The sequence below is a fragment of the Aegilops tauschii genome, chromosome 2 (genome assembly GCF_002575655.3).
Source record: "Aegilops tauschii subsp. strangulata cultivar AL8/78 chromosome 2, Aet v6.0, whole genome shotgun sequence".
Classification (NCBI taxonomy): Eukaryota; Viridiplantae; Streptophyta; class Magnoliopsida; order Poales; family Poaceae; genus Aegilops; species Aegilops tauschii.
In genome coordinates this window covers 541908559-541980647 of record NC_053036.3, presented here as the reverse complement: position 1 = coordinate 541980647, position 72089 = coordinate 541908559, and the positions used below count along the sequence as shown (strand labels likewise).

Genomic DNA, 72089 nt, shown 5'->3' with positions numbered 1-72089 from the left:
ACAGATGAGCCGGAAAAATCTATGGCGCATGGTCTCCTTTGAGCCGGAAGGTTCTACGGCGCGTGGTTTCTTTAAACCGGAAATGTAAACCGCCATGACTCAACGAGCGCAATTTTTTTACTAAGTGTGGTGAAAACAGGTTTCACACATTGCAGTAAATAATTTGGATCAAAACGGTCGGCTAAAAGGAAAATTTCTAGACCTAAAAACAGACGCAAGGGAAGTTCTTGGGCTCGAACGGAGCTTTTATGCAGTAAAAAGAGGTCTACTTGCATGTGAAATGGGTGCTAAACAGCTACCGCAGTGGTTCTATACAGGGTTAAGATCAAAAAAGGGCAGTAAAAATAAAACTACCAAGAGTTTGCGGGCAACGGCGAAGAACATGGAAGAACAGCAGGAGTTTAAACGTAGATCTGTTCTACGAGGAAGAAGGAACTTAGAGAGGCAGGTGAGCTGCGAGGGTTCGCCGCAGTTCTCTGGACGGATCAGGGTGATGCAGCGGCCAAGGTCGACGAAGACGCGGAGCTCTGTTGCGGCGGCGGAGCACGAGCAGCGCGAGAGTAGCGAGAGGAAGAAGACGACTGAAGGGGGAGAATGGAAAGACCCGAGGGTTGGACTATTTATAAGGTCAGTCTCATAAGTGGGCTGTGGCACCCAAGTTTTTATTTGGATTTTTTTTTGAAAAGATTTTATTTGACTTGAGGGGAGTGATTTAAATTTTTTTCTTCAAGAGAACTCTCCCTCTCATATATTTTCTTTATGGCAAAAATTTTATTTGGATTCACCCAAGATCTTCCCTTGACCTTGGGAGTTCTTGCTCTTCATTTGGACTCAAGACAAAATGTTTTTTTTTTCATTTGGGAAAAGAACTTTTGAAAACCTTTTTCTGAATTTGCACTATGGCTTTTGGAAGGTACTTTGCCACTTTCAACTATTCCTTCTTGCCATGGCATAAGTGCAAATCCTCTCTCCTAACCTTTCCCTCACCTCTGGATCATGATTTGCATCAAATCCAACAAGTTGAACCTCCCCATGTATTTATTTTCCATTCAAATCCTATTCAAATATTTTCTGCCTTCTATTCTACCTCTTGGAGATTTACAAAGGAACTCCATTTTCTGTTTGGACTTTTACCACCAAACTTCTTTCCCCTCCTAGTCCTTTGAACCCTCAACCTAGAACCATGAAGATCCACTGGTCTCCAGTTCAAAAATTTCAAACTACATCAACTGCAAGTTTGGACCAGATTTGCCAAATTTGGTGAAATTCATTCAAAACCTTCTCCAAAAATTCCAAGTAAATTCATGCAGCCTCTGGGTGCATTGAGTGACCAGCTCACCAAGTTACAGCTCCAGCAAAATTCATATCTTTACCAAAACCTACTGTCGAACACCTGCAGTGCATGGTCTTTGTCAAATTCAGTAAGTTCAGAGATTCAGTCAAGTGGCGGCTGTCGTTTTCTTCAGAAACGGGCATCGATCTCGCCAGTGCCATCGTGTCGCCTTGCTCCTCGTCCTCGCCCACTTGTTCCTGCACCGCACGAGTGCCTGGCATCTTGCGGGCGTCGGCGACGAGCAGCAGAAGGTGCGCCGCCCCGTGACCGACGCCGGCGGCGGCTTTGCGGGCGCCAGCGGGAGACACGGCGCCGCCGACTCCACCCAGCACCGCCCAAACCACCGGAGACCGCCGCGTGGCCGTCCACTCCCCCGAATGCGCTGCCGCTCTCGTCGTGAACCGCAGGGCGCGGAGCGCGCTCTCTGCCGCCGTTGAGCCCGTGCGGTCACCTCACCGTGGGCAGACACCATTACGCCAGGGCCAGCTCCGTTTAGCTGCAAAACGAGTCCGGTAACATCCACCGATGCTGCCCGACCGCTCAAACCCTCTGCCAACCCACTGCTCCGCCGTAATCGCTCGCCGGAGATTCTCCTTTCACGGCCATCCCGTCGATCTGCCTATAAATAGGGGTCCCGAGCTTCAACTCGAGCACCCACCAGCCCTGCACTTCCCCTAGAGCACGCCTAGCCACTGGAAGAGCCCCGAGGAGGTCTCCTTCCTTGGCTCCGGCCGCCGCGACCCGCCACGGGATCCAGCCCGATTCACCCCCGTGTGTGCTCCTCCGCCTCCATTCTCTTGCCAGTAGCTCCACCTTGCATCTCTCGTTCTGACCCGCACTTCAATTTGAAGCTTGCAGCCCTCCACCGGAGTTCCCCATCCTCACCCGAGCCGCCGTCCGCCGGAGATAGTGTCGCCGTCGACGTGGTGCTCCCCGTTGGACGAGTCCACCACCCACCGACGCGGAAGAAGACACTGAAGCTCTTGGTACCCTCCGTTTCTCCTAACTCGCCATGGTTCGACGCCGGCGTCCATCGCCGTCTTCGGGCGCCGGCGAGCTTTCAAACCTGACATGCGGGCCCCGCGTGTCAGCCTCTGTTTTATTTCCCCGAACCGTTTTCTGTTGACGGCTTCGGGCAAAATACGTCTTCTCTCTTGCGCTTGCGCATTTCCAAACGAACCATTTTCTATTTTCTCAGTTAAAACCCTGGAACTTTTCTGTTTCATTACAGAAAGGTCCCTGGACAGAAACCTTTATAACTTTTTAATAAAAAGGTATTTTTGAGTGATTCTTTTTCTGACATTCTTAAAATTTTGTCTAGTTTTTTATGGGATTTATTTGGGAAATATTTGGCAAAGTTTCTGTGCATGTGTTGGTTTTCACGTTAGTACCCGTTTCGTGATTGCCGTAGGTTCCGGGAGAGGTGACGGAGCCGCGAACTTCGCCGAGCTAGATTCCGACTTCTCCGAATCAGGAAAGCATGTTTGGACATTTGATATGGCAGAAGTTTTGCATGTTCATGTGAAAGTTTGTGTGCGGCATATGAGTGTCGGTAAATATCTCGTTGCTCGTAAGGCAACGACCCGGTTGTTCCGAAGTTGCGATGACCTCTGATGAGAGGTGGCCTAATCATGTAGTGACATGAAGGGCAGCAAGGTGGTACTGTTGTAGCATGCCAGCCTTGTGTCATCCGACTTTCTTCGACGTTAACGTGGTTGGAGCCACGTTATCGATCCTTTCCCGCATGTTCCAAAGTTGCGATGACCTCTGATGAGAGGTGGCCTAATCATGTGGTGACATGAAGGGCAGCAAGGTGGTACTGTTGTAGCATGCCAGCCTTGTGTCATCCGACTTTTCCGAAGTTAACATGGTTGGAGCCGTGTTATCGTCCCTTCCCCTTTCCGTGCTACCACATGTCTCATTGCCAGGATACGGTTTAGTAAGTTGGTATCCTCTTTCCGTGTACACACCAAACAGAGAGGCCGGGATGATGGTACCTTGGCCCAGGATTAAAGCCAATCATTCGGTCAGGGGGCATGGGTGTTTCCGGTTGGGACCGAGAGGGGGGGCACCCCCTTATAGCGCGCGTATAGAAATTTGATCCCATGCTACGCGAGGTTGTAGCCTCCCCGACTCAAGGTTTTTCTTGAATGTTGCCGAGGGTGATCCCTGGCTTCGGATGGTTAAATTGGGTGTGTACTGGTTAGACGTGTTCCTTCCAGAACACCGTAGACGGAACTAGTCCCCGTGACTACTGAAATCCGTTGGCTGTGGTTAAGTACAAACTCTGCAGAGTCAATTCTTTCCAAATCATCGTATCCATGATCAGTAATGTAGACTTTATATCCAAATCTATCCGTGTGAAAAACTTGCCCCCGGTGAACAAGCTCAAGTGGTAAATTCAATTTCATTGTTATCCCTGTGGATGGACTAACATTATATTTGTCTCGTGCTTGTGATAAATTATATTCCCGAACTATTGTATTGTTGTGTTACAATATAAGCCCTTTATGAGACGTCGCGCAGACGTCCGACTGTGGCGTGTACTCGTTTCTCACCTTCGATATAAGCCCTTTATGTGGTGTCGCCCCGACGCCCGACTGTGGCATTATTATTCCGCATTTTCCGCTCGAGGAGTCTTTCAGACACTCGTTTGGCACCTGTATTATTATTCCGCATTTTCCGCTCGAGGAGTCTTTCAGACACTCGTTTGGCACCAGTATTACTATTCGGCAGTTTCCGCTCGAGGCGTCATTCAGACCCTCGCTTGGCACCCAGTATTTATTATCTCTATGTCTGATCGCACTGGTTAACTTATTCATGTGTTTCATGTTTGCATTTGTTATACCTTATGTCCGAACTGTCTTGCGAGTACTTTCATAGTACTCACCTGGCTTGTTGATTTGGCCAGATATTGACGAAGGCGATCTCTTGGATGAAGAGTTTGATAGCGCGTCCGACGCCTAGAGGAGTCCCAGTCAGTCCTGCGCGATCCCGGATATTGGTCACTTGTATCGTTTACGCTTCCACCACCCGCAATAAGTCTTCTCGAGCCTCGCTCCGACGCTCGAAGAGTTGTAGTAGTCTGGAATTATATCACTCGCTTCGCGATGATATTTCCACCACCGTTTTTATCGTGAGTTAGTAGTTTGCCACCCTATCCGCCGTATTGTTTTATCGGCGTGCATGTAATAAATTGTTGGGCAGTCTCTGCTCAACTTGGTATTATATTTAGTACTCCTGGTATTTTTTTTCTCTGTGACCAATGTATTGTCTATCAGTGAGAAGGAATTCTTCCTCGCTGGTCCGTAACAGGGATTGGTTTCTCAATAATTATTTTATTGAAAAACCGGTCGTGACATGGGCGCGAGAAACGAGGAGGCCACGACGCGGTTATCTCGCCTGAGAGGCGCCTCGATTTTCGGGATGGCAGTAAAGGATAAGATCCATTGCGGATCTGGTGGAGTAAAAAATGGATTTAATGGAAGATGACATCACGGCGGATTACCCGGAGTCCAGAGGATGACGTCACGCCGTGTTATGGCCTTCACACAATTGTAAGCCGGAGTTTTTCTGTCGAAAGAATTGAAGATTGACATGAGCCGACTCAAATCAATCTGGGGCCTAATGTTGAGGATATAGACCTTAGAGTCACCCGCCAGAAGGGGCCGGGTTACTCTTAATGGTCACTGCCAGAAGCCCGGTGCCAAGCTTGAAGATGGTGGGCCAAAGATGGGCTTAAGACCCGGATATGGCTTAAGGCCCGTAGTTACAGTCATTATTATGGTAGAACTTGTAGTGTAAGGCAAGAATAGTTGAGAGTCCGAGCCGGACACTCTTATGAGCCGGCCGGGACTCTGAGAGTTGCTGGGCGTCAGCCTCCCTATATAAAGGGACGACCCGGCAGCGGTTTAGGGACAACAAAGATCTCATCGAGAGCCAGGCATAGCAGTTAAGCTCCCTGGTCATCGAAACCCTAATCAATACCACCTCAACTGGACGTAGGCTTTTACCTTCACCGTAAGGGGCCGAACCAGTATAAACCCTCGTGTTCCTTGTCCCGTTAACCCCTTCAAGCTTCCTAGCGGCGATGGCTCCACGACTAAGTCCTAGCTTGAGGACATCTGCCGTGACAATTCCACGACAGTACCCATGCAAAGGGTTCGACACCATAGAAGACACACAGCCATATAGAGAAAGGAGTAGAGCTAGCCTTGCCCTTCCTCCTCCTCTAGTAAAACAGCTCAAGGAGCAATCTTGTAGCCACTCTATTGACATAGTGATCATGCGGAGACCCCGTAGAGCACGACTAGGGGTGTTATGTCCTAGGAGAGCCCCGAACCTGGGTAAGATGCGCCGGTGTATGCGTTTACGTCTTATCCCGCTTCCAGGCACCGGCGACGTACTTTTGTCCCCCTCCATTGTTAGGGAACGCAGTAATTTCAAAAAAAATTCCTACGCACACGCAAGATCCATCTAGGTGATGCATAGAAATGAGAGAGGAGAGTGTTGTCCACGTACCCTCGTAGACCAAAAGCGGAAGCGTTATGACAACGTGGTTGATGTAGTCGTACGTCTTCACGATCCGACCAATCCTAGTTGGAGTAGGAGAGGAAGGAAGGAGGAGAGAGGGAGAAGGAAAGGGGGGCTGGCCCCCCACCCCAATTCGGATTGGGCTTGGGGGAGGGGGGCGCCCCCACCTTGGCCTCCTCCTCCTCTCTCCCACTAAGGCCCAATAAGGCCCTACACCCGCCGGGGGGTTCCGGTAACCCCCCGGTACTCCGGTAAATGTCCGAACTCACCCGGAACCATTTCGATGTCCAAACATAGCCTTCCAATATATCGATCTTTATGTATCGACCATTTCGAGACTCCTCGTCATGTCCATGATCACATCCAGGACTCCGAACAACCTTCGGTACATCAAAACACATAAACTCATAATACCGATCGTCATCGAACGTTAAGCGTGCGGACCTTACGGGTTCGAGAACTATGTAGACATGACCGAGCCTCATCTCCGGTCAATAACCAATAGCGGAACCTGGATGCTCATATTGGTTCCTACATATTCTACGAAGATCTTTATCAGTCAAACCGCATAACAACATACGTTGTTCCCTTTGTCATTGGTATGTTACTTGCCCTAGATTCGACCGTCGGTATCTCAATACATAGTTCAATCTCGTTACCGGCAAGTCTCTTTACTCGTTCTGTAATGCATCATCCCGTAACTAACTCATTAGTCACATTGCTTGCAAGGCGTATAGTGATGTGCATTACCGAGAGGGCCTAGAGATACCTCTCCGACAATCGGAGTGACAAATCCTAATCTCGATCTATGCCAACTCAACAAACACCATCGGAGACACCTGTAGAGCATCTTTATAATCACCCAATTACGTTGTGACGTTTGATAGCACACTAAGTGTTCCTCCGGTATTCAGGAGTTGCATAATCTCATAGTCATAGGAACATGTATAAGTTATGAAGAAAGAAATAACAACAAACTAAACGATAATCGTGCTAAGCTAACGGATTGGTCAAGTCAATCACATCATTCTCTAATGATGTGATCCCGTTAATCAAATGACAACTCATGTCCATGGCTAGGAAACTTAACCATCTTTGGTTAACGAGCTAGTCAAGTAGAGGCATACTAGTGACACTCATTTTGTCTATGTATTCACACATGTACTAAGTTTCCGGTTAATACAATTCTAGCATGAATAATAAACATTTATCATGATATAAGTAAATACAAATAACAACTTTATTATTGCCTCTAGGGCATATTTCCTTCAGTCTCCCACTTGCACTAGAGTCAATAATCTAGATTACATAGTAATGATTCTAACACCCATGGAGTCTTGGTGCTGATCATGTTTTGCTCGTGAGAGAGGCTTAGTCAACGGGTCTGCAACATTCAGATCCGTATGTATCTTGCAAACCTCTATGTCTCCCTCCTTGACTTGATCGTGGATGGAATTGAAGCGTCTCTTGATGTGCTTGGTTCTCTTGTGAAATCTGGATTCCTTTGCCAAGGCAATTGCACCAGTATTGTCACAAAAGATTTTCATTGGACCCGATGCACTAGGTATGACACCTAGATTGGATATGAACTCCTTCATCCAGACTCCTTGATTTGCTGCTTCCGAAGCAGCTATGTACTCCGCCTCACCCGTAGATCCCGCCACGACGCTCTGCTTGGAACTGCACCAACTGACAACTCCACCATTCAATAAAAATACGTATCCGATCTGTGACTTAGAGTCATCCGGATCAGTGTCAAAGTTTGCATCGACGTAACCGTTTACGACGAGCTCTTTGTCACCTCCATAAACGAGAAACATATCCTTAGTCCTTTTCAGGTATTTCAGGATGTTCTTGACCGCTGTCCAGTGATCCACTCCTGGATTACTTTGGTACCTCCCTGCTAAACTAATAGCAAGGCACACATCAGGTCTGGTACACAGCATTGCATATATGATAGAACCTATGGCTGAAGCATAGGGAATGACTTTCATTTTCTCTCTATCTTCTGCAGTGGCCGGGCATTGAGTCTGACTCAACTTCACACCTTGTAACACAGGCAAGAACCCTTTCTTTGCTTGATCCATTTTGAATTTTTTCAAAAAGGTATGTTCTTTGTGAAAGTCCAATTAAGCATCTTGATCTATCTTTATAGATCTTGATGCCCAATATATAAGCAGCTTCACCGAGGTCTTTCATTGAAAAATTCTTATTCAAGTATCCTTTTATGCTATTCAGAAATTTAGTATCATTTCCGATCAACAATATGTCATCCACATATAATATCAGAAATGCTACAGAGCTCCCACTCACTTTCTTGTAAATACAGGCTTCTCCAAAAGTCTGTATAAAACCATATGCTTTGATCACACTATCAAAGCGTATATTCCAACTCCGAGATGCTTACACCAGTCCATAAATGGATCGCTGGAGCTTACACACTTTGTTAGCACCTTTTGGATCGACAAAACCTTCTGGTTGCATCATATACAACTCTTCTTTAAGATATCCATTAAGGAATGCAGTTTTGACATCCATTTGCCAAATTTCATAATCATAAAATGCGGCAATTGCTAACATGATTCGGACGGACTTAAGCATCGCTACGGGTGAGAAGGTCTCATCGTAGTCAACTCCTTGAACTTGTCGAAAACCTTTCACAACAAGTCGAGTTTTGTAGACAGTAACATTACCGTCAGCGTCAGTCTTCTTCTTGAAGATCCATTTATTCTCTATGGCTTGCTGATCATCGGGCAAGTCAACCAAAGTCCACACTTTATTCTCATACATGGATCCCATCTCAGGTTTCATGGCCTCAAGCCATTTTGCGGAATCTGGGCTCATCATCGCTTCCTCATAGTTCGTAGGTTCGTCATTGTCAAGTAACATGACCTCCAGAACAGGATTACCGTACCACTCTGGTGCGGATCTTACTCTGGTTGACCTATAAGGTTTGGTAGTAACTTGATCAGAAGTTTCATGATCATCATCATTAGCTTCCTCACTTACTGGTGTAGGAATCACTGGAACTGATTTCTGTGATGAACTACTTTCCAATAAGGGAGCAGGTACATTTACCTCATGAAGTTCTACTTTCCTCCCACTCACTTCTTTCGAGATAAACTCCTTCTCTAGAAAGGATCCATTCTTACCAACGAATATCTTGCCTTCGGATATTTGATAGAAGGTGTACCCAACAGTCTCCTTTGGGTATCCTATGAAGACACTTTTCTCCGATTTGGGTTCGAGCTTATCAGGTTGAAGCTTTTTCACATACGCATAGCAGCCCCAAACTTTAAGAAACGGCAACTTGGGTTTCTTGCCAAACCACAGTTCATAAGGTGTCGTCTCAACGGATTTAGATGGTGCCCTATTTAACGTGAATGCAGCCGTCTCTAAAGCATAACCCCAAAACGATAGCGGTAAATCAGTAAGAGACATCATAGATCGCACCATATCTAATAAAGTATGATTACAACGTTCGGACACACAATTACGCTGTGGTGTTCCGGGTGGCGTGAGTTGCGAAACTGTTCCGCATTGTTTCAAATGAAGACCAAACTCGGAACTTAAATATTCTCCTCCATGATCAGATCATAGAAACTTTATTTTCTTGTTACGATGATTTTCCACTTCACTCTGAAATTCTTTGAACTTTTAATGTTTTTGTCGGCGTTCTGGGAACGGGGGTCCCCAGACTTGCCTGCCTGCGGCCCACGGCATGGCTAAGCTAGCGGGCCGTACGGCCCATCTTCATCGACAAGGCGTTCAAGACCTTCGCGAGGGGCCAAGCCTCACGAGGCGGACAACGCAAGACCTCCTCAGGAGCGGCCTAGCCAGGCAGGCTCGCGAGGAGCGGAGATATCAAGGCGGGGCAAACCTCGCGAGGCACTCGTGACGTGAGCCATGACGATCGACACCAGGCGGGCGCCAGCGCGCGCAGCGTCCTTGATTCCTCTTTGGTGCTAAGGGGGCAGGCACAGGCGCAGAGTACCGAGGCATCAAGCAAAGGTTTCCATATTGGTGCAACGAGACAGAAGACCAGCAGGATGTCAAGACGGAGGTCACCATGGAGCCCAAGACGGCGTCACCACCAGAGCCTTTTGCAGGCGAAGACCACTTTTGTCATGATAGCTTGTACTAGCTGTCCCCTTTCAAATTTGCCCGCCGTTGTTGGCTCCCTTCCCGCTCAGTATTTGGGGAGAGGACCAGGGCCTATATAAGTAGGGCTAGCCACCACCGTAGGAGGCATCGGATCGGCAACCGATCGAGTCCTCTCCACACAAGTTCGACAAGCACAAGAACACCTCAACCTCAGGAGGCTGTTCTTCCCCTTGTACTGTTCATCATCAGCCCAAGAGGCAATCCACCACCACCACACTGGAGTAGGGTATTACACCACAACGGTGGCCCGAACCAGTATAAATCTCGTGTCTTTCTGTGTTGCGAGTTGGTCGAGTTCGTCCGTGAGATCTTAGCGAGCTAGGGCGTGGATCGATAGGAGGGAAAGAACTTCGCGCGCACCCCAGAGTTCGAACCTTAAGGGTTTTGCCGGAACCCCACATCCGACATTTGGCGCGCCAGGTAGGGGTGCGCTGTAGCTTCCCTTCCGTTGATCCGTCGCTCCGTCGTCTCAATGGCGGACGCTCGCCGTGCTCGAGCTGATTGCCGGGCTGCCCTCACCGCCCGCGTTGCTCAGACGGCTCCCGTCGGCGGGCCACCTCGTCATTCTCCGTCTCCTGCCGCCAACGCCGCCACTAGCCCGGTAGGGAACGAGCAGCAAGCGTCCTCGCTGCACCCATCGGTGCGGCAGGACGGCCGCACCGCCACTCCATCACTGACCCCGGCCGGTTCTTCGTCCCACGCACGACGCGCTCCCATGAACACGAAGGCCGCGCTCCTCATGGGGAACGAGCTCCTGCGCTACTGCCCGGTCGACGACCTCTACGAGGACTGGCTTGACCGCGTCGCCGAGCTCGTCCGCGCCGCAGGGGGCTCTCCGGTGCCGTCTCACTCTCTGCCTCGTCCTCCGCCCGCCATGGGTGATGTGGCTCATGGAGCGCCTCCACCACCTCTGCCCCAAGACTGCGCCTTGGCGCCAAGGCGCGCGGCCCCACGACGCGATCCACCATGCCCGGTGCCCGCGCGCGAAGAGAGAAGCTGCCAAGAGATTCCTCGGCCGCGAGAAGCTGCACCTGCACTCCCCGCGCCGCCTCGCTAAGACCACGCGCTACCCGCGGTAGCGGCGCACGGACCTCATCAAGATCAAGCTCCACCTCCGAGACGGGCCCCGGCAACCACGGCTAGTTGCCGCGCCTTCACCCCCGAGCTGCGTAGCGTCGCCTGGCCGGGCATGTTCAATCCGGATCTGCCTCCTCGCTACGACGGCACCGCCGACCCCGCGGAGTTCCTGTAGCTCTACGAGCTGAGCATCGAAGCAGCCAACGGCGACGAGAAAGTCATGGCGAACTGGTTTCCCATGGCTCTCAAGGATGGTGCCCGCTCCTGGCTCCTGAACCTGCCGCAAGGCCCGATCTCCTCCTGGGACGAGATGCGCGACTGCTTCGTCGCCAACTTCCAGGGCACCCGCGACCGCCCGCCGACCGCGGGCGACCTGCGCCGCATCAAGCAACAACCAGGAGAGACCCTCCAGAAGTACATCCAGCGCTTCAACAACACCCGCCTCAAGATCCCCAAGGTCACGGACGAGGCCATCATCTCCGCGTTCTCCGACGGCGTCCGTGACGTCAAGATGAAGGAAGAGCTCGCTATCCACGAGGAGCTGTGCACATCTCAGGAGCTGTTCAACCTGGCAACCATGTGCGCAAGAGCTTAGGAGGGCCGCCTCTCCCTCCTCGAGCTGCCAGCTGCGGGCGCAGAGGAGAAGAAGGCCAAGGCCAAGGACGTGAAGCGCAAGGAAGCAGCAGTGCTCGCAGCAGAGCCCGACACCAAGCGAGGCAGAGATCAGCCCGACTCATCCAAGAATAGCCTGCCGTTCTGCGCCTTCCACAACCTGAACACCCACAACACTAGTGACTGTCAAGAGCTCAGAGCCATTTGCGAAGGACGCTACGGCCGACGCCCCGGACGCAGCGACCGGGGCTACGGCCGAGGAGGAGGACGTGGTGGCGGACGCTGGGACGACCGTGGCCCGCGCCAGTAGTGGCGCGACCGGCCTCGTGAGGACCGCTGGCAGGATCATCCTTGCGAGGGCGCCTGGAGAGACCAGCCTCGCGAGGACCGTCCTCAGGGCAACGCCGGTCTTCCCCGTTGCCGCCACCGCCAAGAAGGAACGACGAACACCATCAAGACGAGGGGGCTGGGGGCTTCCAGAAACCACGTGCTATTGCCTGCATCTTGGGCGGAGCCCAGGACCTAGCCTCTCAGCGCATCTTCAAGCAGTTTGCTCGTGAAGTGAATGCAGTCCTCCCCAAGCTTGAAGCCACACGCCCGCTCAGATGGTCCCAGTGCCCCATCACGTTCAGCTCAAGTGCGCGGCTACCGCTGGCGCCCTCCCGATGTTGTGCTCCCCAGTCATCAGCAATGTGCAAGTTACCAAGACCCTCATCGACGGCGGCGCAGGGCTCAACGTCCTGTCCGTCGATACGTTCGACAACCTCCAAGTCCCATATGACCAGCTTCAGCCTACCAAGCCTTTCTCAAGAGTGACCGATGGTTCCACCACGCCGATAGGGCATGTCCGCCTCCCTGTCACCTTCGGAGAACGCAAGAATTACCGCACCGAGCTCATCGACTTCGACGTCGCACACATCCGTATGCCATACAATGACATCCTCGGGTATCCAGCCCTGGCCAAGTTCATGGCCGTCACCCACCACGGCTTCAACGTCCTCAAGATGCCGGGAAACGGCGGAGTCATCACGGTCTCATGTGAAGAAAGAGATACAGTGTGCTCCCTCGAGCGCGCCTTCCAAGCTGCAGCAATCGACGACCCCGACAGCAAAAATGAGGGCCTTCCAGAGGCCATCCCCAAGAAGAAGCAGCCGCGCCATGCCGGACCACAGGAGGGTGGTGTCACGGCTGGAACCTCGTCAGGAGCAGCGCCTGCTCCAGGGGCGCCTCCCTCCATCGCATAGGAAGGCGCGCCCAGCGCCCTCCTCGGGCAGGGCTTGGGGGCTCTCTTCTGGAGGGCCTCGGACCTTGCCAACATCACGAGGGAGGCACTTGGGCACCACTTGGAGGCGTGCTTCGCAACACGTTTTCCTCAGGAGGACACAGGGAAAGGAGCGCCCACCGCTCAGGAGTTCATCACCGAGACCACTCAGGAATTGCAAGACGCAAGGGCCATGCGCGGCGACCGCCGCTCACGAGGCGCAGCTCCCCATCCAGGCGAGGATGCCGGGCTGCGCGTCTGCATCGACGTACCAGGGCTCAATTGGGCCGCTTCACAGGAGCTCTTCTGGCCTTCGCGTGTGGGACGCTGCAAAGGTCCACCGCACAGCTACGTTCGCATGCCCTTTGTCCTGCTGAGCGTGTCGTCATCTCATCAGCGCAACATGCGGCGTGTCCTGGCGGCTCAGGAGGCCAGGCACCACGCCGTCTTGGCGGAGATGGAGACGGTCCTCAGGGAACCACCTGAGGCCCCGGAGCCTCCCGAGGCTCAGGGCCCCGGTGGCTCGTGAGGAGCTACCCCTCAGTTGCGCGCCTTCAGCTGCCTCAACTCTCCTTCGTCAATAGAACGAGGTGACATTATCCAAGTTCGTTTAGCTGGGAGCGCCCCTCGGGCTGCATTATTCCCAGGCCGCGTGGGTCCGTCCCTGTGGCGTGTATCCTTTTCTTATGTCTTTAGCTTACCTTGCTGGGGGCGTCCCTCGGGCTGCATCATCCCCAAGCCGCTCGGGCCTGACCTATTGGCGTGTATCTTTCTGCATTTACCCATGCTGATTTGCCTTTCATGCTTAATCTGCCTGATTGCCACCTGCCACGGGTCCACCTCTCCATCATGCTATTCGCTTGCGCGTTAAAAGGGGGGCTCCTGAGCATCGCGACTCAGGAGCTCTTACTGGCTCTCCAGCCCTCACCCCCTGGCCTTGACCACGACATCGCGACCTAGCATACCAGCGGCGGCTGAGCTCGCTCGAGGGCCGGGACCTGAGGACGTAGAGCACTTGCACCTAACCGTCTCGCAGGAACACACAGCTATCAAAGACTCAAGACCAGGCGCAACCCGCCTTGAGGTAGGGCCTCGTGAGTCCCGCGCTGGCTCACGAGTGCCCAGATACACCTCGCAGCCCTGCCGTGCAAGCCACGTGTCAGGGCGGGGCTGTACACGCCCCGGGGGCTCCTCCCGGAGGGGGCCCCCTCCCACGCACAAGTGGAAGCACCATGCTCCGCGCTGGCCGTCGACACTCCCGAGGAGCGGCTATGCCCGTGCACAAGCGGAAGCACTATGCTCCGCACTGGTGATAAACAACTGAGGGCGGCTCCACGGTCGTACCAACCTCAGGGAGCCCCAGAGCTCAGCGTCCGACCTCACCGCAACACCTCCCCTCGGGAGAGCCGCGCGAGGGGGCTGGACATGGGGGCTGCACTCGGGTCACGCCCAAGCGTACGCCACCCAACCAGGTCTCCAGGGCCTGGGGGCTGTGCTCGGGTCACGCCCAAGCGCACGCCGCTCAAACAGGTCTCCCGGACCTGGTCGTCGGACGCCCCTCCCGAGGCCTCGGCGAGGGTAGGTATGGAAATTGTTTGTGCGTCAAGGGGGACTCCTGAGCATCGCGACTTAGGAGCCTAATTGGTCACGTAGCCCCTCACTCCTTGGTCCGTCTTGGTCTCCGGTCGGCCCAACGGCGGTTGAGGTATGCGCGGGGCCGGGCTCTGCCGACGTAGAACATTAATCTATCCTCGCGCACTCTTGTTGTAAGTTGTTTGCGCGTCAAGGGGGACTCCTGAGCATCGCGACTCAGGAGCCTAACTGGTCACGTAGCCCCTCACTCCTTGGTCCGTCCTGGTCTCCGGTTGGCCCAACGACGGTTGAGGTATGCGCGGGGTCGGGCTCTGCCGACGCAGAACACAAAGCGGATAGGAAGAAAATCGCAAAATCTCGAAGCAAATATTACAAAACATATTGTCCTCACAATATCAAATGAAAGTTTAACGCCTCCACGAGGCCTGATGCATATTACAGGAACGAAACAGGAGAGTAGCCGCAGGTCACCCTGGACACCGCCATCGCCTGCAGAAGGTGCTCCTCCCCGGGTAACGGCGTCTTCACCTGCACCACCAGCCGCAGGATCGGCGGCATCGCCGGACAAGGATGCGGAGGCAAAGCCGTGGAACTTCTTCAGCAGTGCCTCCACCTGACCTTGCACGGCTGCGGCGGCAGTTTCGCAGTGATCATCAGCCACAGGCTCCAGCAGCTCGTCAAGACAAGCACTGGGGTCGCGAAGGTGCAGGTGGCTGAAGACACGAGTCAATGCTGCTGAAGACAGGACGCGAGCTTGTGCCTCTGCCATGGGACCGATACCATCCACAACTTCCTCAAGCGCCTTCACCAAGAGAGGAAGCAGCTGGGCGGGGCCATCCTCGTCGGTGGCCAGCGGCTTCTCCAAGCCGTACTCGTAGAGCGTCTTCAGTGCCTTGCGAGACCTCTCCTCGAGATCGGCAAAGGCCGCACGGTCTTCGGCCAGGACCCGTGCCTTGGCGTCAAGATCGGCCTCCCTCGCCTTCACCTTCTGCTCCAGCTCTTCCAGCCAGCTGCGCTCGGCGGCCTGCGTCTTCCCCAGCTCCTCCAGCTCAGCATTACGGTTCTTGACGGCGTCCTCCCGGGCCTTCATCTCCTCCTTCACCAGGCGGCCGCGTGCTTTTTCGGCATGCTTGTCGCGCAGGCTGTTCAACTCGTCCTCCAACTCTTGGCAGCGGTCGCGGGCGGCCTTAGCGTCTTTCAGTGCCGCCTCATGATCAACTACGACATTGGCGGCGCTCTGCTTTCCTTCTCGGAAGACGCTGCGGCCTGGCTCAGCATCGCGCAAACCGCCAAGTCGGAGTGAAGCCAGCCAGAGTCCAGCTCCAGACGCCCGGCCACCACGCGCGGGTCCGTACTCAGGACATCTGCCTGCAGCTGGGTCATCTCCAAAAGAGCGCGCTCCAGAACAGCAGCGGAAGCAGAAGAACCTGGGAGTGGAGGTGCAGCAGTAGGAGGAGGCAGCATCACCAAGGCCTGGGAGACTGCGGGTTCGGGAGCAGTCGGGACCTCTTCAGCCGAGCCAGACGCCGGCACCTCAGGAGCCAGAGGGGCCATGGGGGCTGACTTCCCACGGCGATGCTCTTCTTGGCCTCGCGAGGGCGACTAGGTTGGGGAAGTGCGAGTGCTGCTGCCTCCCTTCTCCACGGAAGGAGGCGCGGCCGCCGTGTCCTCTTTCCTTTTCTTCGCCAAAGGCGTCGGCCTGGTCAACCAAGGGTGAACGTCAGGAAATAACAAGTACAAGCGGGGACAAGATGAAGCTCAAGGCACTTGTCGATCCATCGCGACGTATTCCACCTTCCGCTTGGGGAGCTTGAAGCCCGAAAGTTGCGGAGCCCGGGAAGTTGGCGCGCGGATCCCGGGGGCAGAAGACGGCGCAACAGGAGGCTGGAGGTAGCCTCAGGCGGCGTCAAGACGGGGGCAGCATCCCGAGGGATCAGTGACGACCCACTCCTTGTCGGGACGACGGGCAGTTCCCCCTCCTCCTGGCGGGCGTCGACCTCGGCGTCGTCAGGAAGGGCGCGGAGGATTTCATCTTTGCTCAAGGGGGAGTTTTCCCCCATCTCTTCGAGGGTCACCTCTGAGTCCCCCTCCTCTTCCTTCCCGCCGCCGGACTCGTGGGAGGACACCTCCACCGGCTTCGGCGCTGCGGGGGCTCCTGTGGGTGCCGGCGGCACCAGCCCGCGCGTGTTGAAGGTTGGCCTGGAAGCAACAAATTCCTCCCAGTCCTTGCGATGGAACAGAGGGACGAAGGCGCTCGATGGGCACTCCTGGTTGGCCCCAACTATGAGGCGCAGAACAGCGGCCAGTTCGTCGCCAGGCAGGGCCCCTGGCCTCAGGCGGGTCTTGTCCCCTTCATCTCCAAGCTTCCACAGGGGACGCACGCGCGCCTGAAGTGGAGCAACTCGCAGCATCAAGAACTCCCTCAGGAGCATGACCCCCGTCACCTTGGACGCCTTCGCGTTGCCCGGCTTCAGGTCAGTCATCATCTGCCCCGACACAGACAGCGCTCGCTCATCAGCGAGGTCTGCACGGGGCCACCCCTTGTTGAACTGGGGCGCTTCCGTTGGCAACACCAAACGCGGATGGGCGCACTTGGCGTCCATCATGACCCATTTGGCTCGGATGTTATCGACCCTCTTCCCGGTGCTCGAGATTGAGTTGGCCTTGCCAGATGCGATGAAATTGGTGCACCCGGAGATGTGTCCATCGCTGACGCGAAGGAAGAAGAAGTGGCGTAGAAGCGCCACGGATGGCATCACGCCCAGGTACACCTCGCAGTAGTAGGCGAAGATGGACAGGAGGAAGATAGAGTTGGGATGGAGGTGCAATGCCTGCAGCCCGTAGTGGTCGAGGACCTCATAAAAGAAATCGGAGAAGGAGGGAACCAACCCGACGGCGATGCTGCTCGAGAAGAAGGGGAAGAAGGTGCTCCCCTCAGGCTCCAGCACGTCGGAGGCAAGCCGGAGCTCCGTCTCCCTCCATTCATTGCTCTCCCCCGCCGTCAGCAGGCGCGCGGAGGCGAGGCTCTTCTCCGTGACGGTGGGCGCTTCAAGAGCTGGCTCATACCAAGCCGGTGCCAAGGAGGTCTTGACCTTGCGCGGCGCCATGGGTCGCAGATGCGGAGCAAGATCGGAGTAGATCTGGAGGTATCGATGGCGAGGAGCGAGAAAGGGGATCTGGAGCAAGGCGAGGAGGAAGCAATGAAGGCAAGCACTATCTGCGCCAGCCTTTTGTCAGGTCGAGCAGTTGCCGAGGCAGCGTGGGGAAGCGGAGACGCCCACGTCCAATCAACCGCCACGCGTCAACCAAGACCGCAGGCTTTTGGGGCCTGCGACGCTCCGTGCTTGACCTTTGGCTTCGCCTCGAAGCCAAGCCCGAGCGCACCTTGGGCCCGAGGGCTACTGTCGGCGTTCTGGGAACGGGGGTCCCCAGACTTGCCTGCCTGCAGCCCATGGCGTGGCTAAGCTAGGGGGCCGTACGACCCATCTTCATCGACAAGGCATTCAAGACCTTCGCGAGGGGCCAAGCCTCGCGAGGCAGACGATGCAAGACCTCCTCAGGAGCGGCCTAGCCAGGCAGGCTCGCGAGGAGCGGAGATATCATGGCGGGGCAAACCTCGCGAGGCACTCGTGACGTGAGCCGTGACGATCGACACCAGGCGGGCGCCAGCGCGCGCAGCGTCCTTGATTCCTCTTTGGTGCTAAGGGGGCAGGCGCAGGCGCGGAGTACCGAGGCATCAAGCAAAGGTTTCCATATTGGTGCAACGAGACCGAAGACTGTTGTTGGCTCCCTTCCCGCTTAGTATTTGGGGAGAGGACCAGGGCCTATATAAGTAGGGCTAGCCACCACCGAGGAGGCATCGGATCGGATCCTGATCGAGTCCTCTCCACACAAGTTCGACAAGCACAAGAACACCTCAACCTCAGGAGGCTATTCTTCCCCTTGTACTGTTCATCATCAGCCCAAGAGGCAATCCACCACCACCACACTGGAGTAGGGTATTACACCACAACGGTGGCCCGAACCAGTATAAATCTCGTGCCTTTCTGTGTTGCGAGTTGGTTGGGTTCGTCCGTGAGATCTTAGCGAGCTAGGGCGTGGATCGATAGGAGGGAAAGAACTTCACGCGCACCCCAGAGTTCGAACCTTCAGGGTTTTGCCGGAACCCCACATCCGACAGTTTTAGACTTATCTTTCATCAAGTAGATATACCCATATCTGCACAAATCATCTGTGAAGGTAAGAAAATAACGATACCCTCCGCGGGCATCAACACTCATCGGACCGCATACATTAGTATGTATTATTTCCAACAAGTCTGTTTCTCGCTCCATTGTTCCGGAGAATGGAGTCTTAGTCATCTTGCCCATGAGGCATGGTTCGCAAGCATCAAGCGATTCATAATCAAGTGAATCCAAAAGCCCATCAGCATGGAGTTTCTTCATGCGCTTTACACCAATATGACCTAAATGGCAGTGCCACAAATAAGTTGCACTATCATTATTAAACTTATATCTTTTGGCTTCAATACTGTGAACATGTGTATCACTACTATCAAGATTTAGTAAAAATAGACCACTCATCAAGGGTGCATGACCATAAAAGATATTACTCATATAAATAGAACAGTCATTATTCTATGATTTAAATGAATAACCGTCTCGCATTAAACAAGATCCCGATATAATGTTCATGCTCAACGCTGGCACCAAATAACAATTATTTAGGTCTAAAACTAATCCCGAAGGTAGATGTACAGGTAGCGTGCCGACGACGATCACATCGACTTTGGAACCATTTCCCACGCGCATCGTCACCTCGTCCTTAGCCAATCTTCGCTTAATCCGTAGCCCCTGTTTCGAGTTGCAAATATTAGCAACAGAACCAGTATCAAATACCCAGGCGCTACCGCGAGCATTAGTAAGGAACACATCAATAACATGTATATCAAATATGCCATTCACTTTGCCATCCTCCTTCTCCGCCAAATACTTGGGGCAGTTCCGCTTCCAGTGACCTGTCCCTTTGCAGTAGAAGCACTTAGTCTCAGGCTTAGGTCCAGACTTGGGCTTCTTCACTTGAGCAGCAACTTGCTTGCTGTTCTTCTTGAAGTTCCCCTTCTCCCCTTTAGCCTTTTTCTTGAAACTGGTGGTCTTGTTGACCATCAACACTTGATGCTCCTACTTGATTTCTACCTCTGCAGCCTTTAGCATTGCGAACAACTCGGGAATTGTCTTATCCATCCCTTGCATATTATAGTTCATCACGAAGCTGTTGTAGCTTGGTGGCAGTGATTGAAGAACTCTGTCAATGACACTATCATTAGGAAGATTAACTCCCAGTTGAGTCAAGTGGTTGTGGTACCCAGACATTCTGAGTATATGTTCACTGACAGAACTATTCTCCTCCATTTTGCAGCTGTAGAACTTATTGGAGACTTCATATCTCTCAATCCGGGCATTTGCTTGAAATATTAACTTCAACTCCTGGAACATCTCATATGCTCCATGACGTTCAAAACGTCGTTGAAGTCCCGGTTCTAAGCCGTAAAGCATGGCACACTGAACTATCGAGTAGTCATCAGCTTTGCTCTGCCAGACGTTCATAACATCTGGCGTTGCTCCTGCAGCGGGTTTGTCACCTAGTGGTGCTTCCAGGACGTAATTCTTCTGTGCAGCAATGAGGATAATCCTCAAGTTATGGACCCAGTCCGTGTAATTGCTACCATCATCTTTCAACTTAGCTTTCTCTAGGAACGCATTAAAATTCAATGGAACAACAGCACGGGCCATCTATCTACAACAACATAGACATGCAAAAATACTATCAGGTACTAAGTTCATGATAAATTAAAGTTCAATTAATCATATTACTTAAGAACTCCCACTTAGATAGACATCCCTCTAATCATCTAAGTGATCACGTGATCCATATCAACTAAACCATGTTCGATCATCACGTGAGATGGAGTAGTTTCCAATGGTGAACGTCACTATGTTGATCATATCTACTATATGATTCACGCTCGACCTTTCGGTCTCAGTGTTCCGAGGCCATATCTGCATATGCTAGGCTCGTCAAGTTTAACCCGAGTATTCTGCATGTGCAAAACTGGCTTGCACCCGTTGTATGTGAACGTAGAGCTTATCACACCCGATCATCACGTGGTGTCTTGGCACGACGAACTGTAGCAATGATGCATACTCAGGGAGAACACTGTTGGGGAACGTAGCAATAATTCAAATTTTTCTACGCATCACCAAGAACAATCTATGGAGTCTTCTAGCAACGAGAGGGAAAAGAGTGCATCTACATAGATCGCGAGCGGAAGCGTTCAAGTGAACGGGGTTGATGGAGTCGTACTCGTCGTGATCCAAATCACCGATGACCGAGCGCCGAAGTGACAACTTCCTGTGCCCTGCTACACATTAGTTGAAGTGACGGTTCAATGACCTCATCAAGTCTCCACCATCCTCCCACTCAATTCTTTCGAGAGAAACTTTTCCTCGAGAAAGGACCCGTTTCTAGAAACAATCACTTTTGCTTCCTGATCTGAAATAGGAGGTATACCCAACTGTTTTGGGTATTCTATGAAGATGCATTTATCCGCTTTGGGTTCGAGCTTATCAGCCTGAAACTTTTTCACATAAGCGTCGCAGCCCCAAACTTTTAAGAGACGACAGCTTAGGTTTCTCTAAACCATAGTTCATACGGTGTCGTCTCAACGGAATTGCGTGGTGCCCTATTTAAAGTGAATGCGGTTGTCTCTAATGCCTAACCCATAAACGATAGTTGTAATTCGATAAGAGACATCATGGTATGCACCATATCCAATAGGGTGCAGTTATGATGTTTGGACACACCATCACAATATGGTTTTCCAGGCGGTATTAGTCGTGAAACAATTTCCACAATTTCTTAATTGTGTGCCAAACTCGTAACTCAGATATTCATCTCTATGATCATATCACAGACATTTTATCCTCTTGTCACGACGATCTTCAACTTCACTCTGAAATTACTTGAACCTTTCAATAATTCAGACGTGTTTCATCAAGTAAATATTCTCAGCATCTACTCAAATCATCTATGAAGTAAGAACATAACGATATCCACTGTGTGCCTCAGCACTCATTGGACTGCACACATCAAATGTATTACTTCCAACAAGTTGCTCTCTTGTTCCATCTTACTGAAAACGAGGCCTTTCAGTCATCTTGCCCATGTGGTATGATTTTCATGTCTCAAGTGATTCAAAATCAAGTGAGTCCAAATGATCCATCTGTATGGACTTTCTTCATGCATATATACTAATAGACATGGTTCGCATGTCTCAATCTTTTCAAAAACGAGTGAGTCCAAAGATCCATCAACATGGAGCTTCTTCATGTGTTTTATACCAATATGACTCAAGTGGCAGTGCCACAAGTATGTGGTACTATCATTACTATCTTATATCTTTTGGCATGAACATGTGTATCACTACGATCGAGATTCAATAAACCATTCATTTTAGGTGGAAGACCATTGAAGGTATTATTCAAATAGACAGAGTAACCATTATTCTCCTTTAATGAATAACCGTATTGCGATAAACATAATCCAATCATGTCTATGCTTAACGCAAACACCAAATAACAATTATTCAGGTTTAACCCCAATCTCGATGGTAGAGGGAGCATGCGATGCTTGATCACATCAACCTTGGAAACACATATCGTCATCTCACCTTTAGCTAGTCTCCGTTTATTCCGCAACTTTTATTTCGAGTTACTAACACTTAGCAACCGAACCGGTATCTAATACCCTGGTGCTACTAGGAGTACTAGTAAAGTACACATTAATATAATGTATATGCAATATACTTCTGTCGACCTTGCCAGCCTTCTCATCTACGAAGTATCTAGGGTAGTTCTGCTTCAGTGACCGTTCCCCTCATTTCAGAAGCACTTAGTCTCGGGTTTGGGTTCAACCTTGGGTTTCTTCACTAGAGCAGCAACTGATTTGCCGTTTCATGAAGTATCCCTTCTTGCCCTTGCCCTTCTAGAAACTAGTGGTTTTACTAACCATCAACAATTGATGCTCCTACTTGATTTCTACTTTCGCGGTGTCAAACATCGCGAGTTGCTCAAGGATCATCATGTCTATCCCTGATATGTTATAGTTCATCACGAAGCTCTAATAGCTTGGTGGCAGTGACTATGGAGAACCATCACTATCTCATCTGGAAGATTAACTCCCACTCGATTCAAGTGATTGTAGTACTCAGACAATCTGAGCACATGCTCAACGATTGAGCTTTTCTCCCTTAGTTTGCAGGCTTAAGAAACTTGTCAGAGGTCTCATACCTCTTGACGTGGGCACTAGTCTGAAATCCCAATTTCAGTCTTTGGAACATCTCATATGTTCTGCGACGTTTCAAAACCGTCTTTGGTGCCACAATTTTAATCCGTTCAACATTACGCACTGAACTATCACGTAGTCATCAAAACGTGTATGTCAGATGTTCACAACATCCACAAACGACGCTCGAGGTTCAGCACACCGAGCGGTGCATTAAGGACATAAGCCTTCTGTGCAGCAGTGAGGACAATCCTCAGTTTACGGACCCAGTCCGCATAATTGCTACTATCAACTTTCAACTAAATTTTCTCTAGGAACATATCTTAGTAGAACTAAAGCGTAAGCTACGACATTATTTGCAAAGACCTTTTGACTATGTTCATGATAATTAAGTTCATCTGATTATTTAATGAACTCCCACTTAGATAGACATCCCTCTAGTCATCTAAGTGATACATGATCCGAATCGACTAGGCCGTGTCCGATCATCACGTGAGACGGACTAGTCATCATCGGTGAACATCTCCATGTTGATCGTGTCTACTATACGACTCATGTTCGACCTTTCGGTCTCTTGTGTTCCGAGGCCATGTCTGTACATGCTAGGCTCGTCAAGTCAACCTAAGTGTTTTGCTTGTGTTCCGAGGCCATGTCTGTACATGCTAGGCTCGTCAACACCCGTTGTATGCGAACGTTAGAATCTATCACACCCGATCATCACGTGGTGCTTCGAAACAACGAACCTTCGCAACGGTGCACAGTTAGGGGGAACAGATCTCTTGAAATTTTAGTGAGGGATCATCTTATTTATGGTACCGTCGTTCTAAGCAAATAAGATGTAAACATGACAAACATCACATGCAAATCATAAAGTGACATGATATGGCCAATATCATCTTGCGCCTTTGATCTCCATCTTCGAGGCGTGGCATGATCACCTTCGTCACCGGCATGACGCCATGATCTCCATCATCGTGTCTTCATGAAGTTGTCTCGCCAACTATTACTTCTACTACTATGGCTAACGGTTAGCAATAAAGTAAAGTAATTACATGGCATTTTCATTGACACGCAGGTCATACAATAAATAAAGACAACTCCTATGGCTCCTGCTGGTTGTCATACTCATCGACATGCAAGTCGTGATTCCTATTACAAGAACATGATCAATCTCATACATCACATATATAATTCATCACATCCTTTTGGCCATATCACATCACATAGCATACCCTGCAAAAACAAGTTAGACGTCTTCTAATTGTTGTTGCATGTTTTACGTGGCTGCTATGGGTTTCTAGCAAGAATGTTTCTTACCTACGCAAAAGCCACAACTGTGATATGCCAATTGCTATTTACCCTTCATAAGGACCCTTTTCATCGAATCTGATCCAACTAAAGTGGGAGAGACAGACACCCGCTAGCCACCTTATGCATCAAGTGCATGTCAGTCGGTGGAACCTGTCTCACGTAAGAGTACGTGTAAGGTCGGTCCGGGCCGCTTCATCCCACAATGCCGCCGAATCAAGATAAGACTAGTAACGGCAAGCAAATTGAACGAATCATCGCCCACAACTACTTTGTGTTCTACTCGTGCATAGAATCTACGCATAGACCTGGCTCTGATACCACTGTTGGGGAACGTAGCAATAATTCAAATTTTTCTACGCATCACCAAGAACAATCTATGGAGTCTTCTAGCAACGAGAGGGAAAAGAGTGCATCTACATACCCTTGTAGATCGCGAGCGGAAGCGTTCAAGTGAACGGGGTTGATGGAGTCGTACTCGTCGTGATCCAAATCACCGATGACCGAGCGCCGAACGGACGGCACCTCCGCGTTCAACACACGTACGGTTGGGAAGACGTCTCCTCCTTCTTGATCCAGCAAGGGGGAAGGAGAGGTTGATGGAGATCCAGCAGCACGACGGCGTGGTGGTGGAAGTAGCGGGATTCCAACAGGGCTTCGCCAAGCGCTGCGGGAGAAGGGAGATGTTTCACGGGAGGGAGAGGGAGGCGCCAGGGCTTGGGGTTCTGCTCTCATGCGCCTCCCCACTATATATAGGGGTGGAGGGGGCTGGTTTCTTGCCCTCCAAGTCCATTGGGGCGTTGGTAAAGGTGGGGGAAAGAAATCCCATCATTTCCCTTCCCCACCGATTGTTATCCCCCCTTTTTAGGGATCTTGATCTTATCCCTTCGGGATATGATCTTATTCCTTCTAAGGTGGGATCTTGGTGCGCCTTGACCAGGGGTGTGGGGCCTTGCCCCCACTACCCACGTTCATGTGGGTCCCCCCATGCAGGTGGGCCCCACTTCGGAACCTTCTAGAACCTTCCCGGTACAATACCGAAAAATCCCGAACATTTTCCGGTGGCCAAAATAGGACTTCCCATATATAAATCTTTACCTCCGGACCATTCCGGAACTCCTCGTGACGTCCGGGATCTCATCCGGGACTCCGAACGACTTTCGGATTTCCGCATACTAATATCTCTACAACCCTAGCGTCACCGAACCTTAAGTGTGTAGACCCTACGGGTTAGGGAGACATGCAGACATGACCGAGACGACTCTCCGGTCAATAACCAACAACGGGATCTGGATACCCATGTTGGCTCCCACATGTTCCACGATGATCTCATCTGATGAACCACGATGTCGAGGATTCAATCAATCCCGTATACAATTCCCTTTGTCAATCGGTACGTTACTTGCCCGAGATTCGATCGTCGGTATCCCAATACCTTGTTCAATCTCGTTACCGGCAAGTCACTTTACTCATACCGTAATGCATGATCCCGTGACCAAACACTTGGTCACATTGAGCTCATTATGATGATGCATTACCGAGTGGGCCCAGAGATACCTCTCCGTCATACGGAGTGACAAATCCCAGTATCGATTTGTGCCAACCCAACAGACACTTTCGGAGATACCTGTAGTGCACCTTTATAGCCACCCAGTTACGTTGTGACGTTTGGTACACCCGAAGCATTCCTACGGTATCCGGGAGTTGCACGATCTCATGGTCTAAGGAAATGATACTTGACATTAGAAAAGCTCTAGCAAACGAACTACACGATCTTGTGCTATGCTTAGGATTGGGTCTTGTCCATCACATCATTCTCCTAATGATGTGATCCCGTTATCAATGACATCCAATGTCCTTGGTCAGGAAACCATAACCATCTATTGATCAACGAGCTAGTCAACTAGAGGCTTACTAGGGACATGTTGTGGTCTATGTATTCACACATGTATTACGGTTTCCAGTTAATACAATTATAGCATGAACAACAGACAATTATCATGAACAAGGAAATACAATAATAACCATTTTATTATTGCCTCTAGGGCATATTTCCAACAAACACTTATATCTTGAAATTTAGTGAGAGACCATCTTATAATGCTACCGCCAAACTAAGTAAAATAAGATGCATAAAGGATAAACATCACATGCAATCAATATAAGTGATATGATATGGCCATCATCATCTTGTGCCTTTGATCTCCAACTCCAAAGCACCGTCATGATCACCATCGTCACCGGCTTGACACCTTGATCTCCATCGAAGCATCGTTGTCGTCTCGCCAACTATTGCCTCTACGACTACCGCTATCGCTTAGTGATAAAGTAAAGCAATTACATGGCGAGTGCATTTCATACAATAAAGCGACAACCATATGGCTCCTGCCAGTTGCCGATAACTATGTTACAAAACATGATCATCTCATACAACAATTTATATAATCACATCTTGGCCATATCACATCACAACATGCCCTGCAAAAGCAAGTTAGACGTCCTCTACTTTGTTGTTACAAGTTTTACGAGGCTGCTACGGGCTTAGCAAGAACCGTTCTTACCTACGCATCAAAAACCACAACGATTTTTCGTCAAGTTTGCTGTTTTAACCTTCAACAAGGACCGAGTGTAGTCACACTCGATTCAACTAAAGTTGGAGAAACAGACACCCACTAGCCACCTGTGTGCGAAGCACGTCGGTAGAACCAGTCTCGCGTAAGCGTACGTGTAATGTTGGTCTGAGCCGCTTCATCCAACAATACCGCCGAATCAAAGTATGACATGCTGGTAAGCAGTATGACTATTATTGCCCACAACTCTTTGTGTTCTACTCGTGCATATAACATCTACGCATAGACCTGGCTCGGATGGCACTGTTAGGGAAGACAGTAATTTCAAAAAAAATCCTACGCACACGCAAGATCCATCTAGGTAATGCATAGCAACGAGAGGGGAGAATGTTGTCCACGTACCCTCGTAGACCGAAAGCGGAAGCGTTATGACAACGTGGTTTATGTAGTCGTACGTCTTCACGATCCGACCAATCCTAGCACCGAAGGTACGGCACCTCTGCGATCTACACACGTTCAGCTCGGTGACGTCCCACGAACTCTAGATCCAGCTGAGGTCGAGGGAGAGTTTCGTCAGCACGACGGCGTGGTGACGGTGATGATGAAGCTACCGGCGCAGGGCTTTGCCTAAGCACTGCAACGATATGACCGAGGTGGAAATCTGTGGAGCGGGCATCGCACATGGCTAAACAATTGTGATAGCCTGGTTTTTGCCCTCTTCTATTTGCCTGTTTTTCAGTTGGTTTGACTTTGAAATTTGGAGTTTTGAATGTTTTCATATGGACTTAAACACTTGGGTACCCCTTGACTTTCACCCAAGTGCCTCATTTCCCTCTCTAACTATCATTCCCTATCTGGTTCACCTCAAAATAATATTTTGAATATTTTTATTAAATGAGAAATATTCATTTCCCTCTCTTAAACCCTAGCTAGCTCAATGTGCTCCAAAGCAACCCCAATTTTTCTGGCCCACAAAAATCTGGCAAAATTCACAAATATTCTTTGAACCCTAGGGCACCTTCCTGAGCAAAAATATTTCCTCACTTTTTGGAATATTTTTTCTATAGAAAATATTTTCTGTTCTGGACAGAAATGGTGGTTTCTACAGCAACTACCATTTTACTTGCTCCATTGTGGCTGATTTTTCTTGTGCATCATCACCTTAGTAGATGATTGCTAACTGTGACACCCCAAAATTTTGACCTTGTTTTATTAATTAAAATTTTTGCCAGGAAATTAAACTTTTCCATTTGTCAAGATTTACCCTTTTTATATTGTGGGTTTTACCTCAAGTGAAAACTTTCCAAAAGTATTATTGGATTTGTATGCTCTCTCTCTGAAACAATTCTTTATCAGTGGATTTAATTGCAAGATTTGCTTTTTCCTGAACTTTATTCTTTTGAAATGATTTTTCATGAATTTGGAGCCTGTTTTGTATTGCAACCACTTGACAAATGCTTTTAAAATTTCCACCAAAATTTGCGAATGTCATGTGATGTTTCCACATCACTTTTATGCAAAAATATCTTTTGGTTATTGAAGATTTTGAGCTCTACACCAACTTTTCAAATCTGGTCCAGTAGGCATTTTTGCACTGCAACCTATTTAAATATTTCTTTAAAAATTCTTCCAAGTGTTTGGAGATGTCAGTAGATGCATATAATTCAACTTCATGCAAAAACCCAGTGTTGTTCTTTGAAACTTTTGAGTGAATCAACCTCTTTTTCATTCTGGTCCAGTTTGGTGATTTGTACTACAACCCTAGTTTATTTTGCTCTAGTGCCCCTGAGCTTTTTCATGCTTGTAGCCCTCCCTATAAAACTCTTAAGTCCAGGAGAGTGGACCCATTGGAGGATTTTAAGTGCATGCAATGAGACCTTTTTATTTCTGTCCAAAACTGTAGTTTTGCAAAACTTGCACTAGCAAGTTTCTGGTTTTGCCCAAATGATCTTGCCATCATCACCTACATCTAGAGAGACCCTGATCTGGAGATTTTGGCCACTCCAAGAGTTGCCTAAATGCAATTGGCATTCTGTCGAACACATGGTGTGCACAGTCAGTTTTGGCATGTTTGCTAGTTTGCATTATGGATTTGATTCACTGACCCAGCAACCTTGTCCACTAAGATTCTAGCTATCCCTATCCTAGTCCTGTTAATTGCCAGCCTCACTCCAGCGCTCTAGGCTGCCCTGGCATTTCGTCGAACACGTCCCGTGCGTGCTCTGGGCGCGCCCAGAGCGCACGTTTTGCACACGCGCGCACCGAGCCGCCGCGTCGCACTACCGCCCTCGCCGCGTCCCGCCCCTGACCCTTACTCGCCTGCAGAGCCGCGCACTAACCTCGCCCACTCTCCACGCCACCTCTGGCGCCCTACAGCGCCGCCGTCAGGGCTTTTGGCGGCACGCCGGCGTCGGCAGTGGGCCCCTGCCATGGACGGCGCCGCCCAAGCCACCCGCACGCGCCAGCTGCCCCTGTGAACAGCTCGAGCTTATCCTGGAGCCCGTCGGCACGCGCTCGTCGCCGCCACGTCGCCCTGCAGCTACAGCACCGCGGTCGCCGGCGTTCTTATCCACGGCCGCCGCGTGACCAGCCTCGAGCGCCTATAAAAGGAGACCCCGAGCCCTCCGAGCGCTCAGGCGACCTCAGGCATCCCCCTAGTGCTCCCCTAGCCGTGGATTGACCGGAAGAAGCCATCTCCCCCAACTCCGGCCGGTTCGGCCGCTGCTGCCTTCCGGTGCCATTCGTCACAATCAGGCTATCCCCCGCCCATCCAGCGCCACCAATCGCTTCCCCTTGTTCTTGCGGAGCTGCCCAGCACCTCAGCCTCGATCGGAAACCACCGGAGCCCAAAACCCACTTCACTCCCGTAGCCCCCTCCGCCGCGGAGCTCGCCGCCGGCGACTCCTCCCACCACCGTCGACACAGCGACCACCCGGAGGACCGCCCTAGTCTGGCAGGTCCATCCCCACCCTCGGATACACGTGAGGAGCCGCCATTCGTCGACGGCGATCGCCAGAGACCCGCTCCCGTTCGGGCAAAGAAGAGGAGGGAGAGGGAGGAATAGTCAAACATGACCAGTGGGCCCGCTGGACCCACTGTCAGTGACCCAGCCCCGCCACCGCGAGTTCTAGTGGTCGCGTAAAACCCCGGAGTACGTCTCCTATGCTTCGAAAGCGTATTCTTCCCCGAAACGTTTTCTTTTTCTGGTTTTTATTAAAAATAGAACTTTGACTAGCTATATCTTTTAAAATAAAACTCCAAATGAGTTGATTCTTTTTCCTACCTCTCTCAAATTTCATCTACTTTATTTTAAGATTTATTTCAAAAATATTTGGGGCAACTTTTTGTACTGTGTTTGAAATGTGTGTTATTTGATTTTTTCTCAAAATAGGATTTTGGAGAAAAAGGCAACTTTCAAAAAGTGCACCCCCTTGCATACTCTTGAAGGCAAGCATTCTGAACTCTGGCATAATATTTTCGTGAGGTGTTTTGATACGGTTACAACACCACTTTGACTTGGAGTATACGTTATCTTTATGTAATGATAAAGTCACACACATGAGTGCATATTGGAGATGCTTTACTGTCAGTATGGATATGCTGGTGACAACGATCATTCTCGCGAGCTTTTCATCCATACCGGCAGGAAGCCGGGAAAGTCGTGGTCTTGGGTAGACACGAGCTTGTCCCTAGTTCCTCATCGAGACGAGTATGTCCGGTATGGCATGGTGAGGCTCGATGAGTGGTGAGTTTATCTGTTGATGGAAATATTTTAGGTTATGCCAATCATTCGAAGAATACTTGGACCCCCTGAGTCGGTCGTAGGTCGAGTCTTGATTAGTAACTTCCCCTACCTGTTTTGTACTGCCACTTGTCCCTGCCGCAGGTAGGGTACGGTTCAGTAAGTTGTCAACCCCTTACCAAGGCACACACCGTACAGAGAGGCCATGGTGGAAGATACCGGATGCATCCGGTAGGCATGCCACCTGGTCAGGGGGCATGGGTGTTTTCGGTTAGGACCGAGAGGGGGGCACCCCTTAGAGCGCGCGATATAAATTTGATCCCATGCTACGTCGAGGTTGTAGCCTCCCCGCTTAGAGTTTTGCTTGACGGGTGTCGTGGGTGATTCCAGACACCGGTGAGTTAAGCTGGTGTGTGCAGGTCAGGCGTGTTTTCAATTAAAAGGCCGTAGGCGGAATTAGTCCCGATGGACTAAATAAATCCGTTACTCGTGGGTAAAGAGTACACCCTCTGCAGAGGTTATATCCATTCGGATAGCCATGTTCATTGGTAAGGACTTCAGTCTGAGATGGGTCTAGTGACGGTTTTCAGATGGAGAAACGGCTAGACTGGATCATAGTAACGGTATTCGGATGGAGAAACGGCTAGACTGGATCATAGTAACGGTATCCGGATGGAGAAACGGCTAAACTAGAACATAATGACGGTCTTCGGATGGAGAAACGGCTATACTAGAATATTGTTTATGATCTGTGACATCTCAGGATTATGTTTATTATTAATATGGACTAACCACTTACCTTATTTGAATTATTGAGTATCCCTGGGACGGTACTACCTCCTGGATATTCACTGTGATTATTCTTATATAAGCCCTCTCCGTGGTGTCGCTCAGACGCCCGACTGCGGCATGCATGTTATTTAATTATTCTTTATAAGCCCTTTATGTGGTGTCGCTCAGACGCCCGACTGCGGCATGCTTGTTGTTTATTTATCCTTTATAAGCCCTTTATGTGGCGTCGCTCAGACGCCCGACTGCGACATGCTTGTTGTTTATTTATCCTTTATAAGCCCTTTATGTGGCATCGCTCAGACGCCCGACTGTGGCATGTTTGTCATTTCTTTATTATTTATAAGCCCTTTATGTGGTGTCGCTCAGACGCCCGACTGCGGCATGCTTGTTATTTAATTATTCTTCATGAGCCCTTTATGTGGCGTCGCTCAGACGCCCGACTGAGGCATTGTTAATTTATTTGCAACCTTTCGAGGAGTCATTGCAGACACTCGGTCAGTGCATTCTATTTTTACTCCCGTATTGCATGTTTCATATTTTTTCCTGCATGCGTGCATCACAGATTTTCGTTTAGTTCGTGACAGACGTTATGATCCTGAATATTTCGGAGCATGATTATCCCTGGTTATATTATACCCGTGTTCTTAATGTTTGCGAGTACATTCAAACGTACTCACTGGCTTGTCCCTGGCTATTGTCTTGGCCAGATTTCTTGCGTGGAGGAGAGTGTTACGACGACAGTCCCGGAACCCATGTAAAGGTGATAGCAGCCTCGCGAAGATAGGAGTTACCCTGGTCAGCTGTTCTTGTGGGAAATGGAGTCCCATAGACGCAGATGAACCACAAACCGCTTCCGCCATCAACCGCTAGAGACCATGTGTTGTACTCCTAGGCCACAATGGTCTTGTACTACATATTTTGTACTTTGCTTGGAATCCTTGTATCAAGTTGGTGCCTCATCAGCTAACAGTAATCCTGGGGCTGGTGAGCACAAAGGCCGTTTTCTGGGAAATTAATATCCCGAAAACCCGGTCGTGACACTAACCTCCAAAGCCCAGCTCCCAACTTCCAGTAGTTTGACCACAGTAAGCTCTCAAAGTTAGTGATCAGAAACTTACCAAGTAGTTGAAATCTATTCTACTGCGCCTGCGATCAAACCCAAGTGTGGTAAACTCTAAAACTACCATGAACAACATGCCAGACATGAAGTTTGGACTTAGGTCGGCCTGAGGGCAGAGTTCATGCGGTGACCACGCGTGTGCATGATGCCAACCTGCATGTCGACGCACTCTGCGTCGCGCCCGAGCTTTTGTTGCTCGCGTGCTCGCTTCCCCGACTGCCTAGCCTTGCCAAAACGTGCCACAATCGTCGTCCCGAACCTCTTAACTCCCTCCTGGTGCTCGCCGACGCCGGAGCTCGCCGCAGCGAGCACGGGCGCGGTCCGGCCAACGCAACAGTGCACGGCGCACTGTGCTCGTCGCCTTCCCCTCGCCCCTGTGCTTGTCCCCGCACGCCCACAGTTCTCGCGTGAGTTGCGTCGCCTTCTCCCTCTCTCACTGACGCCGTTCGTCGTCGGGCGCCGTGTCCAGGTGTCCACCGGCGGAGCCCGATCCCCCCTCGACGCTCGGCTATAAATAGAGCCCTCCCCAGCCTCCTCCGGCATCACCCACTCCTCCCACACACTCCACAATCTTGTAGAACCCGTAGCCCGGCCGGGCAGGCCACGGGCCGCCGTCCCCGAGCTTGAGCTCGCCGGCGATCCCCTCGGGTCGTCTCCGTAGCTCCAGCCCCTCCCAGGCCCGGGCAACCCTTCCAGGGCCTCCGCCGCTCTTCGGTGGTGCTGTTCCGCCTGGTTGGAGCCCCTGGAGTCGCCTCTGTTCACCGTCGTCTTCGTCTCCGGCGACCTCCGCTCTCTGCCTCCGCTAGAGAGGCTGATTCCGACGCCATCCGACCACCCCTAGCTACTCTATGGGTACGGGCAGGTGCGCCTCCGTCTCCTCTCTTGATCCCTCCCTCTCGTTTTGGCCAAGCAGCCCTCGTCGCCGGCGTGTGCTCCGGCAAAGCCGCGCCGCCCCCTGTTTCCTTCTCCCCTCCCCCTCACCTGACTAGCGGGGCCCGCTAGTTAGCCACTCTGTACACGCGCGAAGCGGTACGAGTGGTGGCACCCCGAGGCTTTACGCCTTCGACGTCACCCCCTCCCAGTCTGTTTTTATTTAAATTCAAATTTCATATTTTTCCAGACAGCTTCAAACAGCCAAAACTCTTTAACCATAAGTCCAAATGAATTGATTCTTTTTGCATCGTGTTCTTTGTAAAGAAATCTAGCAGCTCACCAAAAATGGGATTTTTCCCTGCTGTCTAGATTTTCTGGTGAATTTCAGAAGGGTTCTCGATATTTTCTTTTTGTGTTTATAAATATTTTCAGAGAGTGAAGCTTGTCTTGAGGATCACCAGGAGGCTTGTGAACCTCATCTGCACTAAGGCAAGCCACAGCAACATTTTCATGGTGCCATTGCAATATTTGTGATTTTTACAACATGAATGAATGATTTAATCCATGCATTTAAATCACTATTATGTCATTTATATTCTGTTAATTGCTTGTTTAAGTTAATATGCTTGATTTACAGAAGGTTTGAAGCTAACTAAGTTGGTAAAGAAACTAGAATTAAATTTTGTTATGAAAGAGTAATATGGTTATGAATATAAGTAATTATTTGGAGTTATTTTTCTTGCATGAGAAAAATGATAAGATTTGTTAGAAAAGATTCTGTTTAAAGTGAGGTTTAATCCTAACCAGAGTAGTGTCATGAGTTGTTGATGTTTATGCTTAGTGTGGATATAGTTGACCCAGTTATTTCCGATGATATATGATGCATATGTTTGTGTTGCACTTGCATGGCATGTTATGACACCGGTTACTTTCACGTTAAGTTGAACCTGTTAATAACTCAACTTGAATATATCGTTGACCGGGTCATGGTGCCACTGAATCGAGTTTTTCCCAGTGCAACCACATTTGCCTTTATGGGAAGGCCTTTATTCGGTCCGTTGTCATGCCTCTGGTCGATGCCTCCAACGAGGGAAGGTTATGGGCGTGCGGTACCCTGGCCCGATAAGCAGACATAAGCTTGTGTGCCCGTTGTTGAGATTATGGTGCCATGTCCCCGTGTGGGACGTTTATGTTTTGGCCACGGCGATGGTCATTGGTGTCTTTGGTAGACACGGGGCCACCCAGGACTAGCCCAGTGGGGAGTGAGTCGGAGTGGCCGGGAGAGTGTCATGGCAATGGAGGGGTTTCGTCGGAATGCCGTTGGTCCACCCGAATGGGATGACGAGGCCATGGGTTCCGTGGTGTGGGTACAGTGCGCTACCTCTGCAGAGTGTATTAATCTATCGATAGCCGAGTCCACGGTTACAGACGCGCTCGAAAGTAGGTCACACCATGGGTCAACGTTTAATAAATCTTGCACACTAAGTTATGAACTTTGCACTATCAATGATGGCGGGAAGGTCATCTTGCGGTTTGAGACCAAGTGTTGGTCGTGGTTGTGATCGCCGAAAGGATCACCGTTTGAGACCAAATGTTGGTCGCGGTTGTGGTCGCCGGAAAGATCACGAGATATCCCTAGTTAAGACCATGAGGTTGGTATGTTCATGATCCAAGAGATCACCGTTGGTAAGCCAGTACGAGGGATTTTCACACAAAAGCATGATCACAGCATGTCGGATATATTTTTGCATTATTAATAATTGGTTATTTATCATGATATTGTTTGTCATTATGTTTATGCTTGTTGTGAGCTTGCAAGTACATTCAATGTACTGACCTAGCGTGTCATGCCAGATTTCAGGGAAGTCTCGATGGAAAGGAGTGCTGTCCGAGTCTAGATCGTGTCGACATCGGTGTCCCTGTGCTATGGAGTTCTGCTACGATGTTGTACCGCTGCCGCGTAGTTGTTATGATCGAGGCCCCTTTATGTTCACTAAATAATGTACAAATTGTTCAGCCGCACCGTGTGTGCCGCTTGGCCTCGCTACCTGTTGTAATATAAACTTTGATCCGCTAGCATCAATAAAGCGGTTGTTTTCTGTACCAAGGTGTTGTGTGTTGCCAGAAGACATGGTCTCTGGGCTCGCATTGCATGGTAAACCGGTTGCTTTGAGCCGGGGTGCCACAACGCTTGGTAACAGAGCCGCGCTGACTGTAGGCCACGCTAGACTACGACGTGCTAACTGGACGTTAGATACGAGTTTAAGTTGAGTGCCGGTAGCATTTGTAGCTGGTTGTTGCATTGCATGCACTTGTTTTATTTTTATGCTAACCTACTAATGGTTGAGTGTAGATGGCTCCGGTGCCGTATCTGTGCCAGTTGCAGCTGATGCCGTACACGTCGCTGCATCTTCTTCATAATGTGTGGCGTCGGCTGTACCCACTCGGTGACGACCCAGTCTATCGTGTGTACCGGGAGCGTCTAGCCGACTCAGTGTATGATTATCACGCAGTGATTACTCTGCGTACCAGTTCTGATTCCAGCACTTACACTCGTACCTCTCGGAGCGATTACGCTTCTACCACTTCTCAGGCTGTCCAGTTTGCTGCATTCGAGGTCCTTGTCGAGCTTTGTTACAATGAGGTCCGGATGCAGAACCACCCATGTTTCTACTACTATCCTTCTCCGACAATGGTCGTGTCCGTTTCCCTATCATTGATTGTAACATCCCAAATTTTCAATTTGGAATGTTATACATAGATCATCATTGCATATCATGTTTTATTGCATTTTGACAAATCCTTGATAAATCCTAAGCAACTCAAGGACCCTCGGAGAGAGTTGGGGATTTTCTCGAATTTTCTTATTTGATTTTTCAAACGAGGATTGGGATTTTTAATTATTTTTCTCTCCGGAAAAATATTTCATTTTTAAGATAAACGAGAGGAGAAAATATGACTTCTCCAAAACAATTGAAATACTGGAGGAAAAATGTTAAAAACATTATTTGGAATTTATTTGGATTTATTTGCAATTTTTATTGCATTTAAAAATATGCATGTTTCAAAATATTTATTTTTGATTTTAAAAATGTTCACCCTATTCTAGATTTTCTAACTAGACGGGGAAAATTTATTTCGTATTTTTCTGATTTTTATTTATTTTTCTATGCAATTTTCTTCGCGGAACTTATTAAAAAAAACGCGCTTGCCCGACTGGGCCGAGGCCCAGCCGAAGCCAGGCCGGCCCGCCCCGTCGCCTTCCTCCTCCCGCACGCCGATGCGCCGCCGGAGTCCGCCGCCCGCACGCCTCCCGAGCCCGACCCCTTCCCCAAGCCTCCTAGCACCCCCCTTGCTATATATAGCCCCCCCTCCGTTTTCGCCGCCACCATCGCCGGAGGAGCCGCCGCCGCCGCCGCATCTAGCCACGCCGCCGCCCGCCTTTTGCCTCGCCGCCCGCCGCCGGGAGCCCCCGAGCCGGAGCCCCCTCGCCGCCGGAGCCTCCGCCCCCGAGCCCCGCACCCCGCCGCCGAGCCGCGCCCGCCGGAGCCCTCGCCGGAGCGAGCCCCGTCGAGGTACTGCCGCCGCCGTTCCCGTCGTGTTGACCGGTTTTCTAAAAAAAAACCCTTTTGTTTAAAAAAACCCTAGATCGGTTTTTTTTCGGTTTTCTTATTTCACGAGCGTTCACCGAACCGTTCGTTTTAACGAACGCGTTCATCGGTTTTTCTCTGTTAACGAACGTCCGTTATTTAACCGTTCGTCCGTTTTTCTTTTTCCGTCGGATTTTCTCGTTATTTTCTCAGATTCGATTTCCGATCAAAATTTCGAATCTGTTTAACTTCTCGCTCGTTTATCGGAATCAGGTGATTCAAGCGCCTAGAGTTTCGTCTCGAAATTCTCTTTCCGTTTAACCTATTCAAACAAGTTTTTGCTACAGTAAAATTTGACCTAGACCCAAATTAGCAAACGAAGTTTCTTTCTTTCGCCGTTTAACTTTCGTTGCTTCTTTCGAGTTGATTCTTTTTGCAAACCGGAGTTCTTAAGTTGAACTTTCTGGTTGGATTTTTCATTCGAATTTTATCTGTGCATTAGATGAGTACTGATTGTATGCTTGTTTGTTTGCGATAGAGTACCCGGAGTGTGCCGCTTGTTACTTCGACTCGCTAGGTTTTGCGGATCATCAGCAAGGCAAGTAACACTTTGATCATACCCCGTTCATACCCAGTTTTTATTGCATTAGATCTTTTCCTCAAACACATTGCATGATTAGGATCTAATTAAACTGTGGGTATTGGGGAGTAGCTGAGGTAGTACCTATTACCTGTTTTATTCATCAAACCCTTGGGAGTTACTTCTACGTTGATATTATATCGCCATGCTATGCGTAGACGTGGATTGGGTTTGAGAGATATTCATGACAGATGTGAGTGTTTAATAATGGTTCAACTTAAGGTGGCAACTAAAACTCACATCTGGGTGGATTGAGGCACCTGGAGAACCCAGTGTTGTCTGTATGTATAAGGTCCGCCACCCAGGCTCAAAGGGATCATAAGATATTTCATGCTAGAAACTTCCATGTGCAGCTGCAAGCTATTATGGGCTCTAGCATAGCTGAGTAGGTTACAGGATCTCTTGAAGAGGTGGACTAGCAGATGTAGGGGAAAGTAGGTGTACCGGTCCATCCAGAGTAGAGAGTGACTGTTTCTGAAAGACTGTGTCTCGGTCATCCGTTTCTCAAACATCATGCAGTGCGAGAATCAAGCGGAGGCGATCGAGTCTTGTGGGAAAAGTGCACAAACCTCTGCAGAGTGTACAAACTGATCATGATTAGCCGTGTCCCCGGTTATGGACAACTTGAGTATCTAGTACCTGGATTATCATTTGAATCTCATCACCATGATACTTATAATTAATTTTGTTGGGTTTAATCACGTTCTTAATTGGGATTGAGATGCTGTCAACCATCTCAATGTTTCACAACCACCATGATAGTTAAATAAAATTTATTCCTTTGCAGTAGGATAAAATTGGCTTTTCGCAAAAACTGTAACCATAGAGCCTTTCCACCAGCCATACATGCATATAGTATAGCATTATCATTGTTCATTGTTTTCTATGTGTTACATTGCCAGCATATTCTATGTGCTGACCCATTTTCGGGCTGCAACGTTTCATGTTGCAGACTTTTCAGACGACGAGTAAGGTGCCTTAGGTCGTGGTCTTATACTCAGTGATGCCGCTGGAGTTGATGGACTCACTTATCTTCCAAGTCTTCCGCTGTTATCGTTTTTAGATGGCCTTAAGCCATAGTTATCATACTTAATCTCTTCGGAGATATTCGATGTAATAAGTGTGTGATTGCTAATCTGTTATAAATCCTCCATTTGTACTGTGCGTGTCAGCATTACTGATCCAGGGATGACACTGGTGCACAGCAGCACAGGCCATTTGAGGTCTGGTCGCTACATTGATCCGGAGTCTGATAGTGTTGCTAGCCACCTTGCTCGTTATATCACTGCTAGCTATCTTATGATCCACGAGCTGGCTCGAGAGCTGACTCGTGCTCGTACTGCGTTAGCCTCTGCTTTAGTCTCTACTAGGTCTGTCACTGCTCCATCCTCCCTGGGATTTACTCCTTGTATTCCAGCCGGTTCTAGTTCCCCTATTTCGCCGGTTACTCCTCCGAGTAGCTCGGGCGCCTCAACCGTGAATCCTCTCAGTGCTCCTGCTGAGTGGGTTTCACTTCTCACTACTCCTGTAGCCTCGATGCTTCACCCTACACCCGCCCCTGAGGGAGAGCCCTCGAGGCAGCGTCGTCGTGTTACCTTTAACCCGGAGGTTTCAGTTAACCTTGTCAGTTCAGGATCCGAGTCCGCTTCAGGAGAGGACCCCGCAGCACCAGCAGAGCAGTAGAGCTTCTGAGTATTCGCAGTCATTAGGATGGTGTACGGATGTAGTCGTACAAGTCATGATGTTTCATTTCCTGTATGAGAGTAGTTGAACCTGGCATGTTGATTATCTTTCATGAATGAGTCTATGTATAATTATGTTGGAACTCTATTTTATTCGCCGTATTTTCTTCGTCATTTCGGTTTTTCTCGGGCTTTTGCTGGCTTTTCCCCAATTTATTTTGAATGTTTCTCATCTCGGTTGTGTTGTCTTGGGAAAAATCTACAATAGGATGTCGCGGGGAGGCAGCAGTAGCAACGTTCGCGAGGGTACTCCTGTTCGTCGTTCCGCACGACAGGCAGGACACTCCCCCGAGCCGTACGTTCCACCACCGCCTCCACCGCCAAATCCGCCCTCCACCGAGCAAATTCTGCGTATGTTTGAGGAAAGGAGGAATAATGATCTGATTGAAATATTAAGAAGTGTGCAAGCTGTGGTTGGACAGAATGGAAATCAGAATGGTCATCACTCCAAACTGTCAGATTTTCAGAGGACCAAGCCTCCCAGTTTCAGTCAGGTTATTGATCCCTTGGATGCAGACGATTGGTTACGAACCATTGAGAGAAAGCTTGAGATTGCTCGTACTGAAGAAGATGATAAAGTTCCATTTGCAACTCATTATCTTGAAGGCGCTGCTGCCATATGGTGGGAAAATACAAAAGCCATGTGGCCTGCTGATGAAGAAATCACTTGGACAAAATTCAAGGATCAGTTCTGGAAATATCATATCCCTACTGGAATTATGAAGACTAAGCAGCGTGAATTTCTCGCACTCCTCCAAGGAAATCAGTCTGTGGGTGAATACTTGCAAAAATTCAATCATCTGTCACATTACTCCCTTTATGACGTGGCCACCGAAGAAAGAAAGATTGACAGATTTCTTAGGGGATTAAACCCGCAACTCCGGTGTACCCTCATTATGTTCGATGTCCCATATTTCCAAACTCTGGTGAAGAAGGCTTTCATTGCTGAAAGGGAGCACAAGCTCGTATCGGACAACAGGCCTGCTAACAACAACCACAAGCGCAAGTTTGAGCCAAGGAAGGAAGGGCAACCCGTGCAAAAGGCTCGTACCTGGCAGCAGACTCAGGTGGAATACAAGCCCAATTGGCAACAGAATGTTAACAAGACCACCACCCAAGTCAAGAATGTCGTGACCAACCCAGTGCAGGAGGAGCGCTAGCGCAATAATTCTTGCTTCAGTTGTGGGCAAACCGGACATTATGCCAGACAGTGTCCCAAGAATAGCAAGGCGAATGCTCTATTCAGGCCACAAGTTAACTTTATGGAGTCATGCCCGAACCAGCAAAACATCACTGGGCACGTTCATCACCTCTCCGCCGATGAAGCCCAAGAGAACCCCGAAGTCGTCATTGGTATGTTTTATGTTAATAACATACCTGCAGTAATTTTATTTGACTCTGGGGCTTCCCACTCTTTTATTTCTCGGTGTTTTGTTGCCCAAAACAAATTTCCTTGTTCGCTTTTGGGCAAGAATATGCTGGTACAAACCCCGGGATCTTTAATCAAGAGCAATCTGGTCTGCCGTAATATGGAAATCAATATCAACGGAGTCAGTTTTCCAACTTCTTTGATAATCATTGAGTCTGTAAAGTTGGATGTTATCTTGGATATGAATTGGTTGACTCAATATCAAGTATGCATAAATTGCGCAACCCAAGAAGTCACTTTGACCAGTCAGAAGGGGCAGACTACAAAATTCTATGCTCGCAGAAGCATACCCAAGAAACAAATGGTCTTCACCGCTGTGGCTGAGTTGGAATTAATTCCTGTGGTCAGTGAGTTTCCTGATGTATTTCCAGAAGAACTGCAAGGCATGCCACCGGATCGAGAGCTTGAGTTTGCAATAGATCTTGTGCCCGGAACCGCACCGTTATACAAGAAGTATTATCGGATGCCCTCATCAGAATTAGTGGAGCTAAAGAAACAGCTTGATGAAATGCTCCAGAAAGGATATATCTGTCCCAGCTCTTCACCATGGGGATCACCATGTGTGTGGATTACCGTCAGCTAAAGAAACAACTTGATGAAATGCTATCTTCGTGGACAAGAAGGATGGCAGCCTCTGCATGTGTGTGGATTACCGTCAGCTGAATGATGTCACCATCAAAAATAAATATCCGCTTTGATGACTTGTTTGATCAGCTCAGTGGGGCCAAGGTATTCTCCAAGATTGATTTACGGACATGATATCATCAGCTCAAGATTAAAAAGGAAGATATTCCTAAGACCGCATTCACCACTCGATACGGTCTTTATGAATATACAGTTATGTCCTTTGGTCTCACCAATGCCCCTGCCTTCTTCATGCATATGGTGAACAAAGTATTCATGGACTTCCTTGATAAGTTCGTGGTAGTCTTCATCGATGATATACTTATATACTCAAAAAGTGAAGAAGATCACAAAGAACACCTCCGAGCAGTGCTACAATGACTGCGCGACCATCAGCTATACGCCAAATTCAGTAAATGTGAGTTTTGGCTCAAGCAAGTTGGATTTCTTGGACATGTGCTATCAGCTGAAGGTATAGCCGTGGACCCAAGCAAAGTAAAGAATGTGCTCGATTGGTTGCCGCCCACGACCGTATCACAGATCCGGAGTTTTCTTGGATTAGCCGGATATTACCATCGTTTCATTGAAGGGTTTTCCAAGATTGCTAAACCCATGACAGAGCTGCTCAAGAAGGATAAGAAGTTTGAATGGACTGAGGACTGTGAGAAAAGTTTCAAGGAGCTAAAGATACGACTGACGACCGCACCTGTGTTGACTCTTCCAGATATCTACCGCAGTTTTGATGTGTACTGCGACACCTCCAGACAAGGGCTTGGGTGCGTACTTATGCAAGACGGCAAGGTAGTAGCATATGCATCGCGACAGCTACGACCCCACGAGGGAAATTATCCTACTCATGATCTGGAATTGGCCGCGGTGGTTCATGCTCTAAAAATTTGGAGACACTACCTCATCGGGAAGAGGTGCCAAATTTTTACCGATCACAAAAGTCTCAAGTATATATTTACTCAGCCAGATTTAAATCTCCGTCAACGAAGATTGCTTGAGTTAGTCAAGGACTATGATCTTGGAATAAATTACCACCCGGGTAAGGCCAACGTGGTTGCCGACGCACTCAGTCTAAAGCCTGTCAGCCTAAATGTCATACTGAAATCCTTGCCTCCTGAACTTCAAGAGGAGATTGCTCAGCTCAACCTGGTCATAGTCGATGCTGGTCTTGCTAATATTTTGGAAGTTGCCCCCACACTTCAGGAAGAGATCTGCAAGGCCCAGCCAGCTGACACAGTCCTGCAGAAACGTGCCAAGAATATGGTAGCAGGACAGACCTCAGATTTCTCAAAGGACCAATTTGGTACCCTCCGATTCCGTGGAAGGGTTTGTGTACCCATTCAGGCGGATTTAAAGAAGAAAATCCTGTCAGAAGCACACAAATCTTCGTATTCCATTCACCCTGGAGGTACGAAAATGTATGAAGACCTTCGACAAATATTCTGGTGGGATGGAATGAAGAAATACATTGCCTATTTTGTGGCATGTTGCGACATATGCAACAAGGTGAAGGCAGAACATCAGAAGCCAGCCGGACTTCTCCAATCACTGCCAATCTCACAATGGAAATGGGATGACGTCTGCATGGATTTCATCACAGGACTACCTAAGACTCAGCGAGGCAATGATGCAATCTGGGTCATAGTGGACACCTTAACCAAGGTAGCTCACTTTATCCCGATCAGAACTACATATCGAGCAGATCAACTTGCACAACTGTATGTATCCAGAATAGTCAGTCTGCAAAGAGTACCCCGAATCATCACTTCTGACCGAGGTTCACTTTTTACCTCCGCTTTTTGGTCACGTCTCCATCAAGCCTTGGGGACAGCGCTAAAATATAGTACCGCTTATCATCCTCAAACTGATGGACAGACAGAGCGGGTAAATCAAATACTCGAAGATATGCTACGGGCCTGTGCTTTGGCCCAAGGACCTAAATGGGAAGACTGTCTGCCGTATGCCGAGTTCTCTTATAACAACAGCTTCCAGACCAATTTAAAGATGTCACCGTATGAGGCTTTGTATGGCCGTAAGTGCCACACCCCTTTAAATTGGTCTCAAACTGGAGATAGCCGTATTTTCGGAACAGATCTCATGATGGAAGCCGAGAAGCAAGTCAAGGAAATCAGAGACATATTGCAATTGGCCAAATCTCGACAGAAGAGTTATTATGATGCAAAGCACCGACTGATCAGTTTTGAACCTAGAGAACACGTATACCTCCGAGTCACTCCTATGAAAGGAGTCAAGAGATTCCAGACTCGTGGAAAGTTGGCACCCAGATTTATTGGTCCATTTCCAGTTATGTCCCGAGTGGGTACTGTTGCATATCAGTTGGAACTACCCCCTGAATTGTCGGACGTGCACAACGTGTTTCATGTTTCACAATTGAGGCGATGCATATCGCCGCCTGAGAAAAAGACTGCTATGGCTGAAATAGAGATGGCAAAGGATTTAACATATGAAGAAAGGCCGGATAGAATTTTGGATCAGATGGAAAGGGTCACTCGCAGTAAAGTACGGAAGTTCTACAAAGTTCAGTGGGAGCACCTCACATAGTTAGAATCAACGTGGGAACGGGAAGAATTTCTAAAGGCACATTATCCAGAATGGTTTTCCCAAGCAACTGAATCTCGAGGACGAGATTCATTCTAAGTGGGGGAGGTTTGTGACAGCCTGGTTTTTGCTCTCTTCTATTTGCCTGATTTTCAGTTGGTTTGATTTTGAAATTTGGAGTTTTGAATCTTTTCATATGGACTTAAACACTTGGGTACCCCTTGACTTTCACCCAAGTGCCTCATTTCCCTCTCTAACTATCATTCCCTCTCTGGTTCACCTCGAAATAATATTTTGAATATTTTTCTTAAATGAAAAATATTCATTTCCCTCTCTTAAACCCTAGCTAGCTCAATGTGCTCCAAATCAACCCCAATTTTTCTGGCCCACAAAAATCTGAGAAAATTCACAAATATTCTTTGAACCCTAGGGCACCTTCCTGAGCAAAAATATTTCCTCAGTTTTTGGAATAATTTTGCTACAGAAAATATTTTCTGTTCTGGACAGAAATAGTGGTTTTTACAGCAACTACCATTTTACTAGCTCCATTGTGGCTGATTTTTCTTGTGCATCATCACCTTAGTAGATGATTTCTAACCTCCAAAGCCCAGCTCCCAACTCCCAGTAGTTTGACCACAGTAAGCTCTCAAAGTTACTGATCAGAAACTTACCAAGCAGTTGAAATCTATTCTACTGCGCCTGCGATCAAACCCAAGTGTGGTAAACTCTAAAACTACCACGAACAACATGCCAGAAATGAAGGTTGGACTTAGGTCGGCCTGAGGGCAGAGTTCACGCGGTGACCACGCGTGTGCACGATGCCAACCTGCATGTCGACGCGCTCTGCGTTGTGCCCGAGCTTCTGTTGCTCGCGTGCTCGCTTCCCCGACTGCCTAGCCTTGCCAAAACGTGCCACAATCGTCGTCCCGAACCTCTTAACTCCCTCCTGGCGCTCGCCGACGCCGGAGCTCGCTGCAGCGAGCACAAGCGCAATTCGGCCAATGCAACAGTGCGCGGCGCACTGTGCTCGTCGCCTTCCCCTCGCCCCTGTGCTCGTCCCCGCACGCCCACAGTTCTCGCGTGAGCTGCGTCGCCTTCTCCCTCTCTCACTGACGCCGTTCGTCGCCGGGTGCCGTCTCCAGGTGTCCACCAGCGGAGCCCGATCCCCCCTCGACGCTCGGCTATAAATAGATCCCTCCCCAGCCTCCTCCAGCATCACCCACTCCTCCCACACACTCCACGATCTTGTAGAAGCCGTAGCCCGGGCGGGCAGGCCGCGGGCCGCCGTCCCCGAGCTCGAGCTTGCCGGCGATCCCCTCGGGTCGTCTCCGTAGCTCCAGCCCCTCCCAGGCCCGGGCAACCCTTCCAGGGCCTCTGCCGCACTTCGGTGGTGCTGTTCCGCCTGGTTGAGCCCGTGGAGTCGCCTCTGTTCGCCGTCGTCTTCGTCTCCGGCGACCTCCGCTCTCTGCCTCCGCTAGAGAGGCTGATTCTGACGCCGTCCGACCACCCCTAGCTACTCTACTAGTACGGGCAGGTGCGCCTCCGTCTCCTCTCTCGATCCCTCCCTCTCATTTTGGCCAAGATGCCCTCGTCGCTGGCGTGTGCTCCGGCGAAGCCGCGCCGTCCCCAGTCTCCTTCTCCCCTCCCCTCACCTGACTAGCGGGGCCCACTAGTCAGCCACTCTGTACGCGCGCGAAGCGGTACGAGTGGTGGCGCCCCGAGGCTTTACGCCTACGACGTCACCCCCTCCCAGTCTGTTTTTATTTAAATTCAAATTCATATTTTTTCAGAGAGCTTCAAACAGCCAAAACTCTTTAACCATAAGTCCAAATGAATTGATTCATTTTGCATCGTGTACTTTGTAAAGAACTCTAGCAGCTCACCAAAATGGGATTTTTCCCTACTGTCTAGATTTTCTGGTGAATTTCAGAAGGGTTCTTGATATTTTCTTTTTGTGTTTATAAATATTTTCAGAGAGTGAAGCTTGTCTTGAGGATCACCACGAGGCTTGTGAACCTCATCTGCACTAAGGCAAGCCACAACAACATTTTCATGGTGCCATTGCAATATTTGTGATTTTTACAAGTTGAATGAATGATTTAATCCATGCATTTAAATCACTATTATGTCATTTATATTCCGTTAGTTGCTTGTTTAAGTTAATATGCTTGATTTACAGAAGGTTTGAAGCTAACTAAGTTGGTAAAGAAACTAGAATTAATTTTGTTATGAAAGAGTAATATGGTTATGAATATAAGTAATTATTTGGAGTTATTTTTCTTGCATGAGAAAAATGATAAAATTTGTTAGAAAAGATTCTGTTTAAAGTGAGGTTTAATCCTAACCAGAGTAGTGTCATGAGTTGTTGATGTTTATGCTTAGTGTGGATATAGTTGACCCAGTTATTTCCGATGATATATGATGCATATGTTTGTGTTGCACTTGCATGGCATGTTATGACACCGGTTACTTTCATGTTAAGTTGAACCTGTTAATAACTCAACTTGAATATATCGTTGACCGGGTCATGGTGCCACTGAATCGAGTTTTTCCCAGTGCAACCACATTTGTCTTTATGGGAAGGCCTTTATTCGGTCCGTTGTCATGCCTCTGGTCGGTGCCTCCAACGAGGGAAGGTTATGGGTGTGTGGTACCCTGGCCCGGTAAGCAGACATAACCTTGTGTGCCCGTTGTTGAGATTATGGTACCGTGTCCCCGTGTGGGACGTTTATGTTTTGGCCACGACGGTGGTCGTTGGTGTCTTTGGTAGACACGGGGCCACCCAGGACTAGCCCAGTGGGGAGTGAGTCGGAGTGGCTGGGAGAGTGTCATGGCAATGGAGGGGTTTCGTCGGAATGCCGTTGGTCCACCCGAATGGGATGACGAGGCCATGGGTTCCGTGGTGTGGGTACAGTGCGCTACCTCTGCAGAGTGTATTAATCTATCGATAGCCGAGTCCACGGTTACGGACGCGCTCGAAAGTAGGTCACACCATGGGTCAACGTTTAATAAATCTTGCACACTAAGTTATGAACTTTGCACTATCAATGATGGCGGGAAGGTCATCTTGCGGTTTGAGACCAAGTGTTGGTCGTGGTTGTGATCGCCGAAAGGATCACCATTTGAGACCAAATGTTGGTCGCGGTTGTGGTCGCCGGAAAGATCACGAGATATCCCTAGTTAAGACCATGAGGTTGGTACGTTCGTGATCCAAGAGATCACCATTGGTAAGCCAGTACGAGGGATTTTCACACAAAAGCATGATCACAGCATGTCGGATATATTGTTGCATTATTAATAATTGGTTATTTATCATGATATTGTTTGTCATTATGTTTATGCTTGTTGTGAGCTTGCAAGTACATTCAATGTACTGACCTGGCGTGTCATGCCAGATTTCAGGGAAGTCTCGTTGGAAAGGAGTGTTGTCCGAGTTTAGATCGTGTCCACATCGGTGTCCCTGTGCTATGGAGTTCCGCTACGATGTTGTTCCGCTGCCGCGTAGTTGTTATGATCGAGGCCCCTTTATGTTCACTAAATAATGTACATATTGTTCAGCCGCACCATGTGTGTCGCTTGGCCTCGCTACCTGTTGTAATGTAAATTTTGATCCGCTAGCATCAATAAAGCGGTTATTTTCTGTACCAAGATGTTGTGTGTTGCCAGAAGACATGGTCTCTGGGCTGGCAATGCATGGTAAACTGGTTGCTCTGAGCCGGGTTGCCACAACAATCAACTTGTGTGTCTATGGGGTGCCCCCGTATATAAAGGAGTGGAGGAGGGGAAGGGCCGGCCCTCTCATGGCGCGCCCAAGGGGGGAGTCCTACTCTCGGTGGGAGTAGGATTCCCCCTTCCCTAGTTGGAGTAGGAGAGGAAGGAGGAGAGAGGGAGAAGGAAAGGGGGGCCGGCCCCCCACCCCAATTCGGATTGGGCTTGGGGGGCCACCTTGGCCGCCTCCTCCTCTCTCCCACTAAGGCCCAATAAGGCCCATACACTCCCCGGGGGGTTCCGGTAACCCCCCGGTACTCCGGTAAATGCCCGAACTCACCCGGAACCATTCCGATGTCCAAACATAGCCTTCCAATATATCGATCTTTATGTCTCGACCATTTCGAGACTCCTCATCATGTCCGTGATCACATCCGGGACTCTAAACAACCTTCGGTACATCAAAACACATAAACTCATAATACCGATCGTCATCGAACGTTAAGCGTGCGGACCCTACGGGTTCGAGAACTATGTAGACATGACCTAGACTCATCTCCGGTCAATAACCAATAGCGGAACCTGGATGCTCATATTGGTTCCTACATATTGTACGAAGATCTTTATCGGTCAAACCGCATAACAACATACGTTGTTCCCTTTGTCATCGGTATGTTACTTGCCCTAGATTCGATCGTCGGTATCTCAATACCTAGTTCAATCTCGTTACCGGCAAGTCTCTTTACTCGTTCTGTAATGCATCATCCCATAACTAACTCATTAGTCACATTGCTTGCAAGGCTTATAGTGATGTGCATTACCGAGAGGGCCCAGAGATACCTCTCCGATAATCGAAGTGACAAATCCTAATCTCGATCTATGCCAACTCAACAAACAGCATCAGAGACACCTGTAGAGCATCTTTATAATCACCCAGTTACATTGTGACGTTTGATAGCACACTAAGTGTTCCTCCGGTATTCGGGAGTTGCATAATCTCATAGTCATAGGAACATCTATAAGTTATGAAGAAAGCAATAGCAACAAACTAAATGATCATCGTGCTAAGCTAACGGATGGGTCAAGTCAATCACATAATTCTCTAATGATGTGATCCCGTTAATCAAATGACAACTCATGTCCATGGCTAGGAAACTTAACCATCTTTGATTAACGAGCTAGTCAAGTAGAGGCATACTAGTGACACTCATTTTGTCTATGTATTCACACATGTACTAAGTTTCCGGTTAATTTCCGGTTAATACAATTCTAGCATGAATAATAAACATTTATCATGATATAAGGAAATATAAATAACAACTTTATTATTGCCTCTAGGGCATATTTCCTTCATCCATGATAAGCCACCCCCTAGCATATGTCGCTAGATATCCCCGACATTTGGCGCCCACCGTGGGGCTAGGTGCACCGTCGTCCGGAGACCTGTTCTGGACGGGAACCCTTTTCCTTCCTGGTGAGCGTAGCCAGCCCGGCATGCCCGATGGCATTTGCACCGATGCGCTACATGGCGCAGAAGTCGCCTGCGCGGCGAGCTGCCTCGCTGACCTCATCGGCGGGATCTGCCTCTCCAACGAGCCTGCATCCGATGCGGGCGCAGCCAGCCCCAAGAGCTGCCTCGTCGACCGCCTTAGCAAACTCCGCATCGCTAACGAGCCGGTATCTAACCTAGAGTTGATCGGTTCCACCGACCCGATGCTTGTCGACTCTGACACGGCATCCCTCGACGCTTTCCCCACCAACGTGGTGGTCATCAACGACCCTCTCCCTCACGCGGACAGCAGCGACAGCACCGTCACAGAGGTGCTCGTCATCAACCACGATGGAGCTTCTGGCGGGGCCGCCCAGCCGCTACAGGTAGCACAGCAGGACCTGTCCGCACCCATCGCAGCAGATGCCAACGGCGAGACGCTGGAGGCCTGCCGCCTTGCGCTCATCGAGAACAGCAAGAAGTTGGCCACTACGAGACGCCTTACCGAAGCGTACCAGCGCGAGATCGGTCGCGCCGTCTGCGGCACGCCGGCTGCTGGGGAGCCCAGCCGCGCGAGCGTAGTCCGACAACGCGGCGCGGCCATCGCCAGCATGCTGGGGGTAGACCGCCCTATCTACGCCATGCCCATGGAGAACCTACGCGCTGCCCAGGCGGCAGCAAACAAGCTGGACCACCTAGAAGGCGACGAGCATCGCTGCATGACGGAGCGCGTTCAACAGCTCCTCGACGCGGCCGCCGCGCAGCAAGAAGCTAACCACCGCGTGGAGAACCCAGCCAGCGAGCTGAGAATCTTGCCCCTTGCCGTGAGCAAGGTGTGACCTCCCGGACGCCGACAGGCGGCGCCCGCGATAGACGAGACTGAGAGCCGGCTGCCAGCCGCAGCCGCCACGCCTCACCATCGAGCGCGACCAAGACGGCTGCCCACGAGCAGTGCGACGACGTGATGGTTGTCCGCCTCCTCCTCCTACTCGCAGGGAGAGGCGTGCTTCCCCGCCTCCTGTTGAGCACCCTACTCTCAGCGGTCGGCTGGGCCGCCGTGAAGGAGTCGGAGAAAATGATGCCCGTCACCGGATCGACCGCCTGGCTCGATCCCTGGTGGTAGAAGAAGAAGATGCAATCGGTCCGCCTTGTTTCGGCCCCCGCATCCGCGACAAGCCCTTCCCCAAAGGGTTCTCGCTCCCTCGAGACACTCCCAAGTACAAGGGATCAGTGAAGCCGGAAGATTGGCTAGTCGACTACTCCACTGCAGTCGACATAGCAAATGGCAACAAGCGCGTCGCCGTGAAGTACGTTCTGCTCATGCTCCAGGGCATTGCCCGGACATGGCTGTACAGCCTCAAGCCCTACAACGTCAATAGCTGGCTCGACTTCACCGAAGTCTTCATCCGCAACTTCACCACCACCTACAAGCGGCCGCCCAAGCCTCGGCAGCTTTCTCTGTGCGTCCAAGGCCCCACCGAGTCCACCCGCGACTACTTGACACGGTGGGCCGAACTGTGCAACTCCTGCAAAGGGGTGCACGAGGTGTACGCCATAGAGTACTTCACCGCCGGGTGCAGAGAAGGCGCCTTACTCAAACACCGACTCCTCTGTGACGAGCCGGCTACACTCGACGAACTGCTGATCATAGCAGACAAGTACGCCACTGCCGACTCCTCAATGAAGTCGGAGCTCCAGGTGGACGCGTCCGGGAAGGTGCTCCCTCGGGCTCCTCGGACGCCGGCTGGTGACAACAATCGACGCCAGCTATAGAACGTCAACAAGCGCAAGGCCCCCCAGCCGGCAGGTGGCAATTATTGAGGATCAGCAGCCGGAGGGACAACCCGGCCCCAAGCATCAGAAGGGTGGCAAGCCTGCTTGGTTGCCCGCCTTCCCCTATGAGCAAACCCTCGAGGCTCCCTGCAAGTTCCACAGCGGCGCAAAGCCGTCCAACCACACCACCCGGGAGTGCTACTGGCTCACCCGAATCTCCAAGGGCGAAGGACTGCTGCCTCCTCCGCCTGCTGGCCAGCCGACACCGCCTCCTCAGCAGCAGTCGGCCCGTCCCATCGCCGCCATCCAAGACAAATTCCCTGAAGAACACGGAGCCTACGTCGTCTTCACCAGCGTGGCTGACGACAAGCATAACCGACGTCAGCAGCACCGAGAGGTGAATGCTGTCGCTTCAGAAGTCCCAGAGTTCATGCACTGGTCCGAGAAGCCCATCAGTTGGAGCCGAGCCGACCACCCGGAGGTGATGCCTTCTCCGGGTTCCTATGCCTTGGTGTTGGATGCCACCTTTGCAACAGAGAGGCGGGCTGCTCGTTTCTCCCAGATTCTGATAGATGGCGGTAGCAGCATCAACATCCTTTACCGCGACACGATGGAGAAGTTGTGCATCAAAGAGAAGCAGCTCCAGCCCCGTCGGACTGTCTTCCATGGCATTGTGCCCGGCCTTTCCTGCTCACCAATCAGCAAAATCAAAATAGATGTCCTCTTCGGAGACAAGGATCACTTCCGCCGCGAGGCAATTTGGTTTGAGGTGGTTGACCTGGGGAGCCCTTATCACGCGCTCCTAGGTCGGCCAGCTCTAGCCAAGTTCATGGCAGTACCACATTATGCCTACTTCAAGATGAAGATGCCGGGAACCAAGGGCATCATCACTGTAGCCGGAGACTACAAGAAGTTGGCCACCTGTGCTGCAGCCAGCAGTCGGCTGGCCGAGTCCCTTGTGATTGCTGCCGAGAAGAAGCTCCTGGACTGGGTTGTGGCCATGGCCAGCAAGCAACCGGGCCTGTCACCAGACCCCAAGGAGTCGGAGACCCAGGGCTCCTTCCAGCCGGCCAAAGAAACCAAGAAGATACCCTTGGACCCGGACCACCCGGAGAGGTTTGCTGTCATGGGGGGCCAACCTCGATAGCAAATAGGAAAGTGAGCTCATCGACTTCCTCCGTGAGAATAGGGACATCTTCGCATGGTCTCCCAAAGACATGCCGGGTGTTCCGACAGATTTCGCCGAGCACAAGCTACATGTCAGAGCAGATGCAAAACCAGTCAAGCAACCCCTCCGCCGCCTGTCAGAGGAGAAGAGAAGAATCTTTGGTGAAGAGATAGCCCAGCTTCTAGCAGCCGGCTTCATTATGGAAGTGTTTTTTCTAGAGTGGCTTGCCAACCCAGTCCTTATACTGAAGAAGAACAACAAGTGGCGCATGTGTATTGCTTACACCAGTCTCAACAAAGCCTGCCCCAAAGATCCGTTTGCTTTGCCACAGATAGACCAAGTGATTGACTCCACAGCCGGATGCGAGCTATTGAGTTTTTTGGATGCCTACTCAGGATACCACCAGATCAAGTTGAACCCGGCCGACCGCCTGAAGACCGCCTTCATCACACCATTTGGAGCCTTCTGCTACCTGACCATGACATTCGGCTTGAGAAACGCTGGTGCCACTTTTCAGCGTTGCATGCAGAAGTGCCTCCTCAAGCAACTCGGCAGAAATGCCCACGTCTACGTAGACGATATTGTGGTGAAGACGGAGAAGCGCGGTACCCTCCTGGAAGATCTCAAGGAAACTTTTGATAATCTGCGCCGTTTTCAAATCAAGCTCAATGCAGAGAAGTGTGTCTTTGGAGTACCAGCCGGCCAACTCCTTGGCTTCCTTGTATCAGAACGCGGCATCGAGTGCAACCCTGTGAAGATCAAGGCCATTGAGCGGATGGAGAGGCCCACCCGACTGCGAGACGTCCAGAAGTTCACTGGCTGCTTGGCATCCATCAGCCGCTTCATCAATCAGCTGGGCGAGAAGGCCCTTCCCCTGTACCAGCTCATGAAGAAAACCACTCACTTCGAGTGGAACAACAAGGCGGACGAGGCCTTTCTCCAGCTGAAGAAGATGCTGACCACGCCGCCTGTCCTGGCGGCTCCGGCTGCTAAGGAGCCCATGTTCCTCTACATCGCCGCCACCAGCCAGATGGTCAGCACTGTCATTGTGGTAGAGCGCCCAGAGGACAACAGAGCATAGCCGGTCCAGAGGCCTGTGTACTATTTGAGCGAGGTACTGTCAACCTCAAAGCAGAACTACCCCCACTACCAGAAGATGTGCTACGGCGTGCATTTTGCCGCCAAGAAGCTCAAGCCATACTTTCAAGAGCACCCCATCACAGTTGTCTGCACTGCCCCGCTTGCTGAGATCATAGGCAACAGAGATGCATCAGGCCGAGTGGCCAAATGGGCAATCGAGTTGACCCCCTACACCATGTTCTACCAGCCACACACCGCCATCAAGTCCCAAGCACTGACCGACTTCCTTGTCGACTGGGCCGAGACCCAGTACCTGCCGCCAGCTCTGGACTCCACTCATTGGCGGATGCACTTTATCGCTCAAAGATGCGCATCGGCTTGGGAGCCGACATCGTCTTCACCTCTCCCAAAGGCAACAAGCTCAGATACACACTGCAAATCCACTTTGCCGCCTGCAACAACGTGGCCGAGTATGAGGCGCTAGTACACGGACTCCGGCTGGCCAAAGAGATCGGCATCCGCCGGATCCTGTGCTACGGCGACTCATACTTGGTGGTCCAACGGTCGTCTGGCGTCTGGGACGCCAAGGATGCAAACATGGCAAGCTACTGCTTCCTCGTCCAGCAAATTAGTGGATACTTCAACGGGTGTGAGTTCCTTCACATGCCACGGGCCGACAACGAGCAAGCAGATGCCCTAGCACGGTTGGCTCCACCCGCAAGCCATACCAGCCGGCGTCTCCCTTCAGCGCCTCCTCAAGCCGTCTATCCAGCCTTCGCCGGAATCAGAGTCTATCTTCGTGTCGGCCGCCCCCGGAGCAGTCGGATCCGACTCGGGGGCTGCAGCAGTCGGCCCAGGGACTTCGGCAGGCGGCTCAAGGACTGTAGCAATCGCACCTGGCTCGGGGACTTCAGAGCCCGGCCCGGGGGTTGCAGCAGTCGGCCCGGGGACGTCGGCAGGCGGCCTGGAGACTTTAGAACCCGGCCCAGGGGCTGCAGCAGGCGGCCCGGGGACTTTGGCAGGTGGCCCGGGGACTTTAGAACCCGGCCCGGGGACTTCAACGACGCAGCAAGCGGCAGCCAACTCCAACCCGCCGCCTCCCAACCCAACCGCCCTAGTACGAGTGGTCGTGATGACAGTGGATGAAGTCGAAGCACCATCATGGGCACAGCCTATCCTCAACTTCCTGGTGAGCGGAGAGCTACCAGCCGACGAGATTTTGGCCCGACGGGTGCAACGTCGGGCAGCAGCATACACCATCATAAACAGAGAACTTGTTAGGCGCAGCTTCACTGTTGTGTTCCAGCGCTGCGTAGAGCCAGAGAAGGGCAAAGCAATCCTCAGAGACATCCATCAAGGCGAGTGCGGCCACCACGCGGCCTCTAGATCCCTTGTCGCCAAAGCCTTCCGCCATGGCTTCTTCTGGCCGACTGCTTTGGAAGACGCCAAGGATTTGGTCAAGAAATGCAAGGGGTGACAGAAATTCAGCTCCAAGCAACATCTGCCAGCTTCTGCACTCAAGACCATCCCCCTTACCTAGCCCTTTGTTGTGTGGGGGCTGGACATGGTGGGCCCATTCAAGACAGCACGCGGCGGCATGACTCATTTGCTCGTCGTCGTGGACAAATTCACCAAGTGGACTGAAGCGAAGCCAGTCAAGAAGTTAAATGGTCCGACTGTTGTGACCTTCATCGCAGATATCACCGTCCGGTATGGTGTACCACACAGCATCATCACCGACAATGGCACAAACTTTGCCAAAGGCGCCTTGGCTCATTTCTGCGCAACGCAGGGCATCCGACTGGACTTAGCGTCCGTTGCCCATCCGTAGTCAAACGGCCAAGTCAAGCGAGCAAACGGCCCCATCATCTCCGGCATCAAGCCCCGACTGGTCGAGCCACTGGAGTGCTCGACTGATGCTGGATCGATGAGTTGTCGGCCGTCCTCTGGAGTCTACGCACCACTCCGAAGAAATCAACCGGCTTCACTCCCTTCTTCCTCGTGTACGGGGCCGAGGCCGTCATCCCAACTGACATTGAGTTCGACTCACCTCGCGTCACCATGTACACAGAGGCAGAGGCGAAGGAAGCATGAGAAGACAGCGTCGATCTGCTGGAAGAGGGCCGGTTGTTGGCACTCAGTCGGTCCGCCATCTACCAGCAGAGTCTGGGCCGCTACCACAGTCGGAAGGTCAAACCAAGATCCTTCCAAGAGGGAGACCTTGTGCTCCGGCTGATCCAGCGAACAGCCGGCCAACACAAACTCTCGGCCCCTTGGGAAGGCCCCTTCATCATCAGCAAAGCCTTAGGCAATGACTCTTACTACCTGATCGATGCACAGAAGCCCAGGGCACGCAAGAGGGACGATTCCGGCAAGGAAACAGAGCGCCCATGGAACGCAAACCTCCTCCGAAGGTTTTACAGTTGAAGCAGTATGTACCACGCTACCTTTTGTATTAAGCGCAAAGACATCGGGACCCTAGAGGAGCACTCGGGGCTACCCTTTTTATCTATATGATAAGTTTTATGCCTGTGAATGTGTTATTTCATTCCCTTGCCGGGTACCCGGTTCGACCAGTCGGCCCGGGGGCTTGTCGCCTTGTACTATGTTGATGCCACCTGCAGTCGGACAAGTAGTGTGCCGACATCTAAGCCCTCTCTTGCCTTAAGCCGCAGCTCGCAGAGCGACTCTCCGGCTGGCAAGAGGTAAAGGCAGGAAATGGTGTCCACACGAAAAAAGGCTAAGGAAAAAGCATCTACATAGGCCAAACCAGCTCCTCGCCTCACCGTTCGGCTGCTAAGCAGATGGCCGGCCGGCTTCTCACTTAACTTGCTACGTTCTAAGCGGCCAAAGTACTTGTCTTCCCAAAATGGCCAAGCACCCGACCCAGCCACAGACCGCAGAGCGGCTGCCTGGCTGGCAAGGCGGCAGCCAAGGGAAGATGGCAAAGGAAAAAGCCAAAAGAACAGAAAGGCAAGACAAGTTAGAGCCCGGCAAAGCACAACTTGTGCGAATGAAGTTAATTTACATAAGCAAAAGGCCCTCGGCGAACATTCAACGGAGTTTGAATACACCCCCAGCGGGTGGAATTGCATAAATTTAACATATTTGTCCAAAAGATTACAAGAAAAGGAAAGAAAAGATAAGTTGGCCGCCTAGGCCAGAGGAGCAGCAGCCGGATCTGAGGGGTCGGCAGAGGTTGAGGCACCGGGTGGTGGAATGGCCGTCTGGTTGGTCTCGGCCTGGTCGGCACCGGCAGCAGTCGGCTCGCTGGCATGCGGCTCATTGGTCAAGACCTGGTCGGGTTGAGGTCGGCTGTCGGCTCCATCATTCGGCGCATCATCCTCGCCGTCCTCGTCTTCCTCGTCCTCGCCCACATCGCTGGAGGCGATCTCCTCCGTCGAATCCTCCTCATGCTCCGAGTTCAGCCTGAACCAATTGGGTGGCACCTCAGCGCCCTCCTCGTTCAGCTCGGGGAAGAACTCGGCCATGTCGGCGTGGTCGCGGCTCGCCGCCGCCAGCTCCGGTCCGGCCTACTGCCGGAAGGTGGCCAGCTGAGCCAAGTCCAGGCCTGGGTACCACACCTTGACGAATTCCAAGGCCCTCCGAGCGCCATAACGAGCCGCGGAGCCCTTCCAAGCCTCAAAGCGACCAACTGCTACGTCCAGCCACTCGGCTGTCCGGCTAGGGGTGCGTGGGATCTGAGCACCCAGCTAGAGGGCGGTCAGCACCTGGGCCCCGACGCGCTGCAGGCGGCGGAGCATCCGATGAGCCGGCTGGAGGCGAGCTTGGACGGCGAGAAGCTGCTCGCCGAGAGTCCGGGGCGCGTTGGGCGCGATTTCTGCACCAACCCGTCTTCGCTCGTCGCAGCGAGCCTCGATGGCCTGGTTGGCAGCAACAGCGTGACTAGGGAAGAATTCTGCGCGAGAAGAAAAAAGAAGTATGAAGCTAGAAGCCGGCTCACATAACAGTTGGCGGCTGAAAGAAAGGAAAGATAACTCACCATCGATCATATCTTCGATCGTGCCGTAGCCGTCGTTCATAGCCTTCTCCTTCTCGGCCCAGGCCGAGCGTTCAGTCTCAAACTCGGCTTGGAGGTTGGCCTCGTTGTCCTTCACCTTCTGGAGGTCCGCCTTGTGTCGATCCGCCTGGTTCGCCAACTCCTTGACCAGGCGGCCGCACTCCTGGGCCGCCTTGCTGCGCTCCTCCTCCTTGGCGCGCAACGCGGTTTAGGCCTCGCCCAGGCGCTGCTGCAGGTCGGCGGCTGCCCTTGTAGAAGATAAGAAATAAAGAGCATCAACATCAACAAAGAAGACAAAGTAGTTGCCGGGAGATCCGACCCGACTTCTCAGCAGTCGGCTCGAATCTCGGGGGCTACATCTAGCGGGTGCGCTGACGCGCACCCGCGAGAAAGAAGACGGAGTGCTTACTCCGGCTCTCGGCCAAATCAGTGGTCCGCTTGGCCAGCTCCTGGACATGGGAGTTGAAGGCGGCCGCACGGATGTTGTGGTAATCCTGCAACAAAGACAGCAGAAGAAAAAACAAAGTTAGCACTCGGGACTTACCTTTAAGTTCCGAGCCGCCTGCTCAGTAGCCGGCCCGGAACTCGTGGGCTACACCCAGTGGGTGCGCTGGTGCGCCCCCATGGAAGATTACAAGAATCAGAAACAAAAACAAGAAGCATACCCGGACGGCCGACCGCGTCGCCAGGAACGCCTGCGTGTATTGCTGAAGGGCGGCGCCTTGGGCCTGGAACCGAGCCTGGACGTCCTGCGCGGCCGTGTTCAGAACACCCGTCCCGCCCCCAAGCGTCCATTCCGGAGGGGCGGCACTGGTGGCCTCGGCTTCGGGAGCCGACGAACTTGCCGCCCCGACCTCCAACGGCCGTCGCGCTGAGGCCGCCTTCGCCGCACGACGGCGCACCAGAGTGCGGACTGCGGGAGTCGAGCCCACCACCAACTCGCCACCGACTGGCGACACCTGCGGCGCGTCAGGCCGACTGGTCTGGGCGTCGGCAGTCGGCGTAGGCGGGGGCACTTCCGCCCCCAAGATGACGGGGTCGCCCCCTCCCTTCTCCAGGACCGGCTGGTCATCACCGGCTCCTCCAATCGGCGCCTGGCTCTCCGGCGCCGGTGGCACGGCGCGCAGCGAGACAACGAGCAACGGAGCCCGGCTGTGGGCCGCCTCCGCCTCCTGCACCTTGGCGATTGCATTTGCCTGCTCCTTGGCCGCGGCGTCGGCCTGAGCCTTGGCTGCCGCGTCAGCTTCCGCCTGCGCCGCCTTGGCCACATCCGCCTTCTCCCGCTCCTCACACGCCTCCCGCGCATTTCGCTCCATCACCTCTTGGAGCTCAGCGCGCGGGCCCACCCGGCGGGGCTCTGCGGAGCCATCCGCCAACCCAATCACTAAGGCAGACGGGGCCCGCGAAAGAGAGAGCGGGCCCTATGAAGACACGGCGCCAAGAAGCCGGTAAAAAGACTAGAAGAAAGAAGAAAAGCAAATGCAAAAGCCACAACGGAAAAATCAAAGTACTCACCCGGACGCCAGCGGGAGCCGCTTCGGGGCCCTCTAAAATTGGGCTGCCTTCGCGGCGGCCTCCTGCCGCCTAGTCATGGTGGCCGTGTTCCTGGGCTTCTTCGGCCGGTTGCCGAACAGCAACGAGTCGGCCTGGTGCTTCGGTGCGCGGCCTGGTGCAGTCGGCACGGCTGAGGAGCTCGCGCCCGCCTTGTCGGCGCCGTGCGTACGACGCGGCTCGTTCTCCTCTTCATCGTCATCCGGCTAGTCCTCAAGGCCGCCTCCTCCGGAGCCGCCTGCTCCACCACCGCCACTTGTGGCGTCGTCCTCTTCCATGGCGGCCGCCCCCAAGTCGGGATCATCCACGTCGCTTCTCGACCTGTCCGGCATGTACTGATGACCTGGCTCCAGAGCGTCGGCGGCCGACTGGGTCGAGAAGACCTATACCATGGCCGACTGATTAGACGGCAAAGAAGAACTCGGACAAGCAAAGAAGAAAAAGGATCACAAGACTCACCGCAGGCGGCAGGTGTGCGCGGTCGTACGGCCGCTTGCCGAACTACCACTCCGTCTCCGACAACTTACAGTTGGAGAAGTAGTTGACCAGCGGACCACCTCCACGTCCGGCAGCTCCTTGGTGCTCAACCGGCAAGGGTCCCGATGCCCGCTCATGCTGCTAATGATGTGGGGTCGGGCTTGGAGGGGAAGCACTCAGTGCCACATAGGCGGCCAGCAGGTCCGAGCCCTTGAGGCCCTCCGACTCCGTCATCACCTGAAGTCGGGCGAGGGTGGCGGAGGAGGCGACCGATAGGGAGCTTGGCTTATACTGCCAGTTGGCGCGCGACTCAACAGGCGGGTCGGCTACGTAAACCGGCAAGTTGATGTAGTCCCTCGTCGGATGTATATTCTTGACGTAGAAGTAGGACTTCTGCCACAGTTTGGCCGACTGCAGCAGGGTGACGGACGGGAAGCGATTCCCGGCACCCGGATGCCGCACTGCCACGCAGGCTCCGCACTGGGCCGCCGTGCCCTTGGCGACGGTGCCAAGCTTGAGGTAGAAGCACTCTCCCCAGAGCTCGAGCGTGGGGAGAGTACCGAGGTAGCCTTCGCAGAGGGTGACAAAGGCAGCCAGCAGCACCATCGTGTTTGGCGTGAGGTGGTGCGGCTGAACTCGATAGAAATTGAGGAAGGAGCGCAAGAAGCCGCTCGCCGGAAGGCCGAAGCCGCGAAGAAAATGGGACTGGAAGACGACGCATTCGTCGTCCTCCGGCGGCGGCGAGATTTCTGCCTCGGGGGGACACGCACCTCCACGTTCGTCTCCCGGGGTAGCCGCCACGTCTTGTGAAGAAAGGAGAGGTGATCCTTGTGAACACTGGAGCCGTCCCAGTCGCCGGCCCGTAAGCGCGCCATGGACGTAGGATCTTGTCGGAGGCGCGGCGCGGTGGCGAACGGGCAAAGCCGCGGCGAGAAGAAGCCCAACGACAGTGGGCTGTGGCAGCGCCTCGGCAAGAAGAAGGGGCGCTGTGGCGGCGAAGAGAAGAAGAAGAGGAGCGGCGAAGGCAAAGGGAGAGGAGGGCGCGCATGCGTTTGCCGCCCCTCCTCCCCCTACTTATAGCCCCAGGCAGCGGAACCGAGGGGGCGAGAACGTGGGGGGTCGTGGGATTAACTGCGCCCACTCCCCCACGATCCCACGTTTACCGTGCCAATAAAGCCGTGTATTAACTGCCGTAGAAGCCCAACCGTCCGCCTCGGCCGTAGCGGATCCGCGCGCGTGCCGAGGCCCTGTAGTGGCGGGCCCCAGCCTGCGGCGACATCCCGTCGCGTGTGTGGGCTGGCAAGGCGGCCTGGCCCGCTGGCGCCGCTTGGCGTGCCGGCAACGGGCGGCAAGCCTGACATCGGGCTGGCGTGCCACCTGGCCCTCACCACGACGTTTAGAAATCACCAGGCTGCCTCCCCGGTCACGGCCGGCTCCTAGCAGTCGACATCTCAGAAGACGGACAAAGCAAGACTACCAGGCCACTCGGAGTAGGAAGCTGCTGAGGCTTCTCGCCTTTTCAGCCGCGGCGCCCCACCAACTTCGGGGACTACTGTCGGAGTAAATGACCGCGGGTAGCCTCATCAGCCCCCCATGGTATTTCAAGACATCGGGGCCGGCTGCGCCCCTCAAACATCAAAGACAAAGGACCGCCTTCTTGGGGCCGGCTGGTCCAAGCGGCCGGCTGCTAGAAGGCGGCGGAGCCCAGAAGGCGGCCATGTGGTGGGCCGGCTCCTAGCAGGCGGCCCCCTCGTTCCCTCGAAGTTAGCGGCTCATTACAACGACGAGACGGGGCGTGGCTATAGTGCAACCTGCCACCCCCGAATCCAGGGCAGAATGTGGCCACAGTGCAGCATACCAGGCGGACATCCCGAGCCCGGCGCAGCACTGTTTCGATGCCGCCCGTGACATCATCCATGGCAGAGGGGGCCATGCTCCCACGACGGACTGTCTATACGGCCCATAGGCGGCGGGCCCTACCTGTCCGTGAGATGCCAGAAGGCGGCTGGCCCTGACCAGTCGGCACAGAGGGAGGCCGACTCCTAGCAGGCGTCCTTCCCCCTCCCTTGGAGTCTGTGCGCCATTAACCAGATGAGACGGGGTGTGGCTACAGTGAGCGCCCGCCAGGCGGCGGGACTGTAGCCACGCTCCCCCCGACAAAGCCTCCGTCATCAGAGGCGAGGCTACAGTGTAGATCAGCCGACAGAACCCGCAGGCGACGGGCCCCACCTGTCGGCCGAGAGACCGGCAGCCGGCGGGACCCACCAGGCGGCGGACCTAGTAGCCGGCGACCAGAGACACTGACGGCTGGGTCCTACACCCGGCCAGATTACCATTGTACCCCTGGGGGGTAGGCCTTTATAAACCCCCCAGGGCACCCATGCAAAGGCTTCTGCACCATAGAAGACACACACTCATATAGAGAAAGGAGTAGAGCTAGCCTTGCCCTTCCTCCTCCTCTAGTAAAACAGCTCAAGGAGCAATCTTGTAGCCACTCTATTGACATAGTGATCATGCGGAGACCCCGCAGAGCAGGACTAGGGGTGTTATCTCCTAGGAGAGCCCCGAACCTGGGTAAGAAGCGTCGGCATATCTGTTTACGTCTTATCCTGCTTCCAGGCACCGACGACGTATTTTTGTCCCCCTCCATGATAAGCCACCCCCTGGCATATGTCGCTAGATATCCCTGACAGTGAGAGTCACAGCCGTGCCTCTCAAAAAGGAAAAACGCGCTTTTTTTTCTTTCGTGAGAGTCACTGTGTTGCTTCCGCGAGAGGCACGGTTGTGCTTTCGCGAGAGTCACGCCCGTGCTTCTCGGAAACGAAAAAAACACGTTTTCTGTTTATTTTCCTTTCGCGAGAGTAAGGTTTTGCTTCCGCGAGAGGCACGGGTGTGCTTTCGCGAGAGTCACGGCCGTGCCTCTCGGAAACGAAAAAAAAACGTGTTTTCTGTTTTTTTTCCTTTCGCGAGAGTCACGGTTTTGCTTCCGCGAGAGGCACGGTTGTGCTTTCGCGAGAGTCACGGCCGTGCCTCTCGGAAACGGAAAAAAACATGTTTTTTTTTTTTTCTTTTCGCGAGTCACCGTTTTGCTTCCGCGAGAGGCATGGGTGAGCTTTCGCGAGAGTCACGGCCGTGCCTCCTCGGAAACGAAAAAACAAGTTTTTTCTTCTTCTTTTTCCTTCAGCGAGAGTCACGGTTTTGCTTCCGCGAGAGGCGCGGTTGTGATTTCGTGAGAGGGACGGGCGTGCCTCTTTCGGAAAGGGAAAAACTCGTACTCCCGGTTCGGTTTTTCCGTGAAAAAAAGTTCGTCAAAACCTATCAACATGGGATCTAGTTTTAAAGATCTCGACGCGAGGAACCCAACTGTGAAAGCGGTTCGAGATTTGGATGCACGGTTGCGCCAAGTGGTGCGCTGCATGGGCGCCACTTGTCGCAACCTGAGGAGTTGGAGTGATCTTTACAACGAGTACTTCTCAACTAGTGATTTCGGGTATTTGTTGTCTCGATGTGTTTTCTTTGCTTGTACGAACTAACAACCAGACTAAAAAAGCCCAACCCATGAAGCAAAAGAATGACACATTGAAGGCCCCCTTCTACGTCTACATGAGTAGTCATATATGAGATGTGAAAAGAAGAGGAAACCATTCTTGTGATTAATTCGGAGCTCACTCCGGCCATGGCCACTGGTGCCTGCGGTGGTCATTAGGTGCTGTCCTAAGGGCATGTACAATGATGGCATATGGATACAGATGCCTCATAACAAAAAGTAATTTGAGGCATTTATGTTGATTTTTTCTCCCCAATGCAAGCTACTATCAGTGGGCATCATCAAAGAATAGAAAGTGACTCTCACTACACATGTATTCCTACTCTTTGCTTCAACTTTTCCAAATTTATGTACCGGACCATACTTTTTTTTCAAGCACCCGTCTCCTGTAGAGGATCCCGCTTTCCAATCCGAGCCTACTTTTTCTGTCATCCGATCCTACATAGCACCCTGAGGCTATGCCATGACCATGCCCTAACTAAGCTTCCAGGCTTTGCCCGCTTTCATGCTGAACTTTTTCATCCTCCCGAAGAGCATGACAAGAATGAGGATGAGTTTGCCGGAATCGCTCCACCTCCCAGCAAAGCCGGTCCACCTGTCAGTGCACAGCCGGTCCGGGCTGATCTGCCTGCTGCAACTGTAACCCATGGAGAAGCCCACATTTCCATAAGCGCTGCAGAACGTTACACCGAAAAATGTCAGCTTCCCTTCTCATTGTATATCTATTTGAAAAAGGAGTACCTTGTTATTTCCTTTTTGAGGCTTTGAATCGCTTAGAGTAAGAGGGGACTTGCCTGACGACTTCGACGACGATGCTGAGCAAGTTGAAGTTGAGGGGGTCCTCCTTGAGCTTTTCCCTCTCGGTGATGCAGACGGCAATGACAAAGATGGCGAGGTAGGAGAATTGTGACAGAAGCGTGCTCTTGAGCAACCTGACCCCCTGGGTCTCCTCCGTGGGATGGTCCTTCACGCCCGACCTCTCTTCAAATGGAAACCATGTCGTGTATGGAGGCAGGTACCTGGAAGCAAGCAAGAAGCAGAACGTGAGTGAGGATAATGTGCGGCTAGAAAGACTGCACTAATGCGCTTTATCTACTTGAGGTACCAGAAACTCGGTGAAAAATGCGCTGGAACTGTGTAGTACTCCCTTTGTAAAGAAATATGAAAACGTTTAGACATTAAAGTAGTGTCTAAACGCTTTTATATTTTTTTACGGATGGAGTACGCCCAATTGTAGATATGCTGTATGAAAGCACTTGCGGGCTGGAGCGTCAGTTCTACTTGCTCTTCACCTCTTCTCGATCCCAAAAATGGCACCTACTACTAGACTTTCAGTATCCAGACGTGGACGTGCAAGGACATTCCGGCGAGCGGAAACCATTCTCGGGCAATGGCACATATTCCGGTCCGGATTCGCTGCCTATATACTCAGGGAGTACATACGGTCACGATTTCTCATGGACCACGGCACCATACATGCATGGAATTCAGGGAATGGCACATGTGAGGAAGGAAGCTACTAGAATGGTACAATTGGACGTGTGCATGATGCGTTGGAATACGTTCCGATCAGCATCCCGATTCTCAACTTGTGTCGATGCTGGTGGTTGTTTTTTCTCCCGGCCGGCCAAGGTGCATGCGGTCAGCCAGCGCGTGCGCGTGCCTGTCGACTCGTGGATGGCAAATTGGCAATGCTCTCTTTTTTTGGCGGGGAGGTTGACGAGCTCGAATGCTTTTCACAGGGAGGGAAGATTCCTCTACCTCTCCGTTCAAATTTTTTCTTTTTGAAAAACTTCTCCGTTCAATTATTGAACGAGGTCCACGAGCACAATGGCTAACCCGGCGAAAGGCACAAATTTAACCTCAGGGCGAAACTATTTCACGAACTAAACTGTTTTTGAAAGTATTTCACCCAACTGACCCCTAATGTGCAGCACCTAACACTTAGGCGTCACACCTGTGCAACACCTAGCTGCAAGGAGTTGCACTACACTGTGCAGCGCCTAGCTGTAAGGAGTTACACAGTAGAGTGCAGCGTATTTTTGTCGGACGCTGCACAAAAAGGTCAGTGGTGTGAAATATTTTTCAAAACGGTTTAGTTTGTGAAATATTTTCTTTCTGAGGTCAAATTTGTCAATTTTGCCGGCCAACCGCCTGCAGTGCACCTCGCCACCCATGTTGGACTGCTACTTGGCACGGAGCATGTTCAGCAATGATCGGGTTGAGATATATAGTTTGGCATGCACCTAGGAGTACGTACTAACATGGACGACAAATTAATTAAGGCAAATTAAGAAATAATGCCGATTACTATGTAGTACTCCTCTTGGACGATACTGCCACTCTGAGATGTTACTTTGGCAATTAGCTACTTCATATTCTAGTATGCTTTTGAGACAAATCTGTATAATTGATTTTCAAGATTTTAAGTCTCAATATTTAAAATGTTTTAATTTTGTTTATGAAAAAATTTGTTAAAAGTTTGACTACAGTATAGAAATTGTTAACAGTTTGACTACAATCCTATCAAATTGTCACTTATTTACGTATTATTCTTTCGCGTGGGTACTGAAAGCCTAGCCTGTCTATAATAACATTTACCCCTGGCCTGAAATTGTTGAAAACCCCTGCTAATCCCCTGTACAAAAAAAGAATATATCTCTGCAAATTGTGAAACTTCAGTGAAATGCTCTTGCCAATTGTTAGTTTCTAGGTTCACTATGGGATGAGGATGATTGTTGGGGTGCTGACCAAATGCTTAGAAATGTGACTAAGATTTAAGGAAGTTTTAGGGAACCTCATGGATAATCAGTGCCAAACATTTAGTTGAGAATCACAGGAAAATAAAATCCTAGTTGCTTCTAGTACTTCGTTAGTGTCAAAAACGCTCTTATATTATCGGACGGAGGGAGTACCTTCTGGAATCTAGCTGGCTTTCAACGTAGGGAACTCGGGCATGGCATTCTCGTAAGCATCGACCGACAGCGAGGAGAAAGAGAGAGACAGGACAGATCGAGGAGGACTCACATCATGAGCACGAAGAGCACGAGGATGGCCGGCGCGAGGGTGGAGATGTCAAGGGTCGACTCGCCGGTGTGCCGGGAGTTCACCGCCAGGAACACCGCGCTGCACACCTTCTCCCACGGGCTCATCCCCCGCAGCGCGCCGCCCCACTCCATGCCGCACAGCATCGCCACCTGCACGGTGAGGAAGCCCACCACCGTCGCCGCCAGCATCGCGCACCGCCGCGCCGGGAGCAGGTGGTAGTACCCCGTCAGCTCCCGGCCCTTCTTCGCCGTCTCCTTGAGCTCCACGCGCCTGGTCGCCGCGGCGGCGAAGCGCACGCAGGCGGCCAGCAGCGGCGGGAACAGCGTGTTCCCGACCAGCGCCTGCGGCACGAGCAGCAGCTGCAGCCCGGTGTCCCGCTTGAAGACGATCATGTTCTCGTTCGTCGGCATGTACCCGCAGCTCGAGAACGTGGACACCGTCGTGAACACGGCGAAGGTCCACACGTTCAGGGCCTTGCCCCGCAGCGTCCGCCTCGCCGCCGGCGACGCGTGCAAGATGTACGCCGCGATGGCCCCGGCGCCGAGGACGTGCACCGCCAGGAGGATGGCGAGGACGACGAAGAAGAGCGACAGCACCGCGTCGCGCCGCAGCCTGGTATCGTGCGAGTGGCCCAACGGCTTGCTTATCTCATCATCGGCGGTCGATGTCATCGACGTTGGGTTGTCGAATTCGGTGGCGGCGTCCACCGGCGGCATCTCAAGCTCGGCGACGTGGTGGATCTCGACGCGCCGGGATGATTTGTGAATTTGCTTCCTCAGCTTGGACCACTTGGACGCGAGGCCTAGGAGCGACAAAAACACCTCGCCACCGACGAACATGAGGACAGTCAGGACGAGGAGCTGGCCATTGGAGAACACCTCCATCTCGACAGTGGACATGCTTGACACCGTCGCGGCCGAGACGGCGGTGAAGAACAGGTCGATGCCGCGGGGCCGCCTCGTCCCGTCGCCGCCGGCGCGGAACCTGAGCTGCGCGAGGAGGAGGTAACCGAGCCAGGAGACGGCGAGGAAGTACGCGACGTGGACGAGCAGCGAGCCGAGTCGTCGCCAGAACCGCCCGGCGAGAGCGCGCCGCAACCGCGCCACCGGCTCCTTGACGACGTGGTGCTGCACGTATGACCAGGACGAAGGCGATGACAGGAGGGACAATGCCTTGTCGAGCGCGGCCGTCGACAGTCGCCGTGCGTGGCGCAACAGCTCGGCGACCTTATGACGAGCTCCGGCCATGATTGATCTTTGATGTAGTGATGTCTACTCTGTATTGCGTGGACGCGTTGGGATGTGCATGCATGCATAGGCTGCGTACTGCCTGTGAGAACTGAGGCGTACGACGCCCACATATATAGCCATGAACGTGCTGGCGAGAGTGCATTTTCTACCATGCACCGTATATACCGAGTATCATCTCGCAATCTCGGAGGGCGCTCATCTCTTTAATGATGCTTATCTCGTGGGAAATCTGGAAGGAGAGAAATGCTCGTGTCTTCCGCAACACCGCGGTGCCGGTGGGGGTGATTGTTGCTAAAATCAAAGAAGAGGCTTCCATGTGGTGCCTGGCAGGGGCAAAAATTTTGAGTAATGTAATGCCGCGAGAGTAATGCTTTGTAATTCGGCGTTTGGCCAAAACCTCTATTTCTTCCTCTTAATCAATGAAAATGGCAAATCTTTTGCCTTATTTCAAAAAAAATAAAATACCGTGTATTGATCTGCCGCTTAATTATTTCAGGGTCCTAAAGAAATCACAATGTACTAACCTGCTGTACGTCCCATTTTTCTCCACCTTTCTGTCACATGGTCAGTTTGTGTGTGTCAGTCATTTTTAAGTAGTGTCCTTCCGTTTGAATGCCTCCCACATAAATATATTTTCTCTTCTATTTAACGATTTAGATGCTTGATATCTTCTGAAATACTTTCTACGTCCGGAAATACTTGGCATCAAAATAGATAAAAGAAGATGTATCTAACGCTTTGTGTTATATTCTATTTGGACAAATGTGCTCATATCGGCGAGATATTTTAAACAAGACCTGTAGAAAACTCGATGAAACTTGGTATACATACAGTATTTTCTTTTCAGTTTCGTAAGACCTCTCCACGTTTCACATTTGAATTTTATAATTTGTGAAAATATATTGAGTGATCTTATTTCGATGCTCTCTTCACAAGGAACATAAATATGCAAATGTATCATAAATCAAACTTACAGTTCAAAACATAAAATAAATTTAAATTTTAGAATTGTATGGAGAGAAAAAAAACGTGCGTGTAGTACTACTCTTCTCTACTCATCAGATGTGCATTCATCAAAACATATAGCTCGCATTGAAATATAAAACGTGAGTTCACTCATAAGTTGATTTTCTATATAAAAAAGAAGGCCGCTTATAAAAATGGTGACTGTACGCGTCCGCCGGCGGATAGAATGAAAACATCGGCAGTCTCCAGGGCCACCCGACTGACGCAAAAATAGCCATCGGATCTCTTCAAACGTGTGTGTCCTGGATTTCAACAAGCTGGTTGTTGCGATGTTCACTCTGCAACAGAGGCTTTGTTGTAAAACCACTTGAAGCATTTTTTTAGCTTGAAGCGTTATTTCCTTAAGCATTTATTTTTTGCAACAAAGATCCTGTTGCAAAAAAATATTTGCAAGAGGGGTTGTGTTGCAGAAAAAAAATTGTCTTTCACCTTTCTGCAACTTAGATGATATTGCGGAAGGATTTTTGCAACAAGGATGATGTTGCAGATTTTTTTTTCAATGAAGAAAATGATCAAGTTATATACACGATGTCTACATGTCGGGGCTTTGTATGTTTGCATCATGGCATCTTGTGTTTGCAACATGCCCAATGTTGCAAACTTGTTGGTCCATCTAGCGTGCGCTACGCATCGTATGTCCGTACGATTAAAATCAAATACGACGGCTATGGAGGTGGCGGATACGCACGAGTCATCAGCCGGTTGAAAGCTAGCATTTCCGTTATAAAAAGTAAGGGTACTTGAGGAGTAGATCGTTTGGCGAGAAGTTAGCAAACCCTCTTGTAAATGATCAGATTTATTTCTTCTATAGAGCTATAGTACTCTCCAAAAAAAAAGAGCAGAGCGTTTGCTAACGTTTAGCTCAATGTGTGTATTGCACAGTTCCATACCATCCATGTCAGCGTCTAGGTATCTTCTCCACCCCGGGATGAATGTGCAAGGAACCTTCCCATAGTAAAACAGAAAGCGTGTATGGATAGGGTCAGGTCCTCCTGAAGTGGTAGAACTTGCAAACAATGATTGTATGAACACTTTCCGTAAGTAATACAAGTTCTTTACCCCGCAAAAAAAAAGTGGGTTGTCGGCGTGAAAAAAAGCGTCAGATCTTGCAATGCAAGGGGATGTAAGAGACCGAATACTTAGAAGTACAGAAAATAATACACTAATGCACCAGGGCCAACATGCATAGCATGGTAGTCGCTTTGGGTCGTTGGTGCAATGTGGCAATGCTACCTAGTTTAGGAATGGATGACCCAAATCTCCACATAGTTTGACCATCGTGTTCATATTAATTTGGACTGATAAAACTTAGTGCTCCTCGCCAAGAACGTGATGTTTATTCTGACAGAACTTTTGGTTTTTTTTTTTGCGGGAAACAGAACTTTTGGTTTCATTCTGAACATTTTGCATAAATGTAGTGAATTGGGGGTTGTTTGGCACCCAAGCTCGATCACAACATCAGCATTTTTGTTCGAAGTTTTTGTTTTTTGTGGAAAAAGTATGTCCATATTCGTATCGTGCCAGAAAGGCAAGTGATGAATGGCTAATGTAGGCGTACTAAATATTATCTTCCACTTCACAGGGCATAAAATATAATATCTCATAAATGTTTACATGGTATCACAAATATGTGTGAATTTTTGCCTGTGGGTTTTGGTGATTAATGACAAGACAATTGATAGGGCTAATGTTTTCATTAAGTATGATTCAGGTTTAATCCTATTGTGAAGTGAAAATCGTGTGTGGTGACCCCTACTTTTTGCTCTCAAGATTATTGTTGTCCAAAGCCCTCAGTTTCTAACTTTCTAGGATTTAAGTGGGTCAAATATTCCAAATCAAGTCTAAGGACAACAATGATGTAAATAGGGGCACACGCAAAAGATCTAGAGGTGGCCACTTTATCAAGAATTCCAAGCAATCCCCAAAAATTTCCTCTTTGAACTCTCATTTCCACTAACTTAAACAATCTCGGTATCTGCGGACTAGTCGGCCGGTTGTGCCGAGCCTGGTGAGCCGAGAGTGTTATGCTGGGCAGAATTACATTTTCTCTAAGTTTTCTTCGGAACTGCCGAGCAATCCTCTAGTACCTCCAAGCTATTTCTTTTTTTGAACACCAACTTATATTAATTAACCAACCACACCAGTACACTCATTCGATACAATATTCACCACACAGGGCGGTACATCATTTACAAGAATACCATCTACTCTATTGTCAAAGCTATACTTAGCGATTAAATGAGCCACCATATTGGCCGTGCGACTAATCTTTGACAATTGAACATTGTTGATCAACTTCGAGATACTCAACGCTTCCATCTTCCCCCGATGCATACCTTTCTCTGTTATTCGGCATCTCCGAACTAATTTTTGTTCGACGCTTCCGAGTCATTTGATTCAAAGATAGAAATTTTAAAGATGTCTTTCCCAAGAATTATTAATTTTGCACTCTATTTTGTAGGGATGTTACCATCAGCTCAAACCTCTTTTTATAATTATTATTTTCTGTGGTGTGTCCGGTATTTCTTATGTTAATTTATGTACTTTCCAATCTTCTAGATTTAAGAGTACATAACAGTCATTTTTTGCATTTATATTGGGAACTTTAATTAATCATATCGTCTTTATCAAGATGGTACCGCCACACAAGTGTTTATCCCCTGCATACTAAGATGCACAATGCCAAAACAGAAAAAGTCTCAAGCTCCCTGTCAAAGCACCACATGAATGCAGGTGATGCCTCAACCGAGGATGTTTCACGATGACAGGGCTCTATTCGTTGCTTTGTTTTTTGTGTGTCTTATTAAGGTTGGGTGGTCAAACATAACGAAATGGATATACCTACGATCAGTATACATCAGTAGTATGTAGTATGTTAGTCGCATGATTGCAGAGAAGAATCTGTCCATGTGGTTATACTCCAATCAGTCCATCCATGATCCATAGGCGGCCCGCCCTTTCTTTTCAGTGCTAGTAGATCTGAAAATGATTGACTATCCCAACAATTATTGCCATAAAGAATTTGCTAACTTTATTTTTAATTATCTACGTATTCTACTATTTGCACTGGATCGTTCGGTCATTATGTGTGTTGGAGCTGCTAAGCATTTTTTTTAGAGCAAATGGGCTTTTCACTCTGATTCCATTTAAGAAACCATACGAGTACAGATAGAGTACCTTCAATTCAAGATCAAGTTGGCTCGATTTACAAGAAGAAGAAAAAAATTAATGAACATTCGATAAAAAACATTGTGTGCAATCATCTTTAAGCTAGATTCCGCAAGTGAAACATCGCTTGACCAAATTCTCATAAAATAACCAGTAAAGCAACCTCTAGCCACATAAACCAAGCTACACACAATGGTTAATCCATCGGAACTGGAACGCCAAACCTCTAGCCACACAACACAAGTGTGCAGCTTAGCTAAGTAGGAGTACGTTATTGGTCGGAGTAGCCATTGCTAGCTACTCTATAGTAGATTTACCTTCCTTGGCGTTAGCCATGACAAACGGAGGATTATAAAACCCTAATCATGGGTTCAAAGCGACATGCACTCCGCGTCTGGACCGGGCGGATGAAGCGCACGACTTGTCTGCCATTTTCTATGCCCAATAATTGTGACAGTTGTTCCTCAAAAATATAGTTCTGTCAGTTAAGGTTCTACTCCGTAATATCTATACACTGATTAACAGCCACAATTAGGGATAGTGCGTACGTACCTTGTGTCATACATCTATCATAGATTGCCGTTTCATATAAATACTGGTAATAATTGAGTAAACTAGCAGTACTATGAAGAACTGGGGGCGGGAGTCGTGAAATTTAGCCAGTTGGAGACATCCTTTTCTGGTATTAGGTCAAAACTTATCCAGAGATGGAAGCCAAAGCCAATATGGTTTCGACACCTCTTGGATCTGAAACTAGTAAGCATGGCGAATGATTAATTGAGCAGGTGATGATCATCCCACGGTAGTTTACCAGAAGGCGCATTATCTTGTCTGCAGTTGTTCATGCTTTACTCGTTTTGCTATCATGC

The 72089-nt window shown here is 50.7% G+C and overlaps 1 protein-coding gene across 1 annotated transcript; it reads right to left on the bottom strand.

Moving 5' to 3' along the window:
* Positions 1-62334: 62334 nt before the first annotated feature.
* Positions 62335-68886, bottom strand: LOC109748336 (probable cation transporter HKT1;4). Its single transcript, XM_045233250.2, has 3 exons — positions 65756-68886; positions 63523-63747; positions 62335-63401 (listed from the first exon to the last, which is right to left on the bottom strand). Exons 1-3 carry the CDS (start codon positions 67021-67023, stop codon positions 63203-63205), a joined length of 1692 nt encoding a protein of 563 aa, XP_045089185.1. The 5' UTR covers positions 67024-68886; the 3' UTR covers positions 62335-63202.
* Between the last annotated feature and the right edge of the window lie 3203 nt (positions 68887-72089).

Excerpts from the sequence above, each read along its gene's own strand:
- LOC109748336 (XM_045233250.2), bottom strand. The coding sequence starts at position 67,023 with ATGGCCGGAGCTCGTCATAAGGTCGCCGAGCTGTTGCGCCACGCACGG. Across the intron at positions 63,748-65,755 it reads GTGCTCTTCGTGCTCATGAT|GTACCTGCCTCCATACACGA; the intron begins GTGAGTCCTCCT and ends GCTTGCTTCCAG. Across the intron at positions 63,402-63,522 it reads ATCGTCGTCGAAGTCGTCAG|CGCTTATGGAAATGTGGGCT; the intron begins GCAAGTCCCCTC and ends AACGTTCTGCAG.